The 71,708-nt window shown below is 39.4% G+C and overlaps 5 protein-coding genes and 1 long non-coding RNA gene across 6 annotated transcripts; 2 read left to right on the forward strand and 4 right to left on the reverse strand.

Annotated features, from left to right (window-relative positions):
• Positions 1-722: 722 nt before the first annotated feature.
• On the reverse strand, positions 723-3,976 carry xpa (xeroderma pigmentosum, complementation group A). Its single transcript, XM_034120642.1, has 5 exons — positions 3,559-3,976; positions 3,360-3,465; positions 2,575-2,740; positions 1,686-1,803; positions 723-1,579 (listed from the first exon to the last, which is right to left on the reverse strand). Exons 1-5 carry the CDS (start codon positions 3,839-3,841, stop codon positions 1,425-1,427), a joined length of 828 nt encoding a protein of 275 aa, XP_033976533.1. The 5' UTR covers positions 3,842-3,976; the 3' UTR covers positions 723-1,424.
• A 7,485-nt stretch (positions 3,977-11,461) lies between these two features.
• Positions 11,462-12,127, reverse strand: LOC117474487. The gene is made up of 2 exons (XR_004555103.1): positions 12,047-12,127; positions 11,462-11,797 (listed from the first exon to the last, which is right to left on the reverse strand). It is a non-coding gene; the product is annotated as an uncharacterized LOC117474487 (long non-coding RNA).
• A 3,122-nt stretch (positions 12,128-15,249) lies between these two features.
• On the forward strand, positions 15,250-26,228 carry LOC117474514 (sulfotransferase 2B1-like). Its single transcript, XM_034120338.1, has 7 exons — positions 15,250-15,388; positions 16,357-16,568; positions 16,667-16,762; positions 21,549-21,582; positions 22,067-22,161; positions 22,328-22,508; positions 26,104-26,228. The coding sequence occupies exons 1-7, from the start codon at positions 15,250-15,252 to the stop codon at positions 26,211-26,213; spliced, it is 867 nt and encodes a 288-aa protein (XP_033976229.1). The 3' UTR covers positions 26,214-26,228.
• LOC117474513 (zinc finger MYM-type protein 1-like) lies at positions 17,465-20,636 on the forward strand. Its single transcript, XM_034120337.1, has 3 exons — positions 17,465-18,804; positions 19,057-19,156; positions 19,709-20,636. Exons 1-3 carry the CDS (start codon positions 17,564-17,566, stop codon positions 20,234-20,236), a joined length of 1,869 nt encoding a protein of 622 aa, XP_033976228.1. The 5' UTR covers positions 17,465-17,563; the 3' UTR covers positions 20,237-20,636.
• Positions 26,229-30,529: 4,301 nt separating the features above from the next.
• slc24a2 (solute carrier family 24 member 2) lies at positions 30,530-41,048 on the reverse strand. Its single transcript, XM_034120720.1, has 9 exons — positions 40,128-41,048; positions 33,897-33,932; positions 33,588-33,705; positions 33,148-33,231; positions 32,689-32,774; positions 32,467-32,601; positions 31,808-31,897; positions 30,903-31,069; positions 30,530-30,793 (listed from the first exon to the last, which is right to left on the reverse strand). Exons 1-9 carry the CDS (start codon positions 41,046-41,048, stop codon positions 30,544-30,546), a joined length of 1,887 nt encoding a protein of 628 aa, XP_033976611.1. The 3' UTR covers positions 30,530-30,543.
• An 11,927-nt stretch (positions 41,049-52,975) lies between these two features.
• On the reverse strand, positions 52,976-57,847 carry nansa (N-acetylneuraminic acid synthase a). Its single transcript, XM_034120692.1, has 6 exons — positions 57,576-57,847; positions 56,609-56,824; positions 56,426-56,525; positions 55,989-56,143; positions 55,328-55,594; positions 52,976-53,841 (listed from the first exon to the last, which is right to left on the reverse strand). The coding sequence occupies exons 1-6, from the start codon at positions 57,705-57,707 to the stop codon at positions 53,632-53,634; spliced, it is 1,080 nt and encodes a 359-aa protein (XP_033976583.1). The 5' UTR covers positions 57,708-57,847; the 3' UTR covers positions 52,976-53,631.
• Between the last annotated feature and the right edge of the window lie 13,861 nt (positions 57,848-71,708).

Consider the following 71,708-nt stretch of genomic DNA (forward strand, 5'->3'; position numbering starts at 1 on the left):
TCTCTCTCTCTCTGCCTGTCCTGTCTCTTCCTTACCAAAGCTGAGCTTCGATTGACGTAGTCTTTTCATTATATCTGAGTCAGTGTAAAAATAAAACAATACAATGTTATATCTTCAATGTTTTACTCAAATTGAAATGAAAGAAAAGCATTACAACGTTTATTAAAAGGTAATCCTTCTGACATTGGATGAATGAAATTAACTTTAGCTCTCTAGCTAGTTTATTCACGCAATTTAAACCAAAGTTTAGCCTATAGCTGCAATATAAGTTAGTGTGCATGTTGTTGGACGTCCACTGACTAAAGTAGAGCGTTCACACAGGATCTGCTGGTCATATGATGTCCTGTGAGGAACAGAAACACAAGCAGCCCACTGGACTCAGATCTCTAGATACCTCATCACTCCTCCGCTGCTCCGATACAAGTCCGGGCTGCGGTGGTTTGTTGATACATGTCGTCTTCTTCTGTTTGCTTTAATCGAGGCTACGTAGTTATGCAGCGCCCCCATCGTCAGTAAATGGAAGTACTACAAAGAACCCCGTTTAGTGCAATTATTTCACAAGTTTTGTTATATACACAGCTCGGAAAAAATTACCGAGGTCCGGACCTCGGTGACCTCAATGGTGGATATGGCCCTGCACATACTATACAGAGATGCTGTATGAGAAACCAATGCAATTTTGGAAAATTGCACAATATAAATCTATTTGAGTAGACCTCAACAATGGAATTATGATCAGTAGAAATGGCCATGACATGGGACCTTTAACAAAAATGTAAACATGTTTTAAACATATGCAGTAATTGTGGTATGAATATCTGGACAATGTCAGTTATAGTGAATAGAGAGAGAACACTGATTATATTTAAAAAATATATAAAACATGACCTGAGACCCAGTACGGGCAGGGTGAATAAAGCCACAAAGAGGATATTGAGTGAAGCTCAATTTTGACATGATGACAGTGAACACATCACAAAAAAACAAATGTGATTGAAATCTGTAAGTCAAAAAATGAAACGAAATTCACTTTTTCTTCTCCAGTTGTATCAAGGTCTCCAAAACTCACTATTTTACGCAAGACGGTATTTTCAAGTTCAATATTGTGTCTTTGCTGGTTGGTACATTGCCAGAGTAAATCTCCATATTCCACAAGAGAAACAAAAGTGTTGCAATAGGCTGTGAACCAGAAAGGCAATTTGCTAAAAATATACAATTGTTCAAGGCAAGGTCAGTGTTACGGCTGTATGATACAGCCGTAACAGTCAGTAACAGCAGTAACAGCTGTTTAAAAAAGAAACCATTGCTGACACTGACCTGTTAGTGTCACACAAGACAATGACTGTGGCTCCTTGTGTGTTTTATTAATAATAAATAATACCCGTAACAAATCAGTGTGCGTGTGTTTATGTGTGTTTGAGTGTCTACATTTTCTCGTAGCTGAGTTCCTGTCCGCAGGTGGTGCAGGTTTTCTTGTAGAGGTCCTCCTCCTCATCCACTACCTCCTCCGGTCCGTACTGATGTTGGTGGACGCTGGTGTCTTTGGTCCACATGCTGCTCCTCACCTCCCGGCGCAGCTCTGACACACATCACACATGAACATTTAACATCCATATTATCGAGTTGATGCTCACACATCAAAATCTTTATGTGTCCACAGTCACTGACTCATACAGGAAACCGACCTTTGACTTTCTTGTTGAAGCGTTTTTGTTTCTGCACCTCTTTGTTCTCTTCTCTCGTCTCTTTAGCTTCCTCCAAGGCTTCCTCCGAGCCCCACACCTCTATACATCTCTTCTCCACCTGGGAAACAGAAATATACGAACTGTAGTTCATATAGAGACTCAGGAAAACATACATAACAATAAGGCATTATTTGTCATGTGACCAAAAAGTTTGTGGCTTTGATTTAGGGATGCAACTAATGATTAACTGTATTATTGATCAGTCTATCTATAATTTAGTTCTATATATATATGTGTATTATTTTCCTGCAAAATAAATGTTTCATAGCCCAAGATTCAATATTTAGATTTCTTGAAAAGTCATGCAATATAAAAAGAGTAAAGCTGACACAACAAATGAAACTAAAAATACTTTCAAAAGTGTTAATTAAATATGTGATGACTATTCGATCCTTTCAGTGCTACTTTTTCATCACAGCTTGATAATATTTTGTTATTTATATATTGGTCTAAACATATTTTTTCTGCTTTTGGAAAATGTTGGGCAGTTCCCACATTTCCACTGACCTTACCAAGACAAATTTAATTGATATATTATTCTTAAATTATACGGTTCATGACGTGATTTTGATCATAGTTGTAATGCAATATTTGCAATTAAAAATGTTAATGTATGTATAATGTATTATAGTTTTTCTTTTCCAACTTGTTGTGTAGACGCATTTACTTATTTAGAGCACTTAGAGCACAAGGAAAACCCAGGATTTTTCAGGCTTCGGTCACAGGAAAAAAAAAATGATATCATTAAAATGATCAGAACATTGATATTGATAGAAAATTGACACATTTGCCCACCAAAACACACACACACACACGTTCCAGCAAGTACCTGTACTTTGAGGTACAGCTTCATGTCTCCCCAGGTTGAGTTGTGAGGGTTTTTCTTCAGGGTGAACCTGAGCGGAGGCTCTCTCTGGTCGAGGTCACAGTCCTTCAGCAGGTACTGCTTCTTCGCCTCAGTTCTGGAGATCAGCTTATGCTTCTCCTCGTTGTCTCTGAGGGCAAAAAGGAATCCACTGTTAATACATGTGATCTGATTCAGTCAGGTGAGTTTAAATAAAAGTTACAATCTGAAGATAAACTAGAATTAAACCCAAGACAAAAATAAAAAGCTGAGTACTGATGAGTATCGGGGCCTTGACAACATTTCCCAGACTATTGACAGTCAGGGGATGGTCACATCACAAATCCAACTGTTTTTATTTGTAAACGTTTCAATTGATTTCAGTAATTTCCACGTCACGACTTCAAATCAATGAAGTACTGTAACACCTCTTTTTTCAATAGCTTCTATATTATGTGAGGTAATCACTCTAAATGACTTTTGAATTGTAGTACTACACTGGACAAGAAGGAGACACCTCTATTTTATGTGATTATAGGTTTTTTAAAGTTATTTTATTTTAACATTCTTGGAAATTCTGCAGGTTTTCTATCCTGACCTTATCCTAACACATAACCTAATATCAGTGCGGTGGTGTGTGTGTGTGTGTGTGTGTGTGTGTGTGTGTGTGTGTGGTGTGTGTGTGTGTGTGTGTGTGTGTGTGTGTGTGTGTGTGTGTGTGTGTGTGTGTGTGTGTGTGTGTGTGTGTGTGTGTGTGTGTGTGTGTGTACCTGCACTTGTCACAGACAGACAGGTCAAAGCTGTTGCTGAGGTATGAGTCCATAAAGGGTTTTAGACAGTCATCGCACAGCAGGTAGTCTGGCTCTATTACTGGAGCTGAAAACAAAACAACTCTTAATACACATGTGAGTAATAAAAAAGCATGCATGTACCCACTCAAGTCAACGAACAACACACAATCACACTCACCTGGCTGATGCACAACCTTCCTGACCCTCTGCTCTTCCTCTCCGTAACCCTCCTCCTCGATGAAGAAGCCGGCTCCAGAGTCTATGGTCTTGGAGACTTTGGCCGACGTTGTTCCCTCCACAGCGGACAAAGAGCGGCTCGCTAGTCGGGCTTGCCGGAGCATCAACGCCTGCTGTCGGTTCCTCTCGATCTTAGCCCGCATCGCTGCAGAGAGTTCGGGTTTGGGAGTGTGTGGAGAGGAGGGCCCCGGTGCACACACTCCCTCCGACTCTGACGGATCCATGCTGCTCTCTCAAACAGCGATCATCATTTAGAGATGAACAAACGGCGTGTTTTGTTCATGGATGTATAATAAGAACGGGTTTTGTTACATTCAATTCAGCGTTAGTCTGTTTTTAAAGTTGCATGCTTCCGGTGGTGTCTTCTTCTTTTACATTTTGAAAGTTTTAAGAGCATTACCGCCACCTGCTGTTCAGGAATTAAAAAGACTAGAGACTTCTGAATATATGTATAGGAAATTCAAATTCCAACTTTAAAATGTTCTAATAGTTGTAGACTTTCCTGATCATTTACGCTGTGCCTGTCACTTTGATTGGAGGATTAATGGCTCATAAAAACAGTTTTTACTTTTTTAAATTAAAGGGTAGGCCTACATTTTTTTGTTCATCTTAAATATTTGTATTCAGATGCTAATGAGTGTATTCAAAACGTTTTCAGTTATAGCAGTTGTCCACAGAGCCACAAAGAAACCTTCATTACTTCTTTAAACAGTATAGACATTTTCATTCCGTGATGCAACTCATGCACTATAATGCATACGTGCATTTTCAATGTAAGTGATTTGGGACAATATCCACAGCGTTTATTTTGTGTAATAGAGCTGACTAAAGCTAGTGCAGCTGCTATGCCTCGAATGGATTCATCATGTTCTTCTTCTTCCTTCCTGTGACACTAGAAAGCAGAGGTGAGTGAGTCCTGTATTTGTCGTCCACAGGTGTTCAGTGAATCCCTGTTGCATCACGGTGATCATGGCTGAGGGCCACGCTTGCTGCTGTAAGAGGCTTAATTGTGTCAAAGTAAAGCAGGCCCTGATGATGACATTGCAAATCTGTGCGGTGTGGTGAGGGAGCTTAAGGTAAAGTGCCCTGACTTTTAAAGTAGTGTGTTCGATTTAAAATAGGGTTAGGGTTAGAGGTTAATGACCCAAGCATTGATTATATTGGGTATTTTTCTGTATTAAAGCAATAATATAATAAAAGCAGTATCTCAAGATCTTTGAGGATGCTTTAAATTATATATAAATTCTGACGTTTAAAACCAACTCAAAAAGGTCTAACATTAACTTACATGTAAGTCCTTTTGAATTCTCCTATCCACTATCCCTTAACCCCATGACGTTTCACTCAGAGGTCAAGGAATAAACGATAGGAGCTGATTTTTGGATTATCCGACCACAACCATGTTTTGTCATTCTGCCACCTCTAATGCTTACAGCAAGTAATCAATACCTCAGAAGGGTTCATGTACATGTAGGCTACGGTTTGTTAGCTGTATGCTTAACCTCTTAAGCCCTGAGCCTGTTTTTCAGGTTTCAGGCTCGAAAATGCCACTAACACAACAAAGACTATATCTTCACTTCTAAAAGGGGTAAATTAATAATCTTTTTTCTCAAAGCAAGGTTACATCTGTGAGTTGGATGTAGAAGTGTCAGAATCAATATAGATGTTTTTATTTTAAAGTAAATTCATATGGAACATAGTAAAAACATGTAAATTCTAATCTCCGCCTAAAAAAAACCATTACTTATAGTGAAAACCACCCTTGAATGATGGGTTAGTAGACTAAAAGCTTTAGGAATCCAAACTATAACATATAATAAGTACCCTGTATCAAGATTGATGCAAAACAAGTGAAATTTGAAAAATAAAGTCCAGGCGGACTCACCTCTGAGTAATTTGGGAACCATCAGTTCCATTTGACCTTTTTCACTGTAAAAATAATTGTATTACTTTGAATTATCACTATAGGTATTCATTCCATCCAAATACAACTGTTGTAAAAAAAAAAAAATTAAAACAAACAAACATACAAAATGAAGTTTGACTCCAATTGGAGCAGATTTATTTCAAACATTTTACAGATTTATTTCAAACATTTTACAGATTTATTTCAAACATTTTACAAACACACTACACAATAAAACCACACTCTAGATAGGTAGACTTTATACTTACCTCCTGAATGTAAAACTTTATACTTACCTCCTGAATGTTACAATATTTTGGCATGCCACTCCTGATAACAATTATTTTTGATATTCAAGCACAGAGGGACCTGGCACTTCACGCAGTGCCAAGGTGTCTTCACCCTCTTTTTGCCAGCATCATGGCAGTTCCTGCAGTACTTCCTGATACGGACATCTTTCCCATAAAACATGGGCCCGCATGTGAGTGGTGGGAGGGGTGGTGGAGGTGCAGAGCCTTCAGCATATTCCAACATTAGGCGCGTTCACACCAAGTACTTTTCCCACAATAGTTCATGAGAACTTTAGTTCATGAGCGCTCTTTTAGTTCTGATGAACTAAAGCAGATCGCATTCACACCAAAATGAGTTCCTGGAGGTGGATTAGGCAAATGAGCCGCTGACGTCACTTCTTCTTCTTCTGCTTTGGGTTTACTGGCAGGCCGCAAACAACTTCACGGCAAGTACAGTAGGTGGCGGTATGCACCTTAAAGTTGCAATCCGCCAAAAAAACGAGAGAAGAAGAAGGAAAAAGACTTCCGCTTCCGCTGTATGCTTCTGTTTACCTTCCGACCTCAGACACGGTATGGAGTTGACGTTTTGGTGCTCGTGTTATACAGCTTCGTAACTGAGTTATTTAAAGTGGACCTATCATGCTATATTTGAATAATATAGTGTAGGACCATACCTATATAAGGCATATTTATACTTTTTTTTTTTTCAAAATACCAAACAGATCATGCATTTTAGCCATGCCTCATTTTGCTCAATTTGACATTTTTTTTATCTGTTTTAGCAAGGGTTGATTCTGTGAGCAACAGCACCATCTAGAGGCCTGGCATATGTACTACAACGTCTCCAGCGCTTTCGAACGGCAATGCCGTGGTTGTCTCCTCCTGATTGGTGGAGTTGGCCCAATAGCCGTAGCGCCACTGTCCTGACGTCAGGAAAGTGTTCAAATCTGGATCAGTTTTTATCAGATCCGTTGCAGCCCCTTTTTTAGAGATTTGGGTATGGAGGAAAATAGAGAGGGTTGTGTTTTCTGACACTTGGTGAGTTCCCTGGAACACCGGGGACACATATTCATGTATAAAAGACGTACAAAAGTGCATTTTGCATGATAGGTCCCCTTTAAGCCAATAACTCAGCCACAAATACAAATACAGATCGACCATTCAAATGCAATAGAAATGCTGAGTCGGAGGCGAAGGCGGTTAAGAAGCCTTAACAAAAGGATTGGACGACGCTATGGACATGTTTCGCCGTAGGACAGCTGAGGATGATGACCGTTATCACGCCCAAAGAACAGCAATGGTACGTTCAGTAAATCACATTAATACTATCTAATGTAGGATTTATGGAGTTATGTAGGGCTAATTTGTGTCTTTGTATGTGTTCCAGATATGCGAATACTACGGAACGCGTCGTGTCCCGCACTCTCTCTGGGTGAACAATAGAACATCGGCCTGGTGGAGTAGCATGAAGCTGCAGCGTCGGAGACTGCACTCTCAGGACCACACTCTCAGGACCGCACTCACAGGACCCTCGTTTTTCGTTACACTGCCACCTAGCGAGCAGGAGACCTGAATATGAACGACAACGCAGAGAGTGTGAGTAATGTGAAGTGCTTTTAAAGTTTTATTTGTTTAACATTAATAACAATTCCGGTGTCTTGAAATGAAGTGTGATTAGCTAACATTAACTATGATAGTCTTAAGGCAATACAAACAAACATCTGTTAGCTTATGATAGCTTCTAACAGTATTAAAGGCACTAAAAACAATTATTCGTTAGCTATAGCTTTCGGCAAAAGCATTATTAGCAAAAGCATTAGTTTCGTTAGCATATTTGATTATTTGTTTAATGAAACTGTAGTGTGATTTTGGCAAGCCCAACTAGGTGTCCTACATTAATTGTTGATTTAATCACTAATTACAGTAAGAGTGTGAGTAATGTGAATCATGTTGTTTGTTTAAAGTTAACAACTATTCTGGTGTATTCAATTGGACAGCAATACAAGCAACACGTGCTAAATGTCATCTGTTAGCCTATGATGACTCACTGCAAAACCAACTGTTTATTTGTTTAATGAAACCGTATGTTATGGTTATGTTATTTAGCAGAGGCTTTTATCCAAAGTGACTCACAAAAAACATAAAATAACCATAATTAACATTAGAATATCAATACAAATAGTTACATAGTCAGTTACATTACTTATTACATTTTTAACAGGGTAATTAGTCATCTGTAACCTACTACATTTAAAAAAAGTAAACTTCCCAACTCTGATCATTAATTATAGTCAGCTAATTAATTAAACTTCAAAGGATGACAAAAGCATGTCAATATGATCTGTATGTCCGCTACATTAAATCAGCAGTAGCCTAAGTTCTGTCTTCAGTGTAAATGCTTCTTTAATAGTCATTGTATTACTATTTGAATTCATTGTAAATAATCTTAACTGTGCTGACTGCCTGTTTACTGTTTATCAGACAGTCTCATAATTCTGACATGTTTTGCAATATTGCATGAGGTGTTTTAGTCAGTTATTATTATTCTCATGGAGCATTTTGAAATACAAGGGTATGAAAGCCCTTAACAATATGTGTGTTTTAATTTCAGTAACACTTTATTTTGAGGGTCACTTCAGGGTCACTTCTCAACAAACTCAGGAGCATGTCAATAGAACATCTGTTAGTTATATTAGGTTAACCATCTACAGATCAGTAGACCATCAGTAACAAGAGCTGTAAGACTCTGGATGGCAATATCTGTTGAGATTATTAATGCATATCAATTGTGCACCAATGCCTTAGCCTTTCCCTATGCAATACTTTAGATTACATCTTGTTCTTATTGTTTCAAAGGCATGGCCAAAGGTTTGCCTTCTGGACTCTGGAGGCCAGAAGCTTGCTCGAGGGAACCCTTCAGCCAGTGTTCAGAGTGCCACGACAGAGTGCCAGAATGGATATCTCCCAGGAGAAGGTGGTCAACAGCAGACCAACAGCAGATTGAAGAATCCAGTGTGGAAATTGTGCCCAATAAATGTATTCTGCACTGAAATGCCTCTCAGTCAAATTGCATGTTTATCTTTTGCAGCCTGGTGCATAAACACACTAACAGTTGTTTTTCAGTAATCTACCACCTCTTCAAAGACACATTTGATTTGATTTATTTAGAACGTGTAATACAATAAAAAAATATATATAATAAATGTATGTCTACATACAATATACATTTACAATTATAAATAGATGATATCATTATTACTACAATATATATATATTTACGTTGTATGTCAAATTTGATAAGACAAATATAAAAGACTATCTTTTTACATCTGACATACAAAATACATTTGTTATTAAAAAACAAAAACATATTAACAACAAATTGTTGTTGTAAAAAATAAATTAAATAAACAATAATAAATATAATAATAATAATAAAAACATATTTTCATGCATGTAAATGTCTACTTTTGCGATTTTCATGCATTTTTAGATGGTTAATAACAAGCATTACAATGTCTACTTTTGCGGTCATCCAATCCGCTAGGTGGTGATGTTGCAAAACAACTAGGGTCCTGGGAGTGCGGTCCTGAGAGTGCAGCCTCCAACGCTGCAGCTTCATACTATTGGCCTGGTGGGAGAAGGTGGTGCCAACGTACACCAATGTGCAGTGGATCAAAGAGCAAGGGCTCTTTTCAACTCCTCTGTATTCGCCTGGAAGCAACGTTGGGGAGACGCAACACCAACTACCGGGAGTGTGTACCCGTGCCTAAAAAAATCGCCGGGGGGCAAGACACGCGCACAGCCCTTATGAGGCATCTGAACAGCATGTAAATTGACAATAAAGCTGATCTTTTGTACAGTGCATTTGGTTCTCTCTTTTATTTACCACAGTCAACAGACAAAATTACAATAGTGCAGACACACCTAAGTGGAAAGATAAAATGTCAGTATCAAAACAGTACTCATACTGTATATTTGTATATTAATATGAGTATATTATTATGTTAAATGTGTGTTAAAGACAATGGGATGAGGTTGAAAGCTCTTTAAAAAGCTTTTGTATACCATCTTTACTGTGATAAATACATACATATTAAGCATACACACCTGAAGAACTACGTTACACACACACAGGTTAGTCTGTGTACCGCTGCACTGCTGCTGGTTTAAACAAAGACAGTCATGATGCTAGTGCCGTGCAGCAGATCATCTTCACTGTGTGTTGTCGCCCAGAACCGCACCATACAGGTGAAAAAAGACAACACACCACATGTCTATCTCTTTCTCTATGAAGGTTAGGATAACAATGAAAGTTAAGACTGGCTGGCTGGTTGTGGTATGTCAAAACTCAAATGATGTGGCAGATGTGTTTCAGAGGTCCATAATAATCTAAATGAATAAAACTGATTATGGAAAAAAGTATTGCACAGTAAATAGGCTCAGCAGTTAACACACCTTTATTATATATCCTCCTGAGAGGAACTCAGTACACTAACTCCTAAATGTTCCCTTACTATAATTAATTAAAATATTGAACTCACAACACTGGTAATTACAAACTTAACCATTTCTCTTTCTATATATAGTGTTTGTGTTGATGGACACCATTTTGAAATACAATGAAATGATCTTTTTCAAAGCCACATATTTGGGGTGGGACACAATAAATAAAGCTTTGCCAGTTTATAACCGATGAAAACATGATGGTATCAGTATAATCACTTACATGTGATGTATAGGATGCTACACAGGTCACTGTAAAGATAAAGTGTCAGAGGAGAAATAAGCAAGATACATTATCTGTTTAATCGCCATGTAGGTTCTCTTTTATTTATCAGCAGCAGATCAATAAGTGTCAGTAGTATCAAAACAATATAATAACAGTGGCAATATATATATATATATATATATATATATATATAATAACAATAGGTAGGCTCAGCAGCAGACACACCTTAGTGCAAAGTTAGGTGTCAGTATTAATAACAGTGGCATATATATATAATCACAATAATACAAAATTAACTGTCCCAGGTGTAGGCAATTTGGGGTGAAGTGTCTTGCCCAGGGACACAACAACATCCTGACTGCAGTGGGGTTTGAACCTGTGCTCCCCTGATCCGAACACCAACGCACCAGATCACTGCACCACACGCCTCCCAACAAGTCATTGTACAGTTTATCAACGACGACAAGTTTTTCTTAATTTTTGTATTGAAGGCCTGTTGGATTTAATCAGCTTGCTTAGCACTGCCAGAAGCCCAGCCTGAAAGGCATTTTGTTGCTCCACCTGGCGCGCCATCACCATCAGCAGCTGGTCGTCCGATTCCTGGGCCTTGTGTGAATGCAGCAGCCGTTCGTCGTGCATCTCCTTGGCACGCAGGTCCTCATTCTCCTTGCTGGCCATGGCACGGCAGTCCATCGCCATGATGGTGTCAAGGAAGCTGTCATCCTGTGCCCGCTTTCCTAAGGAGAAATAAGCAAGATACAAGATCAGTTTAATCGCCTAGTAGGTTGTCAACAGAGACAACATTGGACATGGTGCAGACAGGGACATTGTACAAAATGCAGGTGTAAAGTAGAAGATAAGTTAGCATCAAATAGCTGACGCTCAAAGTGCCCTTATTTATTGTTTTATATTTGTGAGTGCTTAATGTACGCTTGAACTTTGTCCAAAAATGATAAGTTTTCTTACCGGCAGTCATGTGACCTCTAGCCCGGATGTTTATGAGAGTGAAAAGGGCGCTAAAAGTGTAAACGATGTATTTTCACGGTGTTTCATAATTGTACCAAGAAGGAAATAAACGTGATTAGTGGACATCAGTTCGATGCGTAACGTTCTTTCAAGACCAGAGTAGTTACAGTGTGTTTGTACGTACTTTTGCGTTTGGATGGTTGAAAAGGAGACGAGAAAGTGCTGCTGTTGTGATCCGGAGGGGAAAGCTCACTTGTTTCCAATCCAGAGAGTTGTCCTGCCTCGCCTGAAACACACGATTAGTGCCATGAGTTAGTGAAGCAAATTACAGAAAACATTACACACTTATTCACAAGTCAAAAAGGTTTTCATAGCGGCCGAGAATGATGTTATTAGTCATGCTAGGCTGAACTGGCTAGCAGTGTTAGCCAGTTCTGGCTAGCATGGCTAGCTCGATCTACTGAGCAAATAAAAGTACATCTGAGACCAGTATTGTGCAGATTAAAACAGTGCAGTGCATGTAGTTTATTTTTACCTTCGTAGTAGTCGTCGTTGGACAATTCACAGGCCACTGAATCCGCCGTTTCACCACAAGTGCCGGAGAATGAGGGTCTGTCGCCGAGCAGAGCATCTAATCGATCATACCATTTACGGGTCTTCGGGCCGTTAACCACTGTTATTATGGTCTTTTATTTGTTTGTAGTCCTGCTTTAGTTTCTTTATTTTGTCCCGGCATGAGTGTGCGCTGTGGAAGATTCCCATGTCGACTAACTTTACCGAACAACGCTGATACATTTTGCAGTTGGAAACTGCCTTCAGTAGAAGCTGCTGGATCCCATCCTCCGAGTAAATCGCCAGACGTGCCGACACATCCTCATCACTCCACCGCTCCGATGATTTTCGTATTCTTATTGTTGCCATAATAACTGCTTTCACAAAAGTACTCTCGTTGGTGCGCTGGGCTAATAATGCCAGCAAATACAATGGCCGCTCCAAAAAAAAATTCAGAGTTAAACGGGCCGTGGTTTGCATTCCGCACAGCCAATCAGACGTATGAACTATTTTCTCCCACTACAGTCCCTGCTCTCTAGCAGGGACTGAAAAGCGGGTCAGATGAACTCATTTGAACTACTTTAGTTCCTGGGGCTTTTTGGTGTGAACGCAAATATATCGTAGTTCTGATGAACTATTGTGGGAAAAGTACTCCGGTGTGAACGCGCCTATTTCTGCAGCAAGCTGCTCCCTGAAAGTCTTCTATGTGTGTGGCTTTGTCCTGCTGGGGTCACTCTTCATATTGTACAGCTCCTTGTGGAGAAGGAAGCTGTTCACAACTGCAATGTCCATAAAATGGTAAAAAAAAGTCTTGTACCATTTCATCGTTTTGTGGAGAACGCTGTAGTACCCGATCAAAGCGTCAGACACATCCACGCCGCCCATGCTTCGGTTGTAGTCCAACACAGCGTCAGGAACGGGAACAGTCTTTGTCTGCCACACACCAGCCTGGAAGTTATATGGCCATTTCTTCCTCCAGTAGTCCGATCGGTTGCGAACGGTGACGAGGCCTGAGAAAATTATAATAAGTTGAGGAATGTGAGGGTGAGGCAGGTGTGGGCTGGGTGAAAGTAGACAATGGTGAAGCCATTTCATCCTCATCTCCATCACTATGAAAACAAATGTGGTATGTGCTATGTTGCCGGCTAGCAAACTCACCCTTATCTGAAACGATCGGATAAAAGGTTTCGTCAAAGGCATTGCAAACAACAACCTAATATCAGAAAACTAGAAATGTATAACTCACCTGACACTGTGGCGTACTATTCTCTTCATTCGAGTCTGTCATGTCCTGTAAATGTCAACGATGGATGTGTAATAAGAACGTCAACAGCCTGATGGCAACCGAAAATCCCTCTCTTCTTGTATCTCAGATAGAAGATATGATTGGAGACGACCAGCCAATCAGAATTGACCTTCTCGAGTTCTCCGATTGGTTGGTTTTGTGGCACATTTGTAACGCTGTGACAACTTGAGCGAGCAGGCAGGCAAAGCTGAGCGCGCACAGAGTGGAGAGGTCGAGCGAGGGAGAGAGAGCGCGTGCAGCGGTCTGCTTGTGCACGGAGCAGGAGTTTTATGAGAGAAAATATATTTCTCTGTGCTCAAAAATGTTCAAGTGCGCGCTCAATAGCATTTTCTATGCTCAACATGTTTCATTGCGTGCTCAGGATAGAGGCACAAATATAACGCCATACTAATAAGTAATATTACTCACACACACACACACACACACACACACACACACACACACACACACACACACACACACACACACACACACACACACACACACACACACACACACACACACACACACAGAGACACACACGTCAACATTTATTGAAATACTAAAATAGTGGATGGCAGGTTATTTACTGTATCGTTCGATAGATTCAGTTTGAAGTAAAAAGACAAATCATCGTAACAAACGAGTCAATAGACAAACGTCATAAAGCTCTGGAGGCTCCAATAAACACTTACATAAATAGAATAAATATTAAAGAAACAGAAAAATAGGTGCTTTTTCTATAAACCTCCAGCTTGCTTTTAAAATGCTCTTTAAAATAGATTACCAAATAAGATCATGATAATTATGTCCAAACTTCACATAAAATATTTTCGTCTAACCAAATATTCTGCTTTAATCCATCTTTGTTTTCATCTATTTTGTTCGTTCTTGTACTTTTATACAACCACAACAAAAATATATATGTTTTTAGGGTGATGATAAAATCTGATAATAGTCATATATTTTGTTCACACCTATTCTTACAACAAAAATATATAAAATCAAGATAAATCTGATGATAGAAAGGTGTGTTTCTCAGAGCTTCTCACCTGCCAGGTGTCTCTGTCCGACCCCAGGTATCCAGAGAAAGCCTTCTGACCCCAGGGACTCGAACGCTGACACAGTCTGAGGAAACACGGGAGAAATCAGATATAAAGACCAGATTATGTGAACACACACACACTGGATTCAAGATTCAAATATTCAAAGGTTTTAATGTCATATGCTCAGCAGCTACAGTGTAGAAATGGCAATGAAATTCTTCTGACCTGAGCTCCTCCAACAATGCAACATATATAATAAAATACAAATAGTGCAAGAAGTCTATATACATGTAAATAGAATATGATATGTAGAAGATTAGCATTGCACTCAGGGTAAAATGCCAACAGACACACAGAGGTAAAGACAGAGTAATATGTGAATATATGTGATGTGTGTGTGATAAACTACACTTAAAGGTCTCCTATTATGCTGTTTTTAGGCATATATCATAGGTCTCAGATATAAAAAAAATACAAAGCAACTTGCGTACTCAATACAGTGGACAATCCCCACAGGAGCAATTTGGGGTGAGGTGTCTCAGGGACACAACGACTTGCTGACTGCAGTGGGGTTTGAACCTGTAACCCCCTGATCCCAACACCAACGCACAACCCACTACGCCACATGCCTTCAGGCAATGTCAGTGTGACATGGTTAAAGGTAAAACATTTTTCATTTGGATTAGAAACTATGGCAAAGGTGTGAGTCCGGGGGATGTTTGTTCAGTGTAGGTTAAATATTTACTCAATGCCTTTTATTTTAAACAGGGAACGAGCACAAACGCATAAGCAAACACACACATCCACTATATAAGTTCCCTCATCAACAGAGATTCTGCACCTTTTGTTTAAACTATGACGGAGGAAGAGTTATACACGGTGTACAAGGGGGTCTACGTGGTCTCATCTGTGCACACGCCAGAGAGTCTGAAATACTTTGAAGAGTTTGTTTTTCGCCCAGATGATATCATCATTGTGACGTATCCCAAATCTGGTGAGTTGTAAGTGTTAGGTGTTGAAATGTTCTTTATCACTGCTAAAACATAGCTATTTTCCATCGTTCCTGTGACGTAGTGTCCAAAAGTATAGTTTAAATATAATGCCTATAAATCCCTGCCTGCCGTCAATGTTTTTTTTTTTTTAACACTTTTATTAAACACTAGACCCCATGTCTTTCAAAATATACTATACGATAATTGCAGTGTAGATATATGTACTGGGTTTTCTGTTACTGTAAAAGATGGGCTTTAGCTATAGCTAGCTCATTTTTCAGATGGGTCCGTTGGGTTGTCGTTAGGCAGTGTTCAAAGATATCCGGGGTCAAGGCCTACAGCGGTACCATGATCTCTCTGTCCATGCTCTGAGGTCCGGTTGAGGACAATGAACCTACAGTACTACTGTATGCCAATGATCCAAGTATCAGCAAGTTAGTTCCTCTGATTTTGACTTACTTAATGTTTTAAGTTCTTTCTAATTGTGTGTCCCTTCATGTATTGAATCTGCACAAACAATTAACAGATAGCTACAAAGCAATGTTTTTACTGGTGATTCAACATAATATCCAAACGACATGGTAACATTTCTTGTAAAATCATATGAAATAAGAAGTTAACTTGACACTGAGTGGAGATTGACATTTGGCCAGAGTTTTCAATAATAGTTTAACCATCTTTTGGATGGTGTGTTTGGGCATGTGTATGAAGTATTACATTTGGCAAGCACACAAGATAAGAAAAAAACCCTCCCTCCGTGTTGGCTATTGCCTGTGACTTTGGGAATGTTTTCATGGTATTAACAATTCATGAGTAATTAATTAGTGGTTATCTTATTCTGAAGGCCGCATTTAAATACAAGCAAACGAGTAAGGGGTGAGGTGAAAATGGGTATAATTTCATCTCACCCCAAGTTTTGCAAGGGCTAATAAATACATATTTAAGAAAATCTTTTTTTGTTTTTGTTTAGGTACAATCTGGATGAAGGAGATTGTCCCTCTGATCATGAGTGGAGGAGATCCAGCACCTGTTGACACGATTCTTAACTGGAATCGTGTTCCCTGGCTTGAACTGCAGCAGACCGCCTCCCTCAAACTTGAACAGAGGCCCTCTCCACGACTGTTGACTACACACTTCCAGTCCAACATGATGCCACCATCTTTCTTTGAAGTAAAGCCAAAGGTAAACCTATCAACTAAGGCAGATCAGATTCAATGTGATAAACGCATCACAGACAGTATGTGTGAAGGAAAGGGTCTAACGTCATGTCATCACTGCAGTTCATCTATGTGATGAGGAACCCCAAAGATGTGTTCACATCGTTTTTTCATTTTCATGAGCCGGCTTCCTTCCTGGTGGACCCAGGCCCACAGACAGTGGCGGCCGGTCCATAGGGGCGCTAGGGGCGCCGCCCCACCTCTTCCCATATTGAAAAAAAAAAAAAAAAAAAAAAATTAAAATGAAAATAAAAATAAAAAAAATGTTTAAAAAAATATATATATTTTTATTTTTATTTTTAATGAACAAGGTAAATATTATATAATTGGTATCAGTAAAATGTATAATCTACAATAAAATCTCGTTTAAAATTGTGTTACGATGTCTAAAGTTACTGATAAGTCACATGTTTCCTGCCTGGCCTTGCCCATGCACCTTCTCTCGTCTGGGCGCTAAGAGAGGAGCCTTCAACCAGTGCAGCAGCAGCCACCAGCAGCTGACTGTTGCTATCTGTAACGTGTAAACTATGCCGCGAAAATATAATTTCAGCCAATCAGCGTCGTCAAAGATGACGGTCACCGGGCGCCAATGTCAGCGCCCAGTGCAGTCTGTGAGTAGTTTGGACAGTGACTCGTATCCGGTTGACGCAGTAGTTGATGAGGATGGCTTCGTGTGCAGGTGGAGTCTCCGGACCTCGGTCCCCGCCTAATTCTGTTCAAGAGCTAATCTCCAATCCTTTCGAAAGGAGAAGTTTGGCAGATAAATTGTTGCTTAAAGACCTTGGACCGGATCAACCCGATTTGAATATATCGCAGCAATCTCGTGAAAAAGACAACATTTATACACGAGGCTTCACAAGTAGCTGGTACACAAGAAAGGCTTGGCTAGCTGGATGCAAACAGGTAAATGCTGTCTTTTGTTTCCCATGCTTGCTCTTCAAACAGCCGGGGACAGATACAATGTGCCCGTGGACTGTGATAGGAGTAAACGATATGAAGCATTTGTCCAACAAAATTAAAAAGCACGAGTGCACTAAGGCACACATGACAAACACCTTTAAGCTAGCCATGCTAGGCAAAGCTAACATAGCCGCACAGCTAGATCAAGGGTACAAGATCTCGGTGAAAAAGCACAATGAAGAAGTGGACAAGAATAGGCACGTCTTGTCTAAAATAATTGATTGTGTGAAATTTTGTGGGGGCTTTGACCTGGCTTTGCGTGGCCACGACGAGGCTGACACATCCGACAACCCCGGCGTTTTTCTGGGTTTAGTTAATCTACTGGCCTCGTTAGATAGCGTGTTGGAGGATCACCTTAAAACGGCTACGGTTTTCAAAGGCACCTCAAAGACGGTGCAAAATGAACTTTTGGACTGCATGTTATCAGTTTGTAAAGACTACATTCTGGAGGAAGTAAAAAATGCCAGTTATTTAGCTATTCAGGCGGATGAGACAACTGACATTTCCACCCACTGCCAGTTAGTGCTTGTGCTACGCTACATCGACCCGCATAACAACGTCCAGGAGCGTTTTTTTGAGTTCATTCCTCTTCAGAATGCGAATGCTGACACAGTTGCCACCGCGCTGATGGAGAGGCTGGGCACTATCCTCCCCGATGGACAACAGGGCAAACTAATCGCCCAAGCCTATGACGGTGCAGCGGTGATGAGGGGAGCTAAAGGTGGAGTTCAGCGGAAAGTGAAGGATGTGTACAGTAGTGCGCACTACATCCACTGCTATGCGCATCAGCTGAACCTAATTATGCAGCAGGCAACATCCCACATCCCCAAGATAAGAACATTTTTTTCAGACCTTGGTGGATTTGCTGCATTTTTCTCCAGGTCATTCAAGCGAACTGCGATCCTGGATCAAGTGGTGGCACACAGACTTCCTGGCACTTCCACAACAAGATGGAACTTTCACAGTCGTGCTGTTAACACTGTATATGAGCACAAGGAGAACATCCTGAGGTGTTTCCAGACGATCAGAGACTCAGGTGACTTTGATCCCATAACAGTGAGAGAAGCCGGGGGCTTTGTGCGAATGATGGAAGATGAAGTTTTTTGCTTTTTCCTGACATTGTTCCACAAGATCATGCCACATGTAGACATGCTGTTTAGCCAACTGCAGAAGAGGAACATCGACTCTGTCTACATCACAGGACTCATCAAGAGGTTCACCAGCAGCATACAAACAATCAGGTAAATCATTATTTACAATGGCTGAGATGTGCTTATTATAGGAAATCTGTGAAACCTAAATGTGATTTAGCTGAACACAATAGACCAACTCACACATACTTGTTTAAATATCTTAAACAGGCTTACTGGAAATGTATATATTATATAACGTTTATAAGGTGTATCTCTGACTACTATTTCAAATAGTCAAGTTAATTTGTCAATTCTTGCCACAATGAGTAATTGTACATGGTTACTTGTGGTTTGGATCAGGGACTCCATTCCTTCTGGTGAAAGCAGTGGATCTCTGCAGCTGCCCACAAAGAAACGGAGGGGACTTGGACATGAAGAGCAACAGCTGTTGGCTAGAGAGGTAAGCAGTAATAGGAACGTGTTCTATGACTAAAAGCTCCTTTCATAATATAGGTCATTTCATATCACAATAATGATACATTTCACAAGAAAGCCCATTTTCTGTAAATTAAATAAATAGGTAGGCTAGTTAAAATATCTACATGGAAAGGCCTATTGCTTATTACATTCTGAATTGTATACACTTAACAAGGCCTAAACTGCAAAAAGTGTCCCACAGTCTCTACATTTCAAAGGGGATCAAGACAGATCAGAAAAGGTTTAGGCTTCCAGAAGCAACCACAGTGGACAGAAAGGGCCCAACAATAAATGAATGAAGTGTAAACATAGTCATTAAATGTATATATTGTAGTGACTTAATTTTAAACAGTAATATTGTTCTGTTGATGCTCAGATAGATGTCCTGTTATTCTGATAGGTTCCATTCACAAGAAAGCTCTTTGTTTGTTACACATCTTATAGGGGACACTAATGACATCATGACTGATAGATGTGAAAAGGTGATTCTGTTATTTATTATGTCTTGATTTTTTCATTGTGCATTATTTCATAGGTATGTGATACCATACTGAGTCACGCAAAGGAGAGATTTTCCTTCACCAAACACCTCATCAGCTCCACCCTCCTGCAAGGAGACCTGTTCCAGCAGCACAGCCGAACATTCCCTGAAGCAGCGCTGGAAACAACTGTGGAGGCCTACCCTCTACTGGACAAGGCAAAGCTCAAGACGGAACTGTCCCTCGTCTATGACAATGACCAGTTCAGGGCTTGCAGTGGTGCTGTTACTCTGCTCCAGTTCTTCCTTGACAATAATCTGCAGGAGACATTCACAGAGACTGTCAGTCTTCTGAAGGTTCTTGTAACCACACCCATGGCTACGGCTGAGGCAGAGAGGTGCTTTTCCACTCTGAAAAGGATAAAGACTTTCTTGAGGAACAGCATGACACAGGATCGCCTGAATGCTCTGGCTATGCTGTCAATTGAGAAAAAACTCATTAGGAGCATTCCTGACTTCAACACCAGAGTCATTGAGAGGTTTGCCACTCAGAAGGAGAGAAGGGCAAAATTCCTCTACAAATAGACACACACACACACACACACACACACACACACACACAAGCTCTCGCAGCAAACACAGATGGCCGACCCTTAAAAAAATGCGTTTCATTAGAGAGACAATTAATGTTAATGCATAATTAATGCAGAATGTTGTGAAGTTACTTTTGGATACCTAAGATGTTTTGTTCAACCACAAAGTCCAGGAACATGAGGACTGTTTGGAAACCTGTTGCGTTCGACTCCTTTTCCCCAGAGGAACAGTTGTTTCTTGTTTCCTTTTGTCTTTTTTCTGCCTGTTGCACATTTTGTTATTCAAAGCAGTAAAAAAGGTGCTATAGGCCAATAAGCTGGATATCACTTTATATGTAGAGAGGAGGTTTCCCATGGTTGTTAGAAGTTTATTAATAAGTGGGCATTTATCACAGAAGTGATTGTTCTGTCTCCACGTTTGTTGCATTGTCTGTGATGTATTTTCCAACGGTTATAGCTACTGTTCTGTCCCAGCAACACTACACGGTTTGCAGCTCCACCACATTTTTGGTTTATCTTCGGTGTCGCTTAAAATCTGCTTCCCATCGGACTAAAACCTCCACGTAATCTGAAGACAGATACTTGAAGTTATTTAAACCTTTTGCAAACTTTATGTTCTTTCTTGCTCTAGCCTTGCCAGTTACATTGTACATAACACATATATTATCATTATGCTAACTGGTTGTTCGTGTTAGACGATGTAGCTTTTTCATTTCTGAGTTATTGCTATATGTAAATAAGCCTGTTTGTAAATAATCCTCAGAGAAACAAAGAAAAAACACAATTTGACATTTTGTGCTGTGGTTATTTTTTTTAAATTGCATTTATTCACAGTTCAGTTTGAAATGCTGTAGTGACTTGTATTGAACCACTTAAATATTTATAATTAATGCTACTGAAAAGATGCTATTAATTTTATATCTCACATGCAGTTCACTGTAAAGCTACTTGGTGAAGGTGTTGGTTCATAAAACATGAACAGTTTTAAGAAAGAAAAAAACAGACCAGTTCTGAGAACACAAATTCCTGGTAAAGTATTAGATGTTCAGGTTGATAAATAATATTTTGCACACTGAAGATTATGGAGGTATTGATCAGTCTTCTCATATTTTTAAGCCTCGATTTCTCCTTTCCCCCCCCCTCTAACATCACCAGAAGTCATCATTTAAGGGGTCATTTCTCGATTTTTTTTTCCGGGGGGGTAAACCCCCCGGACCCCCCCGGTAGGTCACTTCCGGTAGGTCACTTCCGGTACGTCAAGAGCCCCACCAAAATAAAAGACCACCAGCCGCCACTGCCCACAGACCCAGTTCCTCCACAAGTTCCTTGATGGAAAAGGTTTTTCTGATTGTTACAGCTATGTTTAGAATGCGTTCATAACAAGATACATATCAGTAAGTGGGACGAAAACTCTTAAAAAACCTTTTACCTGGTAACATGATTTAAAGGGGACTTATCATGCTCATTCTTAATTGTGTTTTGGGATTTTACTGGCCCATGATTACAAACTTTAATGTTCAAAAAACACATTCTTGTTCTTATAAATTCTCTGAAAATGCTCATTTTAAGCACCTGTCTTTTTAAAGCAACCCAAAATACCAGCAAGAGTAAAATAGAGAAAACGGTCGATTCTTATACATTGTGGGTCGCTAGCACACCATGGATAAATGTTTATCTTGCAAAGCCATTAGCAAGTGCATTTTGCATTATGTGTAGCCTTTAACAAGGGAGATCTTGAAAGACCATGAAGTTCAGTAAACACAAATACTAAGTTATGATAACCTCTTATTAAAGGAATACATGTGTCTCCTGTTCCTTCCAGTTATGTTTGGCTCGTGGTTTGATCATGTAAAGAGCTGGCTGAATGCTGAAGATGAAGACCACATCATACACATCTCCTATGAAGAGATGATAATGGTGAGACTCAGTAACAATCCTCAAATCTGCCTCAAATCACTTTTCCAAATATTTTCCTAATAATTCTGACCTTGATTTAGCAATCATCTTCAAACTCCTCCTACTAAGATATTGTATACTGGGAGAGCCGCTGCAGGAATATGAGCTGATCTGTGTTTGTCTGCAGGATCTGAAGGGCTCTGTGTGCCACATGGCTCAGTTCCTGCAGAAATCTCTGGACGATGAAGTGATAGAGAAGATAGCCGACCGATGTTTGTTCAAGAACATGAAGAAGAACAACATGTCAAACTACTCTACTGCTCTTCGTGAATTACTGGACCAGACAAAGTCTGAGTTTCTCAGGAAAGGTGAGTGTCATTAAATAATACATACAGTACAAAAGGTTTGGCTGACATTTCTGTTAGTAAGAACTGAATTGAATATCATAGACAAAGCACTTCTACGATGTAGCCCGAACTCGTGGTCAACTGACCCTTGTTGAGTCTATTTTTATATAACATTACAAGGTTGATTCTTATTATTACATTATATGCTTTATTGTGCTCATGAGATGTTGCTATGATAATGGTGTAAATATAACCTATCTACCAATTGGATCAAATATAAAAGTCAGCCGAATTAGTATTGATACTGCAAGGAGACGTATTGTGTGAAAAGAAATGTAAGATGTTGTTTAATTGCTGATATATTTATGATCCACGTCACGTTTTCAGTTTTGGCGGCAGTGCTTCCTGTTTGTCCAGAAGTCTTCTCATCAGGGCTCTATAAATACAGAACTACGGCAGATATGTCATATTTAATGCAGCCGAACCGTGTATTACAATGCCGTTATGTGATGACCTCCAAAGAGAAAAGCAAGCAAACTCGGAATAAAGTATTATTTTATTTTTAAAAAATGTTTTCGGATTTCACATCAACAGGAGTCCGGTTAACTAAAATGTCCGTGCGGAACATTTTAGATCACCCATAGATCCGTGGGTGAATAATGTCAATCACCACATTACACACATCCCTTCACATTTACATTTTAATTTACATTAAAGCATTTCGTGAGGCCTTCTAAAATGTTTTTAAATATAATTAGGGTTGTAGTTGAAGAGTTTGTAAATTGCGTTGCCTGGCAACGCAATCGCACAACGTCACGTCCGTTAATTCCACATCCACACCTCCACACACATGGATTAACATCGATTTAATACATTAATGTAGCCTTCGTTTCTGCTAAAAGAGGTGTCGACCAGCTAGGGCAACAAGAAAATCGGCGAAATCGAGTGTGACGATTAAAAAATAAATTAAAAACATCTAATTTTGACAATAAAAAACGACCAATAGGCGCGGTAGACTATTTGCTTGGCACTTCCGGGTATTTCTCCACTGGTTGGGCCATGTTAACAATACCGTGTAACTGTCACGTTTGAAGGGACGAAACCGTGACCTATTCACGTCTCCCAGCATGGTAGATCGTCACATGTTCACGTCTTGCCGTGATACCGGGTTGGACTATGGAATAAATAGACATAATCACCAATCCCAGGTTCTGATGGGTTGGATACGAAACGACCAGGTGCAGACACTGTGAGAAGACAAAGAGTTATTGAGAAAAGGAGATCGCTCTGACCTTGGTCGTGTGTGTGTGCTCAACGCCTACGCATAACTGGGAATCAGTATAATGGAGGATTCCACTATCTATTTTGGAAACTTTAGCAAAACAAATTACGTAGGATAGCATGACTAGAGTAGGGAGGGAATCTTCTTTTTTCCGTAAATAGAGTTACAGATTACAGCTCTGCTGCCTGTGATTTCTATGACCTGAACTCTACCTTGGCCAAGTAAATATATATTTTGCTCTCTTTTAAGAAATAGTTGAACTTAGAAGTTGTTTGTCTTTCCTGGAATAAAAGAACGCGACACCCTATAGCCCCTGCCACGTGAGCAGTAGCAGAAAAATCATGCAAATTGACAGCATGGAAGTGTGGGGGAAACTTCTGTAGCAATAGGAGTCAGGACTCATGCGGCTTTCACACCAGCGCTTTTCCCTTTCTAGCTCCAAGCTAGAGCTTTTCTGGTTCAGCTCCGGTTTCCCTTTTCTGCTCCCGCTTTGTTCACACCACACAGAGCCGGGATGGTGCTGCCGCTGCTGCGTCATGAGGTCACCGTTTACATCGCTGATTTGCTCCCCAACGGCGCTCACAACAACAACAACGGGGGACTGCGTCGGGTCGATGATCGTGTTGCTTTTAATCATACGAAGCCAGATTAATTTAAATAACGACTTCTCCAACCTTATACTTTTCTCCAGAGTGCCGTGGTTCATTGTTTATTAATGTGTTTCAGCGGCATTTACCGACCGCTGCAGTGCTGGCTGCTCTTCCACGGGAGTTTATTCTCCCGTTAGCTCCGGGTTAGCTCACACGGCTCTAAAGTATTCACTATCTGACTGTCACACAAGCAGCTGATACATATCTCCAGTTCCCCTTAAGTGAATGTCTGTCAGTCTGAATTGACGCTGTTTGGCATCACAACGCTGTTATGAAAGTTTCTCTGGTATAACATGGGTGATGTTAGCATAGCAACCGAAGCTAAACTGACTACTTGCTAAGCCGTTTTCGACAGGCACATTTTACCGGCGTATTTTTCATTATGATTCTACTTGTGATAGTCGGACATGACAACCTGTGCAGCCCATGTATTGATTCCATCCGATAGCTGCTATAATAACAAACAAAACGTCTGCCTGCTCTCCACAATGATCAATAACAGCGAACGGATGGTCAAAGTAAGGTACAAATAAACAGAATCACACGAAGCCTGGTTAGTGTTGCCTGACTTTATAAAGTGTGTTTTTTTTATAAGTGTGTGGTTGCCTTCTAGTCACTTTGCTCAGCGCTACTGCTTGTAGGCAGGCATGACGAGACTCTTCAGTCGACCCATGTTCAGCGGAGGTGGGTTTAGTTTCCTGCACGCCTCGACGTAAGAGAGACGTAAGCGACGCCGCCTCTTAGCTCCGAAGCTCTTGCTTCTAGACCGACAATGTTTTGGAGCTGGAAGTGAACCGGATTCCGGAGCTAAGAGGCGGCGCCGCTGCGGTGTGAACAGGAAAAACCGGTACTTTTCAGGCTCTAGCTCCGAGCCGGCGCTGAAAACGCGTTGGTGTGAAAGGGGCATCAGAGAGACACGAGGAGAGCTGGAGCTTTGATGGCAAACACTGGCGGTTTATTTGGAGCTTCGGCCAGAGAATTCACAAGACATAGCACGGGCCACGAGTTGACCACACGGTAGAGATGCCACAATCAATTCTGAAGAACTCTACCCCAGACCCATGTATTTAGCTAGTTCAGAGAGAATAATCAACATTGTGCATAACAAGATAGAATCCTAACACCTCTATCAGCTGACGCCAACAGGCAGAAACAGGGAGACAAAACACTGAGAGCACAGCAGCCAAGGTGCGTGTGCTCAGTCAGGTCAGTATGAACTGATAAACTGGGTCAAAATTATGGGCCTTGGAAATTATTTCCCCAACAGAAAGCATGCCATTTAGTAGAATGATTATAGTGATGTAATATTGCATTTTAATGCAACAATTAACACATCAAAATACAACAACCAAAAGAATGCAAATACTGTATACCTGAAATGATCTGTTCATGAAATACATAATGGTGTTTATGGAGAGTTTGCTGGGCTTTATTGTTTTATTTTCTCACTAATATTGTACTATCTAATCATAGTCATAACATGTCTTTGGGGGTAGGGCATTCATTGGTGCCGAGTCATGTTTGGTGGATGGTATCAGGACCATAAGGGAATCCTCACATAGAAACTGACATACTGTATTTCTAAATAGCAAGAACATATGTGTCTATTCAAAATAAGATAGAAAGGTGCACATATTTCTCCAACTGAATAAGGATTTCCTTTTTTCCCCATGTTGTGTTTCAGGAATTGCTGGAGACTGGAAAAACCAGCTAACCCCGGCAGAAGCAGCGCACTTTGACGCTGTTTACAAAGACAAAATGAAAGATGTCAAATATACATTTGCATGGGATTAAATGAGAATACTTTAACATTGCCTCCTGCAGCATACCATGATTCTCAGAAATGAATAAGCCATTTCTTATTCACCACAAATTGTTTGGTTAATGAGGTTTGTGGCAGCAGAATTGGAGAAACACAAACAAACATTCTTTAACTCCTCTTAATAGATTAAACTGTTTTATGGTTTTCATAGACAGAGTCTAATCAAAGATGATGTGTTTGAAGTACTAGGCACGAGCAACCCTCTCTCTAACTTCTTGATTTGTTCATATAACACTGCCTTAACAGAGTTGTTGTTGTTGTGTGACCTGAGGTGTTCACCTTGGCTGGTTTGTGTTATGGCCAAACCGATTATTGATTTACCATAAGTCACGTATTATTTCGTTAAGCTTTATGCATCACCAGGCTGAAAGTTAGATATAAAACATCTGTAATTAAGTCAACCTTCACTTGAACTAGTACCAAATAAATCCAATGAGCCTCAGGTGACCTTACTTGCATATGTTAATGTGTAACAATGCAAATGTGATATCAGACACAGTCACACCAAAACCTTAAAGCAACATGAACCTGCTTGCCTTATAGTGAACGGATGAAGATCACAGTGATTCATAAAACATTTCATTTCCAATAAAAAATGTCTCCATCAAATGTTGTAACTAAATCACAGAATGTTTTTGCTCCTCCTTAATTTTACAATATTTGTATTTGTATTTTTCAAGTTTCATTTAATCTATTCATCTGCCCTGCTTTTACACATCCTCATCTTTACATTTACGTTTATTTTATATAAAGATGGTGAATAAGTCATATATTTGTGTTATTACATACAGTATTAATTAAGTAATTCTTTACCTAATCTTGGGCGCTTCTGCATTGCATACATTTGTTTTTCTTAAGAGTGGAAAGTGTGAAAAACGTAAAGAACGTGACAATGACTGGGACTCAAATGCAACGACACGACAACAAAAGTACAAAAACAAAAGTTTTTACAAAATGTAGGAAAGAATGTGCAAAGGCAAATTGCAAATAATACAAGACTTAATTAACGTGGCTCTTGGTAGATGGTAAATAAAGTTCTTCGCTTGAAAAGCGCTGGCTTTCTTGACATGGCATGGAATAAGGCTAAATGGCACATGACAAAGGAAGAAGAGGGTTACGTTCGTCAGTTAAGCTTAGGAAGGTTCCTAACGGAGTGAAAGGACCCAGCAGTACCCAAGTGTCAGCCTGATAAGATATCTAAATGATAACATTACTTGTTACATGTTAGACGCTTTTATCCAAAGCGACTTACATACAGGAGCAATTTGGGGTGAAGTGTCTTTCCCAGGGACACAACGACATGCTGATTGCAGTGGGTTTTGAACCTGTGACCTCCTGGTTTGTGAACACCAAGGCTCTATCCACTGCGCCACACGCCTCGTGATAAATCAATCTGTTGTCTAACATTTTCCAAAGTTAAAATCTTACATGTGTCACTTGTGGTCACACATTGTCTGTCTAGGGGTAAGACATTGTTAATTTGGATTAGACACTAGGACATTATGTAAACTGGACCTGTTTGGTGCACTTGGTTGCAAATTAATTTGCCACACTTGAAACCTTTGTAAGTAGGATGTTGTTACAGTCCTCCAAATGCAAACCTAATTTATTTAAACAAAGTACTGTATCCCAAAATTCCCATGAACTCCACATGCCAACAAAGAAAATTTGAGGTTTGATTTATTTGATCATATAACACTTTATACAGAGTTGAATGATAAATGTTTTGTTTACAGTAGGCCTATAATACACAATTCAAGTAGTACATGAATGTTTTCCATACTTGCATATAGTACACGGAAATACAAAAGCATTTTACCATTTGTCATGGTATTCAAACGGGTCAAGGATGAATAATTTTTTATATTTCTAAATGCACTCATTCATACATTCATTTCTCACATTCACAGGATCCATCAAAGCAAGGGAGATACTAAGTGTTGAGTGTGATAATAGAAGTTGTGTTGAGGTTAAACTATTTGTCAACTATGGTTAAACACAGGAGCATATATACAGTCTTAAATTACAGTTTACAAATCCTTTATACACATAAACACAAAAAAACCCACACATGTTTTACTTTGCAAGGTATAGGGAATGTTTTGAGGAAATTTGATTAAGAATTTCACTTTCATTTGAAAAAGAAATAGTCAAAATAAACATACAAATACAAAATGGATTTTGGCTAACACTGTGACACAACATTTTAATGTTAACCCTTGGGATACATTCATTTAAAAATGAAATCATTTGTTGGAGGGATCTGAAAATAAATATAATTAAATGTTTGCATTGATAAGAGGTTGTACTGTTAACACCTGAACCTTTTAACATTGCTATGAGAAATAAAAAGCAGCGGAGGATGTTATTCAGAGATGACTACAGTACCTTTATTGACTATCAACTCCAAGACTCATGGAACATGTTGAACATAGCTGGGAGAGTAAAATATAAAATATTGCCTACATGTACATTCACATATGAGACAAAGAAAGCAGACAACATTAGAAAAACAATGATGTATTTTGATGCTTTTAGGAGGGCAATTAGTTCAACTGATTTGGGCAACGTTGATAGCACATTTGTTTGACAATGAGGCCTTAAATTGGTCAGTAATAATACAGCCTCGGGTCAGTGAGAATGTTCCCTTGTATGTTACAAATAAAGAAAAAGAAAACCTCATGAAAAATACACCTACATTTAAAAAACAAAGAGAGAAAAGAGGTAATGGAATCCGATTCTTTGAATTACAGAATTTCTTTCATTCTGATATTCTTGAATTGTTTAATCCTTTTTGCAACCTCTTCAGTACATGTGCATTTCGATTAATGGTTTAATTTATTAGAGGTTGAGGGAAACACCCATTTTAATATAAAGATGCCTAGATGTCAACATATCACCACAGCATTTGCTTTTTGCTCACCTTAAATCTAATAAAGAGGGAGTAGATGAAAACAAAATAGCCAAGATTCATAAATGTCACAAACTGAATCTTTGCAACATGTTTTTTTTTTACATAAGGTATGCCTACTTGATGTTTCTTATAATAGTTGGATAAAAGAAAAATATTTCAGCCTCTATGCCACACACTGAACACATTATGTTCATGCTATGTGAACATAGCGGCGCAATATATTATACAGTACAAGTGTTGTTTTACATCAAACCAATACAGGACACATCCAGTGATACCTGGTGATATTGAACACGCATTTTTACAAATACATAATTAGAAGAAAAAAAACTGAAAAAAAACGTTTGCGTTCATCAAGTAAAATTAAATGAGGAATACTAATCTTTAGTCAAACACTTGTTGTCCACACTGCATCATCTACTGGTAAATGTGACACCAGACCTGGTACATTTCCATGAGGAAAATCCTCCTGTTTTAGTCAGGATACTGAAGTAATCTCTCTCTAAAGTGATGCATGTAAAGGCAAACAGAACAGAAGATATTATCTGAAAAAACCCAAATAAAATAGTTGGGCTGTGTTGAGCTTAATGGGTCCATGCTATCTATTTGGACCTATTATAGATTCTCATGATTGGGAAGTAATGTAAGCATTTATGCCAAACATTTGAATATACTGTGTTTTCAATATATCATCTCAAATATACAGTACTGTGTTTAAACAGACTCATGTTATAAACCCGGTAACTAAAGGTTAACATTTCTAAGCAGCTATCACACTTATGAGTTGCCCCGGCCCTTTCTTCTTAGTTTTGACAAACAGGATCTCTCCAGAGCTTTGCTCCCCATCGAAACCAAACCAAAACAAAAGGGTTTCTATAATCTCCCACATGAACAGTTCATCTGCATTGCTTGGCTGGTTGCATGAGTAGCGAGGGTAGTTTGTATACTGCAACATGGTCCTCTATTTGAAAAAAACCCCCAAAACAATCTCTGGTGATCGTATGGAAATTCCCATCCCAGGTGGCGTTCACATAACTTGTTCGTCAGGTTCAACCAGAAAATGGAAACTGAATGAAGTCACATGGAACAAACAGAGACGAGTCACTCATACTGGGTGGCATAAAGTGTGTCAATGACGTACAAGCTCGTTCTGTACGCCATTGCTGGATGGCTGTGATGCACCGGTGTGAATTTGCAGCCTTGATTTCAGTCAGTACCCCTGCCTAACTTGCGTGTGTTTGGATGTGTGAGTGTGTCTTCTATATGTATGTGAGACAGATAGACAGTTTTTGTCTGTGCGTCCTTCCTCTCCTATAGTAAATCAGGGTACACTTGAACCCCTTCGCTCTTAATTTCAGCTCTCTGGCGTTAGGTGGAAGTGGCTTCTCTCAGACGGTGATGGGGCAGGTAATGATTTTGTCCTCCAGCATGACGCTGAGGACCAGGAACACAACGTACAGCAGGAACATGAGAAGGCCGAGAGACTTGCTCATTTTCCAGTTGCAAGCCGCGATGGAGATGATGACAAAGAGGAGCATGAGGAAGAGTAGGACGATGGCGCAGAACAGTCCGTTGCTGCTGACCTGGATCGGTTTGAAGTCGTTGATGATGTGGTAGATGAGCCAGGGGAATGGCAGACTAGAGGGAGATAAGGGAGTTTATTAAGTTAGGAGAGGAACATTTTAAAAACAGATATGACTTTGGACTATTACTCTGTATGTGTGTTCTTGTTGTTTTCTGGACTCACCCCACAGTGATATCAAAGATGTTGGAGCCGACAGAGCTGGACACGGCCATGTCACCCAGTCCTTTTCGCGCCACAATCACACTGGTGATCAGGTCCGGGATTGAAGTGCCGGCTGCTAGTATAGTCAGTCCCATTATCTCCTCCGTAATCCAGAACGTTTCTCCAACCTGAAAGGAAGAACAAGTTGCAGCTGTACAGTTAAAAAAACGGCATCATTTTCATGTTGGTCCAAAGATTCTTGTTACCGTGTTGCTAATTTTTCCTGAAACATGTCAGACTAGGCGGTTACCTCCGGGGTTGAAGATTGAACTTGGATGTTCTAAAAACTGAAGTTATAAAATGGGCACTTGAGGCTGGCTCCAAAAGCGTGTCAATTTCCACGGACCACTATGTTAAAATGCCCAACTTTGCAGCAGAAATTCAGATGTAAGTAGCTTGTTTAAAAAAATATTTTTTTGTTCTGGAGCTTATTTTCCCGTTCATGACAACTGTATTTATATCATAAATAAGGGCATCATCATGGAGTCTTAAACATTACAGTTTAGTGATACATTTAATTAAATGTAACCTCATAATAAATAAACTGACTTGTGATATTTATTATTCTATCCAACAGATATTTAACATTTATGGCGACTGCGCTCTGCATTTATTGGCACAAAAATGGCACGTGCGTCTCCTCAGTGACCTTGCATACAACATGACCTCATGCTTCAGGCCCGTCTTTGCATCTGCACTGTTAAAATAGAGCAGTACAGGTTGATCTGGCTGTGGATCAAGGCGGATTAGCTGGGATTAGCTGCCGTGGTCACACATTCAACACCCTTAATGCTGCACTGACTCATAAGAAAGGCCTCAGGAAAAGGAGAGAGTTGTTGTATGAGAGACAAATAGAGAGAACGTACCTGGTGAGCCCACCACACCATCAGGTAGGAGAAGAAAGCAATCCAAGAAATGGCACCGATAAAAGTGACAGGGAAGAATCTGGCCGAGGTCTGAGACAACAAGAAAAAAAAAAAGTTCAGTTTATACCGCACACTCAACAATTAACCCCCCCACCCCCCTCGATATACTTCACACTTAATGTAAGGTCATAATAAAGCATTTGGATGCAAATGTATAGTCCAAGAGGTAAAGAAAACGACAACAAAAAAACATTACTGGAACCTGCTGTAGCTCTCATATTTATTGAGCAGGTCATGAATATGTAACCTAAATTAAAGTGGTTTTCTTATATAAAACATTTGTTTGTGTATATTGGTTTTGCCATCTGCATTTGGCCAAAATGACTTGGAAAATATTGGCATTTTGTCATTGTCAAACATTTGCAATCGTGCATTCCTACTAGATTAGTGTTTTTACATTTTCTCATGCTTCAAAATTAAACGAAATTGTCAACACAGCAGTGGAACAGTTCTGTATCTAAATTAACATTATGCAAGTATGTCGTGTGAATGTGAGATATAAAATAAATTATTTTTACATGAGTTGCTCTTACATACGTGTACACACATAAACATGATTTTCATTGTTTGTGTGTGTGCTCATGTGTGTGTGGTGTCACCTCTCTCCTGACGTCGGGCAGTGTGAGCCACAGTGGCAGGATGATGGGCAGGATAACCAGGTAGATGATACGTTTCCTGTTGGTGTCGGGCCAGGCCAGGCTCAGAGGCTGTTCATCGTCATCATTTTCATCACCCTGAAGAAGGAGTTTGTTACTTCACATCAACTGTGTTTATAGTTATTTAAATATTTAATCATATTTCAATATAACATTCAGCCATACGTCTTCTTCTTCTCCTCCTGCAACACCGTTACTGGGCGGTGTGACTTCCACTGCAACGTTTGAACTGTTTGGGATGTTTTTATCGGCTGGAGGAAAGAAAAGGAAGAGAGAAAGGAACAGAGCTTAAGTATCAGATAATTCATTGGGAGTACATGTGGTTTCTATTGACGGTATTTTACCATTTATATAGCATAAAATAATCCACAACTTGCTGTTAAAACATGAATACATGAGCAAATAAAATATAACTTTTGATGATAAAATGATACATTTTCTGTCAAAGCTATCTATTATTATATTTGGGCATGTTTGGCAGTAAACTACCACACTGATTAAATATATCGAAAATGTGTACCAAAATAAAAAGTGCAAGAGGAAATGATGCTGTAAGAACTCTCACTGCTCAGTGTCCATTCATTCAGTCTGAGGAACACAGATTCATACGTCGCTGTTACTCACCTACACCGTTAGCAGTGACAGCATCTTCTTTACACTTCTGCTTGGCCATTTTGTTAAGGATTGATGCTTTTTCTTTGAAACGCCCTAATTCAATGGAAGGAGACTCAGTCAGTCCAGCTTGCTCTGCTGAACATTTAAAATGTATTTGTATTAATACATGCTTTGTGAAATGGTGGGTGTATTTCCACAGCTGGGACTATTTTTAATAGGAAAGAGGTAAAGAGAAAAATGAAAAGTGGTTAGACAAATGAAGACATTCCATAGACAGTATCCCTTCACCCAAACCTTGTCTGAATCATAATCTTCACTAAAGCTGTTTATTTATGAATACAATGTCAATTCAATTGTAGCGCATCCTCTGATTTTGACATTTTATTTTTTTCGAGAGATCATATTGCATTTCAGTATGTGTGTGTGTGTCGTGCTTTTTTAAGTCTTACCCGTACCTTCGTCACTGAGAGGGTCGAGTGTGTGTATCATGAGCTGAAAGATACTGTTCCTCATCAGTGAGTTGTGTAAAGAAGCACAGCTTCCCTCCCTCTGCAGCCTCGGTTTGGCCTGTACAAATACCAAAATAAATACAGAGAGAAACGATGAATATATATTCTGTGAATGACTGTAAAATATGTATATTTAAAAATGACACATAGACTACTATGGGAATATTTGAAGGCCAATTAATACCATTTACATAATATGACCCGAACCAGACATTACACAAAGAAGTTTAAACACAAACACAAACTCACCGTCAGCTTGTTCTCATCATTGACAGGTTCATTCACCTTTAAAGACACACAGAAAGAAAACAATATACAGTATAGGTTTTGTCACAAACAAGCGGGGAGGGGTGTCCAATACTTTAGGGTCAGCAGAAAATATCATAGCATAGGGATAGATGTAAAAAACACAATAGTGGCAGTGCAGTTAAATGAACCCGAATAAACACAGATGTGTTAAGCTAACTTGAAACTGAATGTCTTCAACACCTTACATCCTGATCACTCGTCAGATGTTCAGTAAACAGTGATGGAACAACGGAAACACACATAAACTCCTTTTTAGGAACAGTATCATAACAGTAACTCTAAAGGACCTCTTACTTACAGAGGGAGCGAAACAGTGCAAAAGGTATGGGGTCTTTTTCGGACACAAAAACTAGGATTATACACAAGCACACACACACACACACACACACACACACACACACACACACACACACACACACACACACACACACACACACACACACACACACACACACACACACACACACACACACACACACACACACACACACACACACACACACACACACACACACAGGATGACTAAGATAATTTCAACCCAGCCATTTCTTCAGAGGACATATACAGCACAGTGGTGTCACCACGTACAGTGAAGAAACACACATACACACACAACACACACAGAGTCCACTGGCTGGGACAGGAGTCTGTGGTGGTGTTGTGTGAGAGCACAGAGGTGTCAGCATGGGGAGGGTCTGGTTTGGGAATCAGGGATTTGGAAATATTAAAAAAACAGATGGGAACTTAAGACTGTGTGGGTAGATATCTTATAATCAAAGGTTATTGTAATCTTTGTTTGAACAGTTCAATAAGGATGTTTGCACAAGCTGTTCTCTGTCACCTTACAACCATTCACATGCAGGTGTCTTTCACCACATTGACATTCTGCCCTGGACAAATATATCATGTTGTTCTAAAGACACCCCCAGTAAAGAAGCTTTTATTGTATGTTAAGAAGGGCGTGAATCAAATACGAATGTTTGCTCCGTGAGAGAGGGGCAGGAGTACACTGTAACACGTAATCAATGGCTCAACTCATACTTCTATTTTGATTCTTTTACCATTGAGTCCAGACCATTTTTTATTTGACTGATGATCAGAGGTCATTTTCAAGAAATATATTTTGCATTTATGTAATTACTGGACGTAATCAAGAAAAGTAATGTCTTTGTTCTTATCCCAATAGGACAGGTTTGTATGAATATTTACAGTGCCAGATATTTTCAAATAACCAAAACGGCACTATTTATTCTGGGGTTATTTATCCTTGTGTGCCTTATATTTGCACTTATGTAGTGCTAAACTTGATACAGAGTTAGCTTACACAAATAATGACATCACACAGCAGATGTCACTGCTCCCTGTCTATTGATACACTGCCCAATTCCCATCATAAGGATACATGTCACATAAAGACAGCCAATACCTTAAGATGTAGCTGACCTGACTCTTTCAAAAGCACAAACACAAACAATGACCAACAACACGCGGAGGGAGGTGGAGGGTTTAGTTGTTGACGCGTTTTCATGATGGAGGCCACAGAGTTTGAGCAGATAATCCCTTTAGCTTGCATCTGACAAGACACCTGCTGCTGTTACGGCAGCTAAAGCAAGGCTAAAGATAGTCTTCTTATAGTTTCACTTCTATCATGAGTTACATGTTTGTCCAATCCAGATTTGGCTGCTGTTCATGATTTTCGTTAAACACTCTATGCACATACTATAGGATTCACCTCTTACACAAAACCAACTAAAACACATGAGAACATTTCTTAATCATTCTTTAAGCAACAACCTTAAGTAAACCTGGTTCAGTTATGTTGGTTTTCTTTATTAATAAAATGAATAGAAACATATTGAACAGTAAATAAGTCATTTAAAGGAAGACGTTGGAGACACTTGTCTGTAATATCCATGTGATTGCTGAGGCCAGCATGGCATTAGTTGTGGTTGGTTAGTGCTCAAAGGGCTCCTTATAACCTTCTGCAGAACCTGCTGACATTGAAACTGGATTTTGTTTGGTGCTGTCTTTTGAAACAGGTTTTTATACTGCATGACATACTGTGTCCTATTTTGAGAAGCTGCTGATCTTTGTCACCTTTACCCTAAGTCACTCCGCTGCGGATGTGTTGTGTGACATAACACCTCTCCGCATGTTTCCTACAGGATACAGCCACGATTAATCACCTAAAATGTTTAGGTTCTTGTAGCAGGTTGCAAGAATAAAGTCAACTACTGTGTAGGCCTACCTATGGTATAACCAGCCTGCAGCTAGTAAACTCGCCAGACCTGAACAGTATATATATATATATATAATATTTTGCAAATACATTACTCGTATTGACAAATTGCATTGATTATGAAGCTGCGTGTAGTCATTTATCTATCAGTTATAGAGAAATATAATGTTTTGCTCCAGCTAGCATTTATATTTTGTACATATGTACACTTTATACCAGTTGTAGATTATGAGGCTTCATTACAATATTAGCCATTGAAATAATTCATTAAAACCTTCTCTTTTGGGTCATTTTGCATGATAGTCATCTAAACTATGTTAATTACTACTTAAGCATATCGTTTAAGTAGTTCAAAAGTAAAGAGTTACTGCATGCAGATCAGGGATTGTTCAAGTCATAAAGTATGGCTTTTGAGACCTAAAGATGATCTGTTAAGGAGAAGAAGAAGAACATGAAAGCCTCAAGCTTAGCTGATTTGTAACCTTTGACTGAGCTGCTATTTCAGTTCAGGGGTCTTATCCCAAGTCCAGACACCGAAAGAGTCGGAAATCCTAGAGATTTACACCAAACTTCACTTTAATCCTAATAGTCCTCCCTGGAAAGACTGAGGCACAATCAGATCACTACTCAAATTCACATTTTCCTTCCTGACTTGCTCTCTTTCCCTCTCTCAACACCACCACCCCCCCCACCTCCAGTGTACACCTGACTGTCCGAGCTGTGGGATTTAGCCAGGATTAATCACTACTTTTAGACTGGTACTTTTCAAGCCTGCGTGTGAAGTCCCGCACTAACCTTCACAGGTCACCATGCCGTTTAACATTTCTCATCAGCCAGCAAATACCAACCATTTTGTTTGTTAAGTATAAAAACTATTTAGCTACATGATTTCTCATTTAAAACATAAATTAGGGAGAAATTATACTTGAATAAGTAAGCATTAAGTGCCTGGCTCAACAGAACAACTCATCATTTAGAAGCATTTTTATGTAAAAGTTTGAAAATCCATCTGATAAAACAATCTAAATTTTAAGCAATGAATATTAAAAAACCTTCACTTAAGGGCAGCAATAAAGCTACACTTATAACATGAGAAGTAATAACTATTGATAATTACAGCATCCTTCTTTGGACAGATTCTTATGCAAGTAAATGTTACGTTTTATTGATTATGAAGTTGCAGATGCAGAGACTCAATGTTCTGGGCTGTATGTTTGCTGTCGTCACCGCAGGTAAGCAGTTAATAACGGGATCAGAGGGGATTGTCCTCTTTAGTGCCATCACCAAGAAAAACCCTCGGACATTTTCTCTCTCTGTCTACTCAGACACACTCTATGTTTAAAAAAAAAAAAACAATACATCTATAACTTTGCTTAAACTGAAAACCAGACTACAGTTATGAGCACTACCGCAGGCTGAGGAGAGAGCCGGCAGTCGTTTTGCTCTCAGTGATCTGCTGATTCTTGCTCCCCCTGGGAGCATTTGACTATTATTGGTGGCTCTAATGGGATTAAAAGGCATTAACCTCGGGGGATTATTAAGCAGCTACCAACACATGAGGACAGAATGAGAAAAGCTGTTCTTGGGTTGAAGTGAGGCGGCCTGAAGTACAGCTGATTCCCAGAAGGGCACACATGTCAAACAGACCTTTAACAACACTGACGAGCACCCAAAAATACTGTGCTCACGTTTAAAGAAAATCATCAAATAGAAAACTGGATAAATATAGTTCACAGTACAGATACTACTGAAAGCCAGGGGGAAAGGTGCTAAATTAGCTATTACCAATCTATTATAGAAAAAAGACTACAAAAGCCAAATATTCATATTATATATAAGTGACTGCTTGATATAAAAAAAGTCATGCTTCTGGGGTAGCATTTTTTGTTGTTGACAGTGACCTGAGCATTTAAGGGGAGGAGATTTCAATTAGATTGGACCATCTTGTGTCCTGGTGATCATAAGCTCATCTTTCCCTGAAAGCTTGAACTTCTCCTGGCCTGGATCCCTACCATTAAAATAGTTGTCCCCTTCTAAGAAGTGTTTTCATCCAGTGTTGTAGAATTTGTTTCTGTCAACATTTCACTTCACACTATCTGAAATACATAATAATCTGTTGATAATGTTTCGGGACCAACAAAAGCCAGATAATGTGCACTCGCTGTATACGCCCCCGAAGAACTGGTGATGGGTGATGTCCGTCTACGCTAAGGGCAAGCTGCTCTAAGAACAGCCTACTGCAGTTTTTAGTAATTTTGTCACCTGAGAGCCGTATGTGATAACAACATCAGAGAGCAACACATCTGCCTCCAACTGCACGCACAGACAGGAAAACACGGAGAGACAAATGTGAAAAACAAAAAACCTCTTCAGTGTATCTGTGTGTGAGTTGAACCATTTTGTATCATCATTTCCCCACTCTTTCTTGAATCTGGAACAAACAGCCCAAAGTGCACTCCAAGCTATTCCCAAAACACACTTTCCCGTCATGTTCTCCTTGTTCACATGAAGTGATTGATTAAGTGATTGCACTGTGATCGATGTTTGTGTAAGTGTGTTGTCATTAGATCAACTTCCTGTAAGAATTAGTCAGCCTTTCAGAGAAAGAAACACTATGACATTGTTAATTCATTCAAATCTTTTCTCATGGCTAATTCTTGCTGCCTATCGTAAAACTGTGGTGGACTGCAGCTGTTATAAGATCCATGAGTAATCCATGTTTGGATACATAATCACTGGTGCTCTTCAAAAACATAATGATGTTTAATGAGCTGAAATAGGGGACAAACAACAGCAACAACCTTCTTAAAGACTAAAGAGACCACTTCACTCTAATGTCAGGACAAAGTCAAGGGGAGATGAAGGAGGGAGCTCGCTGATGAGGTTTAAGAGATGCTACAAGGATTTCTGGACTAATTAGGCTGTTCCCTCTCCATACAGAATGTGCTTTGAGTTTAATTTCAACCCTCTCTCAAATTTGGGTCTATTTTATTAACTGTCTTGAATATATAGGGTATTATGAAAATATGTAATCTAACAATGTGTGTGATTGAATCTTGGATTTAAAAAGATGCACACAAAACCATAACTTGAAATGAATCAATCCTGGAAGTGAATTTAAAAAACGAAAATATGTATGAGTGTGATTTTTGGCAATTTTGCATTGTTTTTTCCATGTGTAAAATTATAACGTACGTGAATAAAAACCTGCTTTCCTTTGCATGCTTTTTAATGTTCAATGGCATCGAAATGTGTCTGTGAAGATTGTGACAGAAGACTCAGAGGAAGAGTGGCCATCTTCACTTGATGGTTGATGGGAATAAGACTGAAAACTGGATCAAAACCCAGTTAAAGTCGGAACATTTAACAGACTGTTACATTAGTAATTATTATAATTATTAATATAAGTAGTGACAGTAGTCGAGGCCTGTTCCTAGAATTAGTCAGCACCAAGATTCTGAATTCTGGTTCTGCATCTGGAACTGTCCAAGATGCACAGGTGGCAGGTTAATAGAAATCTTTAAATCCTTACAGAGGGGTAGTCTGTTCTACATCCTATTTGCTTCCCACAACAGGAGCACGTCTATTCCCAGTGTCAGCAGCCATGACTGGTTGACCTATTTTCCCCCAGGTATTGAAAAGATGCCCAGATTTCAGTAAAGAGAAACTGACAGAAAAACAGTAAGGTTTCTTCCCAAACATTTGTATAACCCTGTCGACTTAAAGAAACACTTGAAAGATGCAGATTTCCTCCAGTAGATGTAGGGGTATCCAACACTAAGAATAGGGAAGATGGATGGATGGATGGATGGATGGATGGATGGATGGATGGATGGATGGATGGATGGATGGATGGATGGATGGATGGATGGATGGATGGATGGATGGATGGATGGATGGATGGATGGATGGATGGATGGATTAAGGCTCACCTTTGGTGCAGTCTCAAGCTCATCCACCTGGTTGCTGCCCAGTAAAGTCTTGATGACAAGTTCTATTTTGGCATTGAACTTCATGAATGTCACATAGCAGCTGTAGCACATCAGCAGACTGATACTTTCCCCCACTGTGATTTGATTATCCAAAAAGAAGTAGATGAGCATGAGCAGGCCGATGATATAGAACGAGACGTCTCTAAACAGAGGCCACCAGGTGAGGTGCAGCACCTCTCTGGAAAACACGGCGCACATCCCGATCACAAACAGGATATTAAAGACGGCAGAGCCCACAATGGTACCGATACCCACGTTACTGTGGGAGACAAAGACTCCTATGACAGAAGTGAAGAGCTCTGGAGCTGAGCCACCTGCCGCCATGAAGGTGGCTCCTGCAACATCATCGGATATCTGCAGCTTTTCTGTGATGACAGTGAGCGCTGGAACAAAGAACTCATCACAGACAAGGGCTAATGCTATAAACATGTACAACATGCCAAACATATGAAAAGCCACATAGCCCTGACGTCTGTCCTCCACGCTGAAGTAATCCGTTGGATAGTCCCCGTGATTCATATCTTCTGCAGATGACCGCATGGCAACCGGTGTGTCTTCTGGCTTGGCTGTGTGGTTGTGGTACTGAAGAAGAGTTCTTTGGGGCCCTGCCGCCTCTGCCGAGCCTTCAGCGGACGATTCTAGCTCTTTTGCCACCGTTGTGACCAGCGACAAGGCACTCCATGAACAGAATGTGCAGACCGCCACCATACTGATGATGAAGCCAAGAATCCGTCCGGAGCGCAGCTTTCTTTTGACACAATGGTATTGGTGCCTGGTGCAGCTGCTGGGAGGGTCCAGAAGAGGCTCGTAGCCAGGGGAAGCCATCCTGTCTCGACTTCTCATGGGAAGCAGGAATTCCATGGTGTTTGGCGCAGGTTGTCCGGATAAGCAGGAAGTGTATAGAATCCCCCCCAAAGCTGGGTTGGTGTAGCTGGTTGCTACGAGGGCGGGGGTTTGACAGGCCTCGACACTCACCGATTTGTTCGCATGCTGCTTCCTGGTCTAAACACAATGGAAGCCCTGAAGTCTGATTCCAGGATCCAGCCCATTAAAAGGCTTCCTCATATTACGCGCTGCAAATCAGAGCAAAAAATACATCGTATTAATGCAAGGGGGCACAGTCAAAACATAAGAAAAAACTGTGTGTAAAATCAAAAACATTTTTACATTACATTGCATATACACATTCTGTTTGATGCTGCTGTCCGTTATATCTCAGAGGGAGATATTGTACTTTTTTGACACCACAAATGTGTCTCATGACAATAGTAAGTTACTTTATTGATAAAGGTTTTACATGCAAAACATATGATTCATAAGATGGTGTGCGTTATGTTGAACTAACGTGTTTAAAGTAGTTCAAGGGAGCCCTCCCATTGATTGCTACAACAAAAAATTAGCTTCAGTAAAAATAAACCTTTTTAAATTATATTTGAAATGCCTATTTTATAGACAACTCGATATAATGAGTATAATAACTGTGAGGTCTATATTTGTGTCTGCTGCTGCATTTAATGTATGGTAAGGCTCCTAATCATTTCTGGTCAAGTTATTGTTGTTAGGCAGTTATAAATGTACTCTTGAATTGAATGAATTAAAGAAATATACCCTTTTTAAAAGCTAAAATTCTACTTACTGAATTTACAGTTTGAAGTGAATGTATTATAACAGTTGATAGTATGTTATTATTAGCAGCAATTCTGTTAAAGTGCTGTGGCCTTCTTGAGAACCAGCAGTGAGATCTCTCCTTTAAGTGAAGCTTGGACATTAGTCAAAGCTCATTAGGAAGCTATTTAATCCCTGAGAAGATATACTTAGATTAGCCTCAGGACCTGCACACTGATGCTGTTGCACAAAGTCAAAAAGTAGACACCAACTAAATGATAAGGGAATATGAGAGACACAAATAAATGAAATGCTCACACAATTGCACTTGGACAAATCCCAATTATGAAACTATATCTAACAAATCCTAAACAATGCCCATTGTTATTATGCTATAAAACACCAATTCACCAAGGTAAAACATGTAGTAAGCCTTTTCAAATGTTGCCTTTAAAGCAGCATTTAAGGGTCAATTTTGACTCCATAAGGACATAATACAGCATGCCATCATTAGAGCAAAGTCATAATACAGCAACACACAAAGAGCACACAAACACAGATCTTTCTCATACCTCACTTGGAAATCTTCAGGCAGCAGGAAGGACTCCAGCAGGTAGTCAAGTCTCGGAGACTGTGAGGGAATATTCCCATGAATTGAATCCCAGAGGAGAAAAGTCCCGAGAGCTCAGAGTTCAGTCTGAAGGTCCCAACACTAAATCCTCAGTGAGATTCTCTCCCTCAGCCCAGGTGGGGCTCCAAGCTGCCAGATCAAAAGCCAAGGGACCAAGGGCTCCTCCCCCTCGCAATGTTCCTCCCCCCTCTGATACTGCCTCTCTCCTGTCCTTCTTCAGGTTATCACCTCATCCACCTCTCCCCTCCTTGACTTCTCCCTCTCCTTTCCCAGAACGAGGATATAGGCGCCATCTCAGTCATTTCCCCCCTCCCCCCAGCGTCAGGTATCATTTCCTCCCATCCCCACACCCAAGTGAATGGGTATTACACAGCGAGCTAATAGCTAGATTGGGCTGAAGCCTGCAGTCCTATAGGATCATAGTGCTGTGCACAAAGTACTTGAAAACTATCCCAATTACTTTGTGACATACTAACACACTACTGTACATTTCAGAGGGGATGCTGCATGATATTTGAATGTAGAGCTGATACATTTTCAAACATGGTGTCAAACGGTTGAATGCACGTCCATGTTCTGTTTTTGTGCTTACATTTATTGGTAGCTGCACAGATTTTCTCTCATTATTTACATTTTTATTTGTATTTACAAATATGAACTTTTTACAGGAAATGTCTTCTGTTACATCCAATTATTTGAATCATCGTGCATTTTTTCTTAAAAAAAATAGAAGTCAATCGCCATACTTTCTATCATAATTTCCTGCAGGTCCGTAATGGGCTTTGGATGAAACACCTGCTAAGGTATCAATTGACTCATGTGTACAAGTAACTCATAAAATAATGATTATTACTAATACTAAAACAATAAGTATAACACTTTCTTTGACGCTAATGCTTATAATGTATTAAAAACATGTTTGTAACACTGTATAGTCATAGTAATAAACACTCAGATACTGTATATTCATAAGGCTTTATTTCAATAATAAATAATTATTTCAATGATCTTATGACACATAAGATCAAGTATTATAAAACTTGAAAAAAAGTTGAGTGTGTGTGTGAGTGTGTGTGTGTCTGTGCGCGTGCACTTCAAGTCAGGTCAAGTCAGGTCAGGCTTTACACAAGAGAACTGTAAGCTTCAGAATCCACCAGAAGGTGAGTTCAAATGAAGTGACTTATTCTGTTATGTACTGTAGCTGTTCCCAACATAAACCCTACATCTACAGGTGGAGAGCGTGTGTGTGTGTGTGTGTGTGTGTGTGTGTGTGTGTGTGTGTGTGTGTGTGTGTGTGTGTGTGTGTGTGTGTGTGTGTGTGTGTGTGTGTGTGCGTGTGTACGCGAGAGAGCGAGAAGAGAGGGAGAGAGGATATGTGCTACAAGTACAACATACTTTTATAAAAGTCGAATGAGACAAAGAATTTAACTTCACTGGCGTATTATTTTAGTTTTAAATCCATCACTTAAGTCTACTGATAAACACCCTCACCGTAGCCCTACTTATTTAAAAAAAAATGTTATGCATTCATAATACAGAAAAGGCAAGTAGCAAAGGGGAGAGTAGGGGGGGTGACAGGGCCATGTAAACCAACGAACACTGCTGGGCTGTAATCCAACCAGACCTACCTATCGGTTCTCACCTCCTACTGTTCTTATCTTCTTACCTAATTAAACAGGAGCATACTTAATGGAGAGGGCCGCTAACTTTCCCTCACATGCAAAACGCTTACAGTATGGTTTGTTACTTTCTGATAACAGGAGGGTACATTGGTGTCTGGACTCTCTGGGACTATCTTACAAAGATAAATATAAATGACAGAAGAGAAAATACAAACTGTGCAAAAGTTACTTTGATTTGGTATTCTCACTAAAGAGATACTGTCTTTATATTTGTACACTGTAAAATAACGAGGCAATGCCACGGCCTAACTTGGTTTGGTACAGAGGTGTTTGACCTTCTGTATTCGGCTGTAGCTGCTATATTAAGGGCTAGGTAAATTCCTGACAAGGCTAAACTGATTACATAACCAACCAAGCTAACCTAACCCTCCTTCGGGTTAAGGTACATCGCCTGTAGAAAAATAAGTCCCTTTGCATGCAGAGGAACTCTTTGAAATCTGTTTCAGGTTAAGTTCATGATTCTCTTACAAAAAAAAGGATCTGATAGGGGGGAACATTTAGCAAGCTGGAGTACAAAAGATGTAGCCTAGATACTACAAAACACAAACATTCGCACGATTGGCTAGACAGGTATAGATGAAAACCAGATTTTGCATTAGACATCAATTTCCAATCTGTTATTCGATTTCTTTAGTGGCTCATTTTTTTAGTCATTTTCATTGGTGGGACAGGCAGCAAAAAGTGAGAGATATTCATGTTCCTCTGTGAAGATGGGATCAACAGCAGCTTACTGGCTAAAGCTTGTGCCTAAAATAGCTGCTAAGTTATATATGAGCTCGAGAGTCTGTGAGCGGGGAGGGCCCAGGTAATCGGTAAGATCTATATAATGAGTCTATGAATAGAAAAGAACATAAATAATTTACCTAATTTATGCTAATCACTCCCGCTGTAGTTAATGTTGCTACACCTGTCCAGCATGCAGTTTACAGAGATAAGGGTGGCATATTTCCAACCTGGTCTCACCAGAATGCGTGACTCCACCACGACTCCTTAACACTGCATTGCGTGGTGGAGTCACGCACTCTGCTACATTTACGTGTCGGCACCACGCAAACAACCCCAATGTAAAGTGAATGAGGCTCCTTTGTCGTGGTGCACACACGCATCTCTACAACGTCCCGCAGTGAGCTTTTATTCTATAAAACGTTTTTAAAATGTACTTTATAGCTTGTAGTAACTCACGGGAGGCTTCTTTTATTTTATTTGTATTCATAATAATTTTTATTTTTCGTCAGAATGTATTATGGTGCTGTAGTGCCGAGAGAAGGGAGTCGGAGGCGGTGCATCGGAGGTACAAATCTGGCTTTATTGAGGAGCAGAAATCGACATGCTGTCGGGTCGAGCCGAGAAGAGTAAGAGAGAGTGAAAGGGACACACACACTGTAGGTACCCCGGAGGTACCGTCAACATATATGTCCGGGCGGAAACAATACCCCCAACCTGTAGTTCCATGCGTGAATTTTACCCTAGTTAAATAGTGGTCACTACAGTGCATTATTTACCAATTTTTGTTCTCAAAAAACAGTGCATTGTGTGTAATACAACTGTGATTTTTATTAAATTAGTTCGTTTTTAAGGAAGGCCAGAGCTTCAGCTGTGTCAAATAGATTGTTCCCTTTAGTTAACGTTATTTAAAAGATAATTATATTCCTATTTGATCATGTACCCTTTATTGTATTACGGACCCAAAGAGCAATGTGAGCGTCCATTCCCATTGGATAACGGAGGATTTTACACCCGGAAATAAGTATTCTCTTTACTGTCGATTGATTTTACAGTGATATCTGCACTACTCATCACCAGTAAAAACACCAGATTATCCTTGTTAATTACACAACATTGATTGGTTTAAATTGTGTACAATGCTTGCTTGTGTATTTTCCCCTTTCGATTCGGAGAAACAAATATTTTTTCGGAGTTTTTGGATGGCAGAAGACACTACACTACCCAGAATCCTCAGCTATGGGACTACACCATGTGCTTGGCTTGACAAACCTCAAGCTCTGCGATTGGATGTTGGAGTGGCAGTGCGCAAAGTTTACATGGGGCGTCAAAAAGCACTTTGAAATAGAATGAAACCCATCGATGGCACACTATCCAAAACAGGAACCCCCCCCCCCCCCCCCCTTAGGTCACAGGCTCCTCCAACAGTGCAACACAATAAAACAGATACACAGAAAAAATAGTGCAGGTAAATACAAAAAGAAAAATAATAAAATAGTAAAAAGTGAAATAGTGCAATAAGAGTCTATATACAAGTGATTGGAATATGATATATTAGATAAATAATTTCTAAGTAGCAGCCAGATGAACGTTATGGATGTTGTTTCAAAGTTCAGGTGTTTAATAGTCTTCTGGCCTGTGGGATGAAGCTGTCCCTGAGTCTGGTGGTTTTAGTCCGGATGCTGCGGTACCGGATATGCAGACAGAACAGTTTGTGGCTGGGGTGATGGGGGTCTTTTATAATCCTGAGGGCTTTAAGGTTAACCTGGTATTTTTACTCCACTACATTTATTTTAGTTACTTTACAGATTTGGATTAATGATGTGAAATATAAACAACCCTTAAATCAGACTTTAGTTACACCTGAGTAAAATTCAGTGAAGGTGATTGTCAAGTGTCAACAATCAGGAGAGATATTTGGTAGTTGGTGCTTGAGAAGACTAAATATTTATCTGCAGATCCCTATAAAGTATATTCATTACTCGTTATTCTCTACTACTAGTTAATTAAAAACTGTATATAATGGCTATTTTGCACATCCCTTTCAAGATTATCTAAGGTTTATTGACATATTATATACACAACTACGGTATAGTGATGCAATGAATGAAAAACTTGGGTCATAGGTTCCTCAACAGTGCATTACAAGACATCTATCGATATCTGTGTACCTCCACCATTAAACATATTCTGCACATTTCTTATACTATCTACATACATCTTATAAGAGTATAATTAATATGTATAATATCAGTTAAAATAAGTGCTTCAACATAGTTAACATTGCAGGAAAGTTGATTGTCAAGTTCCAAAACAAACCATGCAATATATTAGACGTTAAGTACTTTGTCAGGCTTAATATCTGTAGATACCCCCAAAGCTTTTTTCTTATTTAAAAGAAGACCTTAAAGGTAGGGTAGGTAAGTTTGAGAAACCGGCTCGAGATCGCTAGAATTTGAAAATACACAACCGGAGAAAATCTGCCACTTCCTTATAGAGCCCCTCCTCCAACACACACGAATGTGCACATGACCAATGAGGGCACGAGATAAGTTTGTGCACAGATGGAAGGCTGACAGGCAGGTAGGCCATCCAGTTATTTTAGCCGGGCCGGCTAAAATGATTGGTCGTGCTTTTTACAGTATTACGGCTTCCCCAGATGACATTTTTTAATAGATTTTTAAAGCACTTAAGATATTCATTGCTATCGGGATGTTAAGAGCATTCCATGGAATATAACAAAAAGTGTATCTCGAGCCGGTTTCTCAAACTTACCTACCCCACCTTTAACCTAAAGTATTCTTTAATGTTTAAATAAAGCCTTATTAGTTTGTCTGTTTTGCACATCCTCCTATCAGGCACTAAACTGTTTTATTGTAGAGATCACTTACATTATCTTCTTGATATTTTCTATTCTATATTATTTATATCATTGACCTTCCACTTTCCCACTATATTAAGAGTATGTACTCTTAATATTTAAATGTTTTCATCAAATATAACACATTCAAAAGTGCTTTACAAAAATGAAAGACATTAAGAAAAAGGCATTTTAAAACAGTCATTAAAAAGCAACACAATCTACCTGCATTGCAATTACTCTAAACGTGTAATAACGTGCTTTAACAAGTAGGAGGTGCGGGTTAAAAAGCTGTCAAGTTTACAGTGTTAACAAAATACCAGCGGTCTAGTAGTTAATAAAAAACAATAATATCAAAACAAATTATTACTACTAACTTTATTGTGAAATTAAAACAGAACGGTAAAAAAATAGTTTCCGGTCTGTTCTGAGGCCCGATCTCTGTAGATAAATAAAGAACTACGACAGATGTGTAATATTGAATGCAGCCAAACCATTCATTACAATGCATTCATGTGATGACTTTCAAAGAGTAAAGCAAGCACTGCTGAATAAAGTATGATTTTATCTTTTACGAAACGTTTTTTTTCATATGGAATGCAGTTGGAGGTCAACCAATCACAGAGCTTGAGGCAAAGCGGAACAATAGCTGAGGATTCTGGGTAGTGTAGTGTCTTCGGCCATCCTAAACTCTGAACAAATATTTGTTTCTCCGAATCGAAGGGGAAAATTACAAAAGCATTGCACACAATTTAAACCAATCAATGTTGTGTAATTAACAAGGATAATCTGGTGTTTTTGAGTTGATGAGTAGTGCAGATATCACTGTAAATCAATCGACAGTAAGGAGAATACTTACTTCCGGGTATAAAATCCTCCGTTATCCAATGGGAATGGACGCTCACATTGCTCTCTGCGTCCGTAATACAATAAAGGGGACATGATCAAATAGGAATATAATTATCTTTTAAATAACGTTAACTAAAGGGAACAATCTATTTGACACAGCTGAAGCTCTGGCCTTCCTTAAAAACTAACTCATTTAATACAAATCACAGTTGTATTACACACAATGCACTGTTTTTTGAGAACAAAAATTTGTAACTAATGCACCATAATACATTCTGACGAAAAATAAAAATTATTATGAATACAAATAAAATAAAAGAAGCCTCCCGTGAGTTACTACAAGCTATAAAGTAGATTTTAAAAACGTTTTATAGAATAAAAGCTCACTGCGGGACGTTGTAGAAATGCGTGTGTGCACCACGACAAAGGAGCCTCATTCACTTTACATTGGGGTTGTTTGCGTGGTGCCGACACGTAAATGTAGCAGAGTGCGTGACTCCACCACGCACTGCGGTGTTAAAGAGTCGTGGTGGAGTCACGCATTCTGGTGAGACCAGGTTGCATATTTAACATTAAATCTTTCATAATTTTGGTAGCTTTTTCCATTTTACATAGAAGCACACAAAGCAAACATAGCTAATTTAGCTAGCGTGAACTTCTTTATTGCCTGACAACAGTCTCAGACTGACACATGGCTTCATGACAACATGCTAACAGAGAGAGGAAAGGCCAAGGCAAAAAAAACGTGCAGGGACCTCATTTATAAAGCCATGCATAGGATTCATGTGGGAAGGTTGCTTACGTAGGACAAAGCAAATAAATACGCACAGACATTTTCCGATTTATAAAACACTGCGTGCGGCACATCCTACGCCGGTTTCCCTTTATAAATCACAATCAACTCGAAATGCGGCGCAGCTTTTGCGGGCTTCACGTAACGCCCATATTTGCCTATAAATAGTCAAAGAAACGCCCCGTATTAATATTCATTTTGACTGACTGCATGAAGAAGATCGCAGGGAATGACGACAGAACAGCTAAAAAAGGAGAGGAGACCCCCCCCATGATGAGAAACTGTAAGAAAGTATCGGGGGATCCCTGCGGAGTGGAGTCAATGAATGTTTATTTTGTTATTTGGTGGTTTGTGTTCCAGCTGTCGATCAGCTGTCGATCAGCTGTCGATCAGCTGTGCGCAGCGTCTCCACTGCAGCCTGTGTGTCTCAACCCCCCCGCAGCAACTCTATCCACCACTTAAATGAAATAAAACAAATGTGTTGTGTAATATCAGCTGCCAAATCTACCAAATATATGGTGTTCTTAGTTTCCATACCTCCTGTGTTTTATGAGCGACTTATCAAGTCTTAGCAAACGGCATAAAACATGATTAAACGTGATAGTATATAAAACCATGCTCGTATCTACAACCTATAGAAATGCAAAACGGCCTCAGTTTAGACGTAATTCTGCATACCGCATCATTTATGAGAATACATGTCATAACATTAAGACAACATATTCAAGGTGGTTTTCAATAACATATCTGTATATATTTATTTCTCCAAGTTACGTTTTTGTGTGCACTGAGGAGTCTCAAACAGGCGTTTGTTAAATAATTTTAAGATTGGCTTCAATCAATTGTTGCCAATGAATTCTTCATATATGATAAATGAGAGGTAACATTATATTTATGGTATTATTTTTCACATATTTCTCTCCATTCTTCCTTATGCCAACGGTGTCGCAGTTTCTCGTCTCTCCCGTTTTTGTGCGTGGAGGACCGCACATTTTCCCGTCAAGTTTGTTTTTTATAAATCGCAAACATTGCTTAGAAACTGGCGTACGCCATCTTTTGAAGGCCCTTTTCAAAGGCGCTTTTCACAGCAGCCATTTTGACATGTACTTGCAGTAAACAGGTGTAATTAATAACATTAATCAGGGCCTTGCTTTATTAAGATGGATGAGAGCGCTGTTATTGTGAATGCGTGTTCACTGTAACACTTATTACTTACGAAACAGAACTGGACTCTAAGCTATTTGCAAATGTACACGCTTTTATGACTTTGTTGTTTTGCGGCTGAGCTTACTATCACAAAAAACCGAGGTAAGTGTTTTGAACAGTCTAATGCTTTTTTGGATCTTATTGCAGACAGTGTTTTAGCATCCACATAACAATAGAAAAGTATTTCAGAATCTAATCCTACTGATGTGTTTGGCAAACATAAACCATGAGTGCTATATTGGGTAACAAGTTCGACTGGATTTGATAGCGTGTACGGTAAACGTCGTCAACCGAAAAAAGAGCAGGACAGACCTGTTTCTCTCACCCTGGGATACTAGCTTCCACACATGCGTCTGTCTACTCCTTACAGCTGTGAAAGAAACATATCTTTCCATTAAATGGAGAGCATGAGGATGCCAACAATATTATATTGATTTCATTTGAGATGAAAATCTTAAACTTAGAGTGAAGTACAAGTCATGTATGGTTAAACCGATGTAATTAAAGATAAAGTCAAAGAATTAAAAAAATGAGTTAAAGAAAACGGTACCACTTTACAATAAGACTACCCTTATAAAGGGTTTACGAATTTGTAATTCATTTATTAATTAGGTTATGGACACTTTATAAATCATTAATAAGCTTTATAAGACATGAGATAAACAGGGCAACTGTGACCGGTCGCTTGCCAAATAGTGAGCTCACATTTATCTGTACTGCTAAGCCTTATATTGGCTACCTAGCTTACTTCGTCTTCTTCATCAAACAGCATCCTTGGTATCTGTTGCTCACGAGTTGATTCTCCCCCCCTTCCATCTTGATGTTTCTTGGCATCTCTTATGACCATCTATGAATGAGTTACTAACATTTATAACTGCCAAAAGGGAGCCTTATTGTAAAGTGTAAAACCCATTCCCATTTATTAATGAGTTACTACCATTTATAATTAGTTTAAGTTTTATTAAAGGTCCCATGACATGCTTTTCCGGTTATTACCTGTCCCCTTGTGTGTTATGTGTGTTATAAATGGTTCTTAATGATTAATAAAGTGTTTACAACCTAATTAATAACCTAATTATAAACCCTTTATGAATCCTTTATAAGGGTAGTCTTATTGTAAAGTCGTACCAAGAAAACATACGAGAAAAAAAGTATGCCAAGCTTACTCTCATCATTAAACCTGTGAGTCCTGACATGGATATTATAGGAAAATTATAGGAGTGTTTATATTTGTTTTAAAGTATTAATCTCTGAAATATTTATTTAATGTCTCTAAGTGACGATCTACTGCCAAATGAGCGAGATCCCAGGAAAAGTCACGTTCGCAACACTTGCAGTTACAGCTCATCGCCATAGTTGCAATTGTTGAAACTACTTTCATTGGTATTGCTGAATATTTGAAAAACCCTCCTTGCTGCTTTCTTGAAATACAATACATTTGACAATAGGAAATAAGTTTCACTTTAAGACTTTAACTTCTATGCACACAGAAGTGGATAAATTAGATTCTCAATCAAATTTGGTACAAAGAGAGCACAGCTGACATAAACACTTTGCTGTTTTTGTTGTTTGTGTTCTAGGTTGAGCACCCAACTGAAGCTCAGTGAGGGGGATCACACCCGTTTCCTCTTAAGGCTGAAACATTTTGTAGTTAAGATGGAGGAAGTGTTCCTCCACCAGCAGCTGGCGGTAAAAGTTTGGCGGGCTGATGTCTCTCAGTTGTTGACGTTTTAAGATCTATGCTTAATCTGTGGTGATGATCATCATAATCCACCCATGCAGACCATACAACCTTGAAAGGCTTGAGAGATAACTTCTCATAATCTTGGAGACATCCTCTGATCCTTACATACAGAGAGCAGGATGACTCGCAGTCCAGCAGACATTAGTTCAGTGACTTGTTGCTAAACTGTCATTGTTTGTGAAAAGATGTGGAGCTATTCTTGTTATATTTGGACATTAATTGACAGAATGACAGTTCCTTACAATACTTGCCAAATGGACTAACAAAACTTGGATTCTGTAACAGACAGGTTGAACATGTTGCTTTGGTAAATCCAACAGCTCCATCTGGAGGTTCAAGGAGAACATTAGCTAATTTGTGGTACAACTCGCAAGTTTGTCTTGCATGACATATTAAAATGTTAACTTGGTGCTAGAGATCTAAAACACACAGCAGTAGGTTACCATCCAGTCCATCATTTAAATGTGCCAGATTAGCCATAGAGGCTAATTTCCATCTACAGTCCCTGTTCTAGATTTTAAAACACTTTCCGCAATACACAAATTATAGCATGCTATGCCAATTTCCAGATAATTACTTCACATCTATAAAAACAAACCTTTCATGTCAAAGAGAGTACACCATGAATGTGGAATGCACAGAGCTGATCTGAGCATCAAAGCAACATTTGAAAGACAACCAAAGTGGAAAAGGTGGAAGTTCTGGCAACATTTATTTATTTTCTGCACATCATAGATCTCAGATTTTGTCAAGTAAAGTGTAAACATCCTACATCTTGCAACTGTGATTAGAGGCGTTGTTGGTGTCAGCATAAAGACTGAAGAAGCAAAAGAAGGTTCATATTGAGAGAAGAAAATCAGCCGTGTCCCGGATGTGTACATATTTCTTCTTTTGGTTTTGTTTAGTGTCTGGCTCCAGTAGTCTTACTTTAAAGAATGAGTACAAATACAAACTTTGCTTGACATCACACAATTAAAATGACTGAGCTGTTACGAGAAAAATACACCTAATGTTTGGCAAACTGGGTCTTTGTTCATACTGTTGTGAAATGGGGAGCTTCATGTGTTCAATCTTAATTTGATCTCTTCAGTGAGGGCTACAACTATATAGTGCAACATTTGTAAAATAACAGCCTGTTGAGCCAGAAAGATAGTATATTATATAAAGGCAGCTTTTTTGTAAAAGCTTTAAAACTGTGTAATTATGCAGGTAGTTACTGATCGTCCATGACTTTAATGTCAGGAACCTCAGCAGCAATAAGCTAATTGACCATTGCACAAGCTCATTTTGAATTAGCCCCAGATAAAATTGATTATATTGCCATTTTCAACCCACTTCAAATCTTCCATCCTCAGCACTTCCTCTTCTTGCAGTAACCCTCCACCACCTCTGGCAAGACGCTCTCGTCCTCCTCCATGTCCTCCGTCACGGTCTTACCGACCAGCTGGAAGATGTCCTCGGCAGCGACGCCCATAGGCTCGGCCACTTTCACCGTCAACATGTCTAGAGTCAGGACAGTTCCCCTGGGGATCTTTACCTTCGCCACCACAGACTTACCAAGCTGGAAGACAAGGAACAACACTCTTATTGTTATCATGGCCAAGGTTGAAGGAAAAATATGAAAAGTAACATCTCCAATGTTTTTCTACAGGGAGACACCTCAGTCGTTTTACAAACAAATGCCTTTTTACCAAATTAAGTTTTCTGATATGTTCTTTTAAAATATGCAAATGAGGAATTATCTTTTCAAGAATTTACCAATTTGCATACATTTCCAGAGCACAAATCTAAAAATATAATATAGCCAGGCGAAAATAGCCCGTTTCATTTTGTTGACATATAAGATGTTTTTTTTTTTAAAGGAGACATGTCATGGCCATTTTCACTGATCATAATTCCATTGTTGAGGTATACTAGAATAGATTTATATTGTGCAATTTTCCAAACTCACATTGGTTTCTCATACAGCATCTCTGTAAACTACGTGTATTCACTGAATTTCACTCTCTGCCTTTAACGGCTCGTTGTAGCTCCAATAGCTCCAGCCCCCACCCTCTCTGTGAGCACAGTGTGCTCTGATTGGTCAGGACGTTGTGAATCGCGCTGAGCTCCGTGGAGGTGTTGTTTCCTTGTTTAGCGATACACAGCCAAACACAGCCAAACTCATCCTGAGCACACACAAACTCACAGCCGAAGTAAAAACAATAAGTGTGGCTTGATATTGAGTAAGAAAAAGGTTGATAAATGCTAAATGGGTCTGCAGAGAGAATTTCGCCGCGATCCCAACTGTCTGTTATCAGCCTGCAGCCAGGGAGGAGAAATCAGCAGAGCTGCCTGCACTGTGTGTGTATGTGAGGAAGTCCGTGGATTGGTCAATTTGGACCAATCAGCGGGGGCTTAACGTAACGGCTCTGCGGACGTAAAGGAACGGCTCCACGGATTGGTCCATTTCGTTCCGGGTACGGGGTTACGTCACCCCGTACCCGGAAGAATCAAATGGACAATGACATATCTCCAACGAGGCGTTTTGGGGAGGTATTTTCTGTGTTAGAGTTTTACTCGCTACAGGGTGTAATTTGAGGGTTTTGACTCTGCACACCGTTTACATGCATAAAAACCTTCATAACACACAAGGGGACGGGTAATAACCGGAAAAGCATGACATGTGTCCTTTAACGGAGGAAATTTGGGATATGTCTGTTTATTGCTCCATAAATACTTCCATTTTCACTGTTCTGGAATAAATGATGTTACATAAATCAGGCTTTAAACAGTATATGAAGACAACTGTCTTTAAAAAACCATGAGGATTGAAACACACTGACACTGTTAAGTTTGGTGTATATTAGGCCCCAGCCACACGAGGACGATAACGGTCGTATCCGCTAGTTCTCTATCATATAGACGGTTCGGCCACACGAGGCCGACATGGAAACGCATAAAACGATAACGATAATTTAATTTAAATCTATGGTTGCAAATAGACAAAGTTAGTAAAATAAACACCTTAATGTGTATTTTGCATGCTTTTCTTGACGATTACTCACCTTGTCGTGGCACGGCTTCTCACAGGGTAACATAGTCTTGATGCCGGTCCCCATGGCCCTCTCCACCAGTCGGATGGAGCGCACCAGCTCGGTCAGCTCACTGGGCACCAGCGAGGCTTCGTGGTCACTTCCTTTCCACGTCTTATCCAAAGTAACATGTCGCTCGACGACCTTTGCCCCCATAGCTACGGCCGCAAGTGTAATACTGATCCCAGACTCGTGGCCAGAATACCCAATGGGAATATCTGGAAATTCCTTCTGGTATTCCTGTGGTGAATGACACAAATGTGACTCATAAATCCTTGATCTTTGATTTTGGTTAACAAAAATTGTTAGCTTAGCTTAGCATTAAGACTGGAAACAATGGTGTACAAATAGCATGACAGTGACAAGAAAAGTAAAAACATCTGCTTACCATCAACTCAAGATCAATAATCAACACTTTATACCCATTTTGTCAATACAAAAACCAAATATACATATAGATATGAGAGAGATCTTGAGGAATCTATCTTTTGGGAAAATAGATCATTTTTAAAGTAGTTCTTAATGCAGTAATAATATCTGATCTGATTTAAATATATTTAATAATGTGTTGTTTTGTGCCAACCGTTTCATAAAAGTAATACTATTAATAATAGTAAAAATCAATTCTTCTCACCGCTAGAACTCTGAGGTTGACATCTTCAGCCTCCAGAGGGTAGGCGCTGGTGCACTGCAGGATGGCAAAGTTAGGGTTGTGCTCCTTCACTGTTTGGTAGACCCGACGCATCGTCTCCATGCTCTGCATCCCACTGGACACTAACATGGGCCGTCCTGACACAGACAACATAAACTTGGTAAACATCTTAGCTAACATGGGCAGAAGGCTAAATGCCTTCAGGAATCCCTGTAGTTCAGAACTCAAGCTTGTTTCACTTTAATCCCAGTTTTAACTAATTTCTACAAAGATAGGCATTTGTACAAATGTTCAGTTTATCTAATCTTTTTAGATATGGCTTACATGTAATAGTTATTAAATGCACAATTTTTTTTAAATTCACCATTAAATACATCTCACATGTATTAATTTTCCCAGATATAAAGGTCCAGTCTCACCTTTCTCGGCAGTCGTCTTCAGATAGGGGAAGTTGTTGGTGTCTCCAGAGCCTACTTTAAAGAAAGGCACATTGAGCTCATGGAGGAACTCCACTGCCATCTAAAGACAGAAAATAAAAGTCATTATTAAACTTAAACCTGATTAAAATGTCTTGAAGGCTTCATCAAAACTGTCTTTCTTACCTCGTCCATCCCAGAGGCGGTGAAAAAGATCCCCACCTCCTCTGCATACTTCTGCAGCTCCCTGTACTGCTCGTGGTTGAACTCCAGGTGGCGCTTGTGATCACCATAAGTTCTTCCCCAGGAGTTTTTGGAAGTGTAAAGGCGCTCCAAGGCTCGCTTGTTGAATTTGTGCTCCAATTCACTCTTCTGGAATTTGGCACAATCAGCACCACAGTCCTGTGAAGGTTGATACAATCGTGTTCAATTAATACACTTGTAATTCATTATTTAATCCTTTTTAATCAATTGCTGGTGAAACAACGAGATAAACATGCAAAAATGACGGTAATGTGTCTTTCTAAAATAAAGCATAGTATTCCAATTTGCATCAAAGTTGAATACAAATCCCAATATATTAATAATGAACAAATAGGTTTCCTAGAGTTGAAAAGGAACAGTTTTTTAATAAAAAAATTCTCAAGAAATAAAGAAAAGCTTATGAACGCAACACAATAACTCACAACCGTGTCTCTATTTCCTCTGTTAGTGGTGTAAAAATACGTAGTTATTTTAAGGAAATGTTGAGGAAATAATGAATAAATGACGGCTTCTACCATGACTCCTTAAAGTGACAGCCAATAAAAAGTCAAGCCAAACCCCATTGACAAATCTGTCAATTCAACATTCTACAATTAAACTATGTCTTTCTACAAACGCCCTTTTGGAGATACTTGTACACTAGTCCATCAATTACTATATTTCATATGAACTATTAATACAAGTTTTAAAATCTTAATACACGTAGACCTACTGACTAAGTAAATATTCAATGCAAAGTAAAGATTCAGACCAGGAAGTCGTGACGACCAAAAGCTTAGCATCATAAGTGCAGTTGGTTCAGATGCCTGTTTCCTGGCTGTTTAAGATAATAACACCTGAATAAAAGTATGCATGTTCAGAATTTAGCGACACATTTCAATAGTCATACCTTTGCCATTTTAATCATTTTCTTGGCGATCTCAATGTCTCCCTGGTGGTTTTGTCCAATCTCAGCAATGATGAAGCAAGGGTTACTTCCTCCGATCATTCTACCGGGACACAGCTCGAACTTTAAAGGCATTTTGACCACAAAGAGGTAAAAACTAAACAAGTGAAAGTAGCGTAGTAGTCTAGTGGAGAGCAGGATGAGAAGTAGGCGGTTGCTGCCTGGGACCGGAGCTATTAAAGCGCTGCACCACCCGGATGTGGGAGGATTTCCGCATTGTGGACCAGCCGGATTATCTTTCAAAGTAAAAGCGTTCATTTATGCATATATTTAAAAAGGAGTTGAAGGAGTTAAGTAAGAAAATGAAGTCATTTAGAAAACCTTACATGCCATTTCAGCCTATGGGGTAAATTGCTAAATGAATAAACACTTTAAAGCTACAAAAACGATCAACCTTAGACGGTTGACAAACTCTCTCGTGCCGAGTGAATAAGATTGCGTGCACTCAATCTAGTAAAATAAAGTTGTTTCAAAAAATGTGTCCGTGTATGTATGATGTAAAACAAAAAGCATAACCTTTAGCATGCGTGGTTGGTTGTGAGGCTTGTAGCCTTCACATACAGTATATTTAATGCACATAATTGCACAACAAGAGTGTTTTAGTCTTTGTTGTTATGTGTGTGTGGGGGGGTCTACCAGGGGACGTGGCAGGTGACAGGTGTACAGTCTGACCGCTGCAGGAAGAAAAGGACCTGCGGTATATCTCCGCTTGTCACTAAAGGAGCTGCACAGTTCAGACAGGGCGTCCTGGAGGGGATGGGATATGTTGTCCTGCACGGAGGACAGCTTTGCTGCCATTCTCCTACATACACTTAATGTTTGGCAATCTGGATCTATGTTCTCACTGTTGTGGGATGGGGGGACCAGTAGCAGCCTAATGTGTTCAATATTAATTTATCTCTAAGGGCTAAAACTATAGTGCTATAAATGTTGCAATTATCAGCCTGTTGAGCCAAAAAGCATTATATAAAGAAACATTAAAAAAGCTTTGAAACTGTGTAATTATGCAGGTAGTTACTGATCATCCATGACTCTAATGTCAGAAATCTCAGCAGCAATAAGTTAATAGAACATCGCACAAGCCCCTTTTGAATTATCCCCAGATTGAGTGAGTAGATTTGCATTTTCAACCCACTTCAAATCTTCCATCCTCAGCACTTTCTTCTTTTGGTTTTGTTCAGTGTCTGGTTCCAGTAGTCTTACTTTAAAGCTCACCTATTATGACATATTTTAAATATATTATAGGGCCATATCTATACAAAACATGTCTCTGAAGTGTTTTGCTCAAAATACCAAACAGATCACCCATTGTAGCATGCCTCATACCCCTCTATTTCAGCCCTGTTACTAAAGTGGTGATTCTGGTTCTGGCCCTTTAAAGGTGGGGTAGGTAATTTTGGAGAAACCAGCTCGAGTGCACTAGAATTTGAAAATACACAGCCGGAACAAATCTGCCACTTCCTTACAGAGCCCCTCCTCCAACATACACAAACGCGCACATGACCAATGAGGGCACGAGATAAGTTTGTGCACAGATGGAAGGCTGACAGGCAGGTAGGCCATCCAGTTATTTTAGCCGGGCCGGCTAAAATGATTGGTCGTGCTTTTTACAGTACTACGGCTTCCACAGATGACATTTTTTAATGGATTTTTTGTCAAAGCACTTAAGATCACACCGCAGTACTTTTCCCACTTTAGTTCCGCGATAGTTCCGAAATGTCGCGTTCACACCAAAAAGAGCCGGAACTGATTAGTTCATCAGAACCTTTTTTACCCCCTTTTCCGTCCCTGCTAGAGAGCAAGTACTTTCGTGGGAGAAAAAGGTTCCTACAGATGGAGCATCTTATTTCAGACTCCAGCTTACTGCTTCCTGCCTACTACCTGCCAGTTACCTGCCTAAGACCTGCCAAAGACCAGTATCTGGGAATGTTAAGCCCTCCCACTATTTTCCAAGAGGGCGTTGCCAGATTTTCAATTTAAGGATTTAACCAGGAGATGGTGCTTCCTTCACAGAAACAGGAAGGCAGCTTTTCATGGACTTTCAGTTTTGTTTAGAAGAGCATTTGAACACATCAATATTTTAGATCAAATAAAGTATATCTAATCTTGTAATTCAATAATATATAGTCTTTATATATTAAATAACTTTACACTTGGTAAAAAAATCCTGAGTGAGGCTTTCATAAATTGCATTTAGCTGACGCTTTTATCCAAAGCGACTTACTATTTAATAAATGATAAATGATTATTCATAACAAATATGAGTGATGTGTGATTATTATTCATGCTATATACTGATATAGGGCTAAGTAAGCAATCAATCCTGCAAATGAACCCTTAGTTGTTCAATATATTTATTCAGACAATGTGAGTAGAAATACAGAAATTCTGCTCCCACCTAAGGCCAACGTTGCAATATTACAACATTTCCCTAAAAACTTACCAAAACGTAAACATTTTTAAAACTCTTTCATTTCTGCTCCAGAGGCCAGGGGTTAAATTGGGATTTTATATGTGGGGGGGCTCTGTTAGAAGGTGCGACAGGGGGGGGGGGGGGGGGGGGGGGGAGAGAGTTAGACGCTCGTGAATTGTCAACGGGGGGGAAGGAACACACGTTCACTAAGTCGAAAAAACTATATCCGGTCACAGTGATCTGCTATTTTAAAGTAAATTCAACACATATCGACCCTAAATATAGCATATATTAAGAACGAGAAAGTGTTAACATCATTTTTTGTAAACATATGACAAATGTGCGAGGGTGATGACATCAGAGCATCGTCCTATGGGCTTAGCCCCGGACAGGTACAACAGGTATTCACTCAGAGGGGGGTAGGTACTAAATGCCACTCATTTACATGTAGGCAAACAGTCAAAAATCAACATACAGTAGGGGGGGTGGGGGATGGTGAACGGTATGTGGGTATGTGGGACACTGAAAAGTCTATGTTAAAAAGCCTCAGTCACCTTAATTCATGTAATAAAAACATCTCAGGTCAGTAACACTGAAAGCTAAATGTGCAATACCATGTTCAGCTATGTTACTATTTATAATGTTATTGTTGTTACAACAGAAGATGTTTTTCTTTATATTGAAGTTAAATGCATCAATCTGGTGCACTTTGAGGTCAAAATTAAGAGATTTATGGATACCGCTGGGAAAAGCTGCATATGCCGAGCCTGTACGTAGCGCTGTAACTTCCTCCACAAAAGCAGCCTTCTGTTTATTCAACGTGGTGGGGGCCGAGGGAACCGGGCAGAGTTTTTCGCCGGTCAACGTGTGTGAAAGTTTAAATCTTCCTTATTGAGCTTTAAAACAAATGAATAACGACTATATATAATAATAAAATAAACACCGGCTGTTGTTATGCCTGCTGTAACGTTAAATTACTCCGTTCTCCGCTTAAGTAATTATGCCGTTACAAGCTTCATAGTTGTATTTATCATCTAAATTTGCCGAAACAAGTTTAATATTCTGAAAGGCAAGACTTTGTTTATTTGAAATCAGATGAAAACAAACTGTAACGGACCCTGCCGTGTTATCTATGATTACTATGCCTTACTGTACATTCATAATTTCAGCCGGAGGGAGGTGGGCGGCGCTGCGGAGGAGCAGATTGCGAGTGAGGTGCCTGTCATCTTCCCTTTACAAGCTTCACAAATGTATTTATCGTGTGATTTTGGAAATAAAAGTTTCATATTCTGAAAGCCAAGACTTTGTTTATATATTATACGTGGGTAGCTATGACGTCAGAAGGAGTTACCGTAAATGAGAGCTGCCGTAAAAGTGTTTCTAGGATTTCTAAACGAACTATTACAGCTGTTATAAAGCATTAAATAAAAAGTCATGAAAGAGATAAGGAGGAGAAAAGGTTTAAGGAAGTAAGCAAGGAATACAGAATGTCGAAATCCTGTTTCACGCGATGTCGAACATTGAAGACAGAGGACGGCGGTCCCCCAATCTACACAGCGGGAGAACGAAGATCATAAAGCTGATCGGAGGAGACATCACGATCTTTCCCACATTAGTGCAATTCACCTATACTTAACCCCAAATAAAAGAACCCAATAAAAACAGTTGTTAAATAATAGTGAAGTCACGTTGTAATAATAACTCATCTCTCGGTTTGAGTGTTCTTTTTCTGCTTTTCTGACTATTTCTCATTGTGGGGAAAAATAACACCCAGGGTCCTGATCGTTTTAATGAAGTTGAATACAGAATATTCATATTTGTCAGTGATTTCATGTCAATTCGGCGAACATAAACATAAATGATCGTGGTGAAGATGATGATTAAATTAAAAATCGGGAGAGCCGGCTGCATTTCCTCTCGTTCGTTTTTTTCGCCAAAACAACATTATTTTGTTAAATAACAACATGGTGATGTTTTGTAAATGATTACATGTCTTATTTAGCACAGACTATGATCCTATCCGTGACATATGGATCTTAACAAAGATCCGCTATACATTAGTACCAGACATACTGTACATCCAGCTTACTGTATCGAAGTTGATTTCACATGAGCTCCAGTGTGGAACCCCACTGCACCCCCTGGTGGATCAATGATCCATTGCAGCTGGCTTCACAATAATTAAATGTATTTATCACGGGGGCGGTATCAAGTCAGACTGGGGGCCGGCTCTTCATCACGAACCGATCACAGGCCGATCACGGACCAATCACGGACCAATCACGACCCTCGCGTTTCAAACTGTCTGAAATAAGATGCTCCATCTGTATGTCTGATTGGCTGGGCGGAATGCAAACCACGCCCCGTAAAACTCCCAAAAAGTTTTGTGAAGCCGCCATTTTATTATCCTCGCATTATTAGCCCAGCGCACCAACGGAGAGAGTACTTTTGTGAAAGCAGTTATGGCAAAAATAAGAATAAGAAAATCATCGGAGCGGTGGAGTGATGAGGATGTGTCGGCGCTTCTGACGATTTACTCGGAGGATGGGACCCAGCAGCTTCTACTGAAGGCAGTTTCCAACTGCAAAATGTATGAGTGTTGTTCGGTAAAGTTAGCCGACATGGGAATCTTCCACAGCGCAAACTCATGCCGGGACAAAATAAAGAAACTAAAGCAGGACTACACAATAATAAAAGACCATAATAACAAGAGTGGTAACGGCCGGAAGACCAGTAAATGGTATGATCGATTGGATGCTCTGCTCGGCCACAGAACCTCATTCTCCGGACTTTATCGACCATCGATTCGGGCACGCTGGTGTAGGAGGCCGCTGAAACGGCGGATTCACTGGCCTGTGAATTGTCCAACAACGACGGAGGTAAAATAAACGACATGCACTGCACTGTTTTAATGCACAATAAAGAGTTCTCATGAACTAAGTTCTCATGAACCTTTGTGGGAAAAGTACTTGGTGTGAATGCGCCAATTGCTATCGGGATGTTAAGAGCATTCCATGGAATATAACAAAAAGTGTATCTCGAGCCGGTTTCTCAAACTTACTTAAGTGTAACCGAGCTGCTGCTGGCCACGCCCCTTGTCCGCATGCAAGCACTGTCTGTGTCATGGCGAATAAAGTCTCTGCTTTATTTCTGTCTTCATGACGTTGTTGTGAGTTTGGACGAAGCAGCTACAACGTTAGCCTAGCCTGATCGATCCGATCTCCATTCAGAAAACACGCATTTTAAAAGATTTGTAATGTCTTGTCTGGACTTGTCAAAGCATTAATTCATGGTTTTTACTAACCGTTATCAGTATGTTGTTACTTCGGCATCATTCTGAAACGTGTATTACAATTAAATCAAGGTAAAATATGTTAATTTTGTTGTAGTTGGTATCTACCATAGTATTTACATGGATATAAGCCCCGCCCCCTGGCCAGCGCATCTTGTTTGAATGATGCGAGTAAACACAGCCGCGGTGAAACTCGAGCGATTAGAGCAATGCGAATATTAGGGACTTATCTTCCGTCCAAACTCACAACAACATCAAACAGACAGAAATAAAGCAGCGACTGTATTCGTCATGACACAGACAGTCTGTGTTTTGTACATGTTTAACTTTTGTCCAGTTTCTGAACAGATATGAGGAGCTGTGAGTTCAGCTAACGGCTGATGTTTTTGGACATGTTGATGTGGTGATGGGTTGACAGCATGTCGAGGATAACATCATATGTATATCCTTTGTTAAAATATTCCCTTAAGATTTTCCATCTCTTCTTCCATTCTTTCCAACTCAGTTTACAATTTGTGCAGAAACAGCTGAATAGTACCAAACAGGAAATACGTTGCGCTGTCGGGTGCTGACCAATCACGATGCATCATTTCTTGACTGGCAGCAAAACAACCAATCACAGCAGTGCTTCTCCGGCTGGCTCTGTCCAATCACAAACAAGAAGTGTTATCCCTAAAGGAATACCCTTTCCGTAATTTTTGAAATGCTGTAGTGTGTTGTGAAATGTTGTTTTGACTTGCACTTCAGGGCCACCGTACAAACCACATCAAGCATTATTTCTGAAACAGTATTGAGCTCAAACGCTTTCTCTCTCACGGGTTTATCACAAGGTGAGTACCTTTTATATCCAGTGGCGTTTTCTCCCGGAGGCCAAGGGAAGCCAGGCTTCCCCTGTTTTTTCGGATTGTAGTTATAATTTAAATAAATAAATAAAAACACTTTGTTTTGTTTCGATAATTCTCCTTTGCTGTGTGTTGCTGCCGGCCCGTCTCTCCCCCACTCTCATTGAGTATTTTACAAAGAGTGAAACAATCAGCGCCCCTCTAGATGTTATGGTGAAACAGTAGATTGCATTCACTGTTGCGAGAGGAGGCCAGTCGGATCGAGCTTCCCTTGGTGAACAAAATTGAGGGATTGACCAATCAGATGAGGCCCACGTGATGCCCCTGCCAACCTGTGATTGGTCAGGGCCATGCCAAGGGAAGCCAGCTTTCTCTGGCTTCCCTTCAGAAGCGAGTAGTATGAAGCTGCAGCCTCGGAGGCTGCACTCTCAGGACCACACTCCCAGGACCACACTCTCAGGACCCTAGTTGTTTTGCAACATCGCCACCTAGTGAGCAGGAGACATGAATATGAACGACAACGCAGAGAGTGTGAGTAGTGTGAAGTGCTTTTAAAGTTTTATTTGTTTAACATTAATAACAATTGTCTTGAAATGAAGTGTGATTAGCTAACATTAACTATGATAGTCTTAAGGCAATACAAACAAACATCTGTTAGCTTATGATAGCTTCTAACAGTATTAAAGGCACTAAAAACAATTATTTGTTAGCTATAGCTTTCGGCAAAAGCTAATGCTAATAGCATTAGCTTCATTAGCATATTTGATTATTTGTTTAATGAAACTGTAGCGTGATTTTGGCAAGCCCAACTAGGTGTTCTACATTAATTGTTGATTTAATCACTAATTACAGTAAGAGTGTGAGTAATGTGAATCATGTTGTTTGTTTAAAGTTAACAGCTAAATGTCATCTGTTAGCCTATAATGACTCGCTGCAAAACCAACTGTTAGCCTTTTTGTTTATTTGTTTAATGAAACCGTATGTTATGGTTATGTTATTTAGCAGAGGCTTTTATCCAAAGTGACTCACAAAAAACATAAAAGAACCATAATTAACATTAGATTATCAATACAAATAGTTACATAGTCAGTTACATTACGTATTACATTTTTAACAGGGTAATTAGTCATCTGTAACCTACATTTAAAAAAAGTAAACTTCCCAACCCTGATCATTAATTATAGTCAGCTAATTAATTAAACTTCAAAGGATGACAAAAGCATGTCAATATGATCTGTCTGTCCGCTACATTAAATCAGCAGTAGCCTAATATAAATTCTGTCTTCAGTGTAAATGCTTCTTTAATAGTCATTGTATTACTATTTGAATTCATTGTAAATAATCTTAACTGTGCTGACTGCCTGTTTACTGTTTATCAGACAGTCTCATCATTTTGACATGTTTTGTAATATTGCATGAGGTGTTTTAGTCAGTTATTATGTCGGTCTATTCTGTAGGTTAGAATCTGTCGTGTCAGAATCTAACAATTATGCCTAATTTATGTCTGTCTGTGAAAGTATTTCAAAACTAACTAACTGACTAAGAGTAAGGTCAGCTAAATTAAGGAAGGTTTTGTTGTTTTTCTGTCTGAATTGTAATTTTCTTATGACATTCTACTTCAGGTGTCGTCAACTGGAATGTCTTCTCAGAGGGACACAAAAGGGAATTTCGGAAGGAATACCAAATTTCCAGGTGCTTTTACTGCGACAACCTTTATAAGGACGTTGGCACAGGCTACCGGGGAAGTGGACGGCGAGGAGTGTTGCAGGGTTTTTACTCAGAAGAGGGCTTCCCGGGGTACTGCAGCTGGAGCTTTTGTCTGGTGGTTGAGGGAACAGCAGACCCCGCCTCACCCCAGTGAACAATCCACAGTGCCCAATAAATAAAAATGTATTCTGCACTGAAATTCCTCTCGTCAAATTGCATGTTTATCTTTTGCAGCCTGGTGCATAAACACACTAAGTTGTTTTTGAGTAATCTAGCACCTCTTCAAAGACACATTTGATTTGATTTATTTCGAACGTGTAATACAATAAAAAATATATATATAATAATGAAATGAAACAAGAGAATTATGATACTGTAGAAACATAAGCAGTATCAAATTGATTCAAAGGAGTTTACACTTATTTAACCCCACCCCTTCTCCCAAAAACTAAATTAACAGTTTTCTTTTAACAAAATATACATCTAAATGTATGTCTACATACAATATACATTTACAATTATAAATAGATTATATAATTATTACTACAATATATATATATATATATTTATGTTGTATGTCAAATTTGATAAGACAAATATAAAAGACTATCTTTTTACATCTGACATACAAAATACATTTGTTATTAAAAATCAAAAACATATTAACAACAACTTGTTGTTAATAATAATAATAATGTAATTTCAGTAAGAAAAACATATTTTCATGCATTTTTAGATGGTTAATAACAAGCATTACAATGTCTAAAGAGACTCGCAGTGTATGAGACTCAATACTCGCTGGTTGTACTTTTGCGGTCATCCAATCCGCTAGGTGGCGATGTTGCAAAACAACTAGGGTCCTGAGAGTGTGGTCCTGAGAGTGTGGTCCTGAGAGTGCAGCCTCCGAGGCTGCAGCTTCATACTATTGTCAGAAGCGGCTGGCGATTTCACCTGAATAGAGGAGATTGTTTATATTTTTTAGTTACTTTTGGACTACGGACTGAGCTAATTACAGAGACGAGGACTGTTGCTGCACTTGCCGTGTGTTAGAAAGGGAAGGGAAGAGAAGGTGGACTATCGCATGCAAATGTTTCTGTACATAATTGTTTTTGAATTCATGTGTTTCATACACGCCTACTGATACTTTGATGTGTACATAAAACTTTAAAGGTCTCCTGATTTACTTTGTGAATGAATGCTTCTTTTTTATTCATTACCGAATCTGCACTGCGCATTGAGCGGCTGGTATTGCATTTGGGGGGGGTGTGTCTGCATAAATTAATAAGAAATGCTTAAATTAATAAAACGAGAGTTTCGGCTGGAGAGTGCGTGCGGACCAGTCGGTTAGATAACAGGCGTGTGCAAGTCCTGCATCTGTGTGATACAAATGTGTGTAAAATGATACCGGGCGCTGTAATCACTCATCTGGTTACGTTATTGACCCCCCCCCCCCCCCCAACCAACCCCAAAAAATGGGCTTCCCCTAAATTTTTCCCCACGCCACGCTACTATTTATATCCGGCTTTTTTACACATATTCTCTCCAGTACAGCGTTAGCTCCGAGTGTTAGCAATGCTTGCTAATATAAACACAGACCATATTACTTCCAAAACACGTTGCATTGTTTCTGATACAGCGAAGTTTCTGATAAGGGACGATAGGTTGGGCTGTGGGCGGAACATTGCCAGGAGGTCAACGTAGAGCCAGCGCACATTTTAGTAATGTCGTAATTACCGCAGCAAATCTGGATCAGCTCCGTTTATCCCCGTTTTTAGAGATGTGGTTAAGGAAGAAAAGAGAGAGGGTTGTGTTTTGTGACGCTGCGTGAGTCTACTGACACACCGGGGACACAATTTGATGTATGAAAGACATCGAAAAGTGCATTTAGCATAACAGGTGATTTTTAAAGAATGAGTAGAAATACAAACTCTGCGAGATATCAAACTGTGAGCGACTCCGCTAACACGCTACAAAGGACGGAAGGAGAAGGATTTGTGTAAAATAACACAAGTTTATTCTTCAAAATAACAACATAAAACTCAATTAACACAAAAGCAGTAGGCCTACAACGTTATCTCAATAATTTTCTGTGTCCAACACGTCCTCTCAGGACCTGCAGTAACCCTCCACCACATTTGGCAGGACGCTCTCTTTTGGGTAAAGGTTTTGAGACGGGTGACAAACTCTCATGCCAAGTGAAACCTGAAAAGATGCCTCAAATAAGTTTTGAAGTTTACTCAGTGTACTCTGATTTCAGGACCTGTCATGCGTTTCAATTTGTTTCTAAAATATAAAAGACAAAATTGTGTGGTAATGACAGCCATACTCGATAAATGGTTGCATTGATTTACGGTGATTAAAATCAGACATACTGGAAATGGGAATAATTATCCAGCACTTTCACACCTATGTTTTTTTGTTTTGTTTTTTAAACAAAAAATCAGCTTTGCATCAACAGTTTAATTAAAAAGGCTGACATCTCAGAAACATTGATTACTGTTAAATGAAACACACATGTGGCACCTTATAATAAACTGCAGCATAAATGTCACATACCTCTGGGCTTAGATTTGTCTCATAAATATTTGTGTGAACATAAAAGTAATTTGTGTGTAAATATGTGATTTGTAAATATAAAACACCATCCACAAATGCATTTAAAAGATTTGCAAACTCACAAATACATTTGCAAATGTAAAACGGATCTGCAAATGCGCAAAATATTTTCACAAATAAAAAACAGATCTGTGAATACTATAATTAATTTACAAATAAACAAAAGGAATTTGTGAATATCTCTTTAACATTGACAACTTTCAATCAGGCATTTGTGAATCCATTTTGTATTTGTCAACCAAAAATGCGCTTGTGGATCTCAAATCTCTGCTTGTGGATCGTCTTTTTACACACACAGAGTATTGAGACAAACTTTCCGCCGGTCTCGACCGAAATCTGCTCATGTCACTCGGTTATTTTCGGAAACCACGTGATGGCCTGCTGATGACGACATTTCTGCATTTCAAGGTTTGAAAGTAAGAGCATGATGGCTTCCCTATGGAGTCGACGCTCGCAGCGCCATGTCGAAGTGCGCATATTCTACGTATTTAATCTGATCTTTTAGATTATAAGGAGTACACATATCATGCAGATAACAATCGAATCGCTGGAACTGTAGCTTTCCAGCGGTATCTATTGAGACTTTACCCGACGACTCACAGCAGCCAATAAGGCCGCTCAAAGCAGCTTGACTTTGCGTTCCACTGTGTGGGATTTGGTTGTATCGTATGTCGGTCAAGTAAATCTCGGCCGGGGCAGCTGCAGCTATGTTGGTCTGAAATGACAAATGGACACTCAAGAAATCACTAAGGACCTACCGACCAAGAAAAAAATATAAACCACGTGTCTCCCATCAGTTAACGTATGTGAGGAAACAAGAGAGGGACTGAAAAATGACTAAAAAAAACATAACAGTTACGGACGCGCTAGAAAAGATTTTCGCTAGCACTCGTGAAAATGGAGCATCAGAACCGGAAGGCTTCGACTCTTCTGAAGAAGAAGAATACAGGGACAACAAGGATCCATTTGGACATGGGTAAGTGTAAATATTACAGTAATAGTGTACTTATAGTGTCACTTTTTCTTGGGACAAAATAGACTCTCAAATAGTTAACTTTTACTCTGTGTAAACGTTTTTTATGTGTAAAAGTTATTTTGATGTGTAAAAGTGAGGTTACATGTGTAGATGAAAAAATAATCGTTTATTCGTCCCACAACGGAGACATGTACAGTGGCTATAGACATGTATTTTTATCATACTGTTTTGTACAGAGGGGACTTTGTTATAGAATTATTTATATGTGTGTCTGTGATCAGCCCCACCTGCACAGCAGCCAGCCCCACTGTCTTGGAAGACGGACAAAGACCCTGCCACTGCTCCCCTGTCTTTACATTTATAATGAGTAGTTGGTTGAAAAAGTTCTGATATTGTAAATAGTGAGATTTTCCAGTTTCTTATATTTTTATAAATAGTTGGTGGAAAAAAACATATTTATAATACATTGTTGGTTGAAAAAGAGTTCTAACACTGAATTTGTATTTGAACACATCACACAACCTTGGTATGTCATATGTAATTCAGTCCTGATGTATCTCAGTCCCTGCTGTGGGGAATTTAAACATTTTCATTTTAGACATGAATTACAAAATGTATAGTGTTAGTCATATATTACACTACTTTTGTGAACCTAAGACTTTGGTAAACCAAATCTAAAACACCAGAAAAATGGATGACATGAGTAAGTCTGTGTTTTCACAAGAGTTTTGAAGATTTAAAAAAAAAATCGGATGTCAAATGTTCAGCTTTAGAGCTAATTATCTCATCACACAGTGCTCTAAGGTGAGTGACTTTATACCAAGAACAGAGACTGTCCAGGGGCCTCATTTATAAACGGTGCGTACGCTCAAAAGATGGCGTACGCCAGTTTCTACGCAATGTTTGCGATTTATAAAAAACAAAAAATAATAGTGGAAATAATACCATAAATAAAATGTTACCTCTCATTTATCATATATGAAGAATTCATTTTCACAAATTGATTAAAGCCAATCTTAAAATGATTCAACAAACGCCTGTTTGAGACTCCTTAGTGCACACAAAAATATAACTTGGAGAAATAAATAAATACGGAAATGTTATTGATCACCCCTCGATTATGTTCTCTTGTTAAGACATGTATTCTCATAAATGATGCGGTAAACAGAAGGACAGAATTACTGACGCCGTTTTGCATTTCTATAGGTTGTATAGATACAAGCATGGTTTTATATACTATCGTGTTTAATCATGTTTTATGCCGTTCGCCAATAGACTACTTGATAAGTCGCTCGTAAAACACAGGAGGTACTAAGAACACCATATGTGGTAAATTGTACAGCTAATATAACACAACACATTAGTTGTATTTCCTTTAACTGGTGGATTATGGATATATAGTTGCTGATCGACAGCTGGAACACAAACCACCAAATACAAAAACATAATTCAGATCCAGGCGTCATGAGTCCACTCCGGAGGGATTCCCCGATCATTTCTTACAGTTTCTCATCAAGGGGGTGTCTCCTGTCCCTGGTACAAACACACTGCCTGAGGAAGGTTAGGCTATATGTATTATTTTTGTCATTAACCTTTTTCGGACCACTTGTTTATTTATTTTGGCGACGATCCGATTTCCATGCTGCTACTCTGGTTCCAACTGCATCCACCAAACAATAGGATTTATCTCGACCTCCCCAAAATAACCAAAATCTGACACGGTGTGAGATGTCTTTTTTAGCTGTTCTGTCGTCATTTCCTTCGATCTTCTTCATGCAGTTAGTCAAAATGAATGAATGAATGGGCATTTATTTTACTATTTATAGGCAAATATGGGCGTTACGTGAAGCCCGCAAAAGCTGCGCCGCATTTCGAGTTGATTGTGATTTATAAAGGGAAACCGGCGTAGGATGTGCCGTACGCAAGTCCTGCGCCGGTACGCAGTCTTTTATGAATCGGAAAATGTCTGTGCGTATTTATTTGCTTTGTCCTACATAGGCAACCTTCCCACGTCAATCCTACGCAAGGCTTTATAAATGAGGCCCCTGAACATTTTGATATGTAACACACGGGTTGCCATGTATAACAAGTACATTTAAAAGGTGATTTAAGGAGAGATCTAAAAAAAAGACTCAAGAGCGTTATTGCGCCGTTTTTGTATTACTATAATGAATATCAATACGTTAGCTACATTCTTTATCACCATCATGTTATAGTGATAGTTAGTTTG

Source organism: Trematomus bernacchii, unplaced genomic scaffold (assembly GCF_902827165.1).
Source record: "Trematomus bernacchii unplaced genomic scaffold, fTreBer1.1, whole genome shotgun sequence".
Lineage (NCBI taxonomy): Eukaryota > Metazoa > Chordata > Actinopteri > Perciformes > Nototheniidae > Trematomus > Trematomus bernacchii.

What these genes read in the sequence shown, in the direction of transcription:
- xpa (XM_034120642.1), bottom strand. Translation starts at nt 3,841, where the DNA reads ATGGATCCGTCAGAGTCGGAGGGAGTGTGTGCACCGGGGCCCTCCTCT. An exon ending in AGCTGTACCTCAAAGTACAG is followed by an intron (nt 1,804 to 2,574) that starts GTACTTGCTGGA and finishes TCTGTTTCCCAG; the next exon opens with GTGGAGAAGAGATGTATAGA. An exon ending in CTTCAACAAGAAAGTCAAAG is followed by an intron (nt 1,580 to 1,685) that starts GTCGGTTTCCTG and finishes GATGTGTGTCAG; the next exon opens with AGCTGCGCCGGGAGGTGAGG.
- LOC117474514 (XM_034120338.1), top strand. Translation starts at nt 15,250, where the DNA reads ATGACGGAGGAAGAGTTATACACGGTGTACAAGGGGGTCTACGTGGTC. An exon ending in TCTTTGAAGTAAAGCCAAAG is followed by an intron (nt 16,569 to 16,666) that starts GTAAACCTATCA and finishes TCATCACTGCAG; the next exon opens with TTCATCTATGTGATGAGGAA. An exon ending in GTCTGAGTTTCTCAGGAAAG is followed by an intron (nt 22,509 to 26,103) that starts GTGAGTGTCATT and finishes GTTGTGTTTCAG; the next exon opens with GAATTGCTGGAGACTGGAAA.
- LOC117474513 (XM_034120337.1), top strand. Translation starts at nt 17,564, where the DNA reads ATGTGCCCGTGGACTGTGATAGGAGTAAACGATATGAAGCATTTGTCC. An exon ending in AGCAGCATACAAACAATCAG is followed by an intron (nt 18,805 to 19,056) that starts GTAAATCATTAT and finishes GGTTTGGATCAG; the next exon opens with GGACTCCATTCCTTCTGGTG. An exon ending in AACAGCTGTTGGCTAGAGAG is followed by an intron (nt 19,157 to 19,708) that starts GTAAGCAGTAAT and finishes ATTATTTCATAG; the next exon opens with GTATGTGATACCATACTGAG.
- slc24a2 (XM_034120720.1), bottom strand. Translation starts at nt 41,048, where the DNA reads ATGGAATTCCTGCTTCCCATGAGAAGTCGAGACAGGATGGCTTCCCCT. An exon ending in ATGATGAGAACAAGCTGACG is followed by an intron (nt 33,706 to 33,896) that starts GTGAGTTTGTGT and finishes GTATTTGTACAG; the next exon opens with GCCAAACCGAGGCTGCAGAG. An exon ending in CAGGAGGAGAAGAAGAAGAC is followed by an intron (nt 32,602 to 32,688) that starts GTATGGCTGAAT and finishes CTCCTTCTTCAG; the next exon opens with GGTGATGAAAATGATGACGA.
- nansa (XM_034120692.1), bottom strand. Translation starts at nt 57,707, where the DNA reads ATGCCTTTAAAGTTCGAGCTGTGTCCCGGTAGAATGATCGGAGGAAGT. An exon ending in CCGCCTCTGGGATGGACGAG is followed by an intron (nt 56,526 to 56,608) that starts GTAAGAAAGACA and finishes TTCTGTCTTTAG; the next exon opens with ATGGCAGTGGAGTTCCTCCA. An exon ending in AGAAGCCGTGCCACGACAAG is followed by an intron (nt 53,842 to 55,327) that starts GTGAGTAATCGT and finishes CTTGTCTTCCAG; the next exon opens with CTTGGTAAGTCTGTGGTGGC.